At 43.3% G+C, this 72,089-nt stretch overlaps 1 protein-coding gene across 1 annotated transcript; it reads left to right on the top strand.

The window, feature by feature from the left end:
* The first annotated feature begins 16,928 nt into the window (after nucleotides 1-16,928).
* On the top strand, nucleotides 16,929-69,334 carry LOC146856043 (uncharacterized). Its single transcript, XM_085650698.1, has 3 exons — nucleotides 16,929-16,966; nucleotides 66,560-66,686; nucleotides 67,103-69,334. Exon 3 carries the CDS (start codon nucleotides 67,135-67,137, stop codon nucleotides 67,438-67,440), a length of 306 nt encoding a protein of 101 aa, XP_085506824.1. The 5' UTR covers nucleotides 16,929-16,966; nucleotides 66,560-66,686; nucleotides 67,103-67,134; the 3' UTR covers nucleotides 67,441-69,334.
* The last annotated feature ends 2,755 nt before the right edge of the window (nucleotides 69,335-72,089 follow it).

The raw sequence follows: 72,089 nt of genomic DNA, 5'->3' as shown, positions 1-72,089 counted from the left end.
AGGCAAATATAAAATGAAATTGTATGTGGCTCCTACGATACATTCCGAATAATAGGGGTTACTATTTCCCAATATTAACGTTTTCAATTTTTAGACCTTTGTAGAATTAAAGAACATTGAGTATCCTGAGGTTTGCTCTAAAGATTTCAAGAACACTTTTGAAATTCTTTTGGAATATCAGCGGCAGATAGAACTAATTTACCTTCCAAGCTTCTTATGGCATGTGTCTGATTTTTTATCTTTTTTAATACGTTGATCATTTCCAAATGTATGGGCAGATTTATTGACAATAAATTGAAAATATTTGTTTGCCTACAAATAAAAAGGCTCGCTCTTTTACTAAGTATACTATTGCACTCATGGTGAAGATTTTGTAATTGGATTTTAGATCGAACATCTGATTAAGATATACAACGTTTTTCAGTTTTTGTGGTTTGTTGTTCCAGTGTATTTAATCTGAAATATAATATGGTATTCCTATGTGCCAATGTAGAGGCATTAACACCTCTGATATAGATATGAAAGCATTTCAATTAATAATCCTAGGGGTCTCTTTTGGTATCTTATTATTCACACTCCCAGTTTTCAGTTTTTACTGATTAGTACAGATAAATACAGACAGAAAATAGTATGTTGTCTCTCTGTATTTATTGTCTAAAATGGAAAAATACAGAAAATTGGGATTCTTTTGGGTGACTTTCCATTCTGTGTTTCATTAATTACAAGGCAACAGCTGAGCAGATAGACTGTTTCTTTTTCAAAATCTTGATGAATATAAATTTGGTTCCTTCCACCATTAAAATTGGAATTTCTCTAATAGCTTTTTGTTTTAGTATGAGATGATGATTGTGCAGCTCTTTAAATATGACTTGATGTGGGTTCGATTGATTAGGTTTATGATACGAGGGTATTCAGTAAAAATGGCAGCAGGGATTCCAGGAAAGCTCTTTAGATTTGGCCCTCAATATATCCTGCCAAGTTGAATATAAGCAAATTATATTTGCAATTTCTGTTTTCCAAATACACAAATGTTACTTTATAGGTTTTATATGACTAACCTGTAGTGCTAGGTGACCAACTGCAGCTTTATTATCTCTTACTTCAATCTCATCATCAATCCTTTCACTGTTATTCCCACAATATATCTCTAGACATGTTTAATGTCAGAACATATGGTATCAGTATTGTTGCGATTGGCATGAACTTCTTCTAGTATTTTTGCTGTCAACTCTTCATGGGGCTCTGCTACTCTGGATTTAGCAGGAGGCGGAGGTATAGCTTGAATTCTTTTGTTAGAAGGATACTGCACAGGTTTCATTTCCTTATTAGAGTCAGACATATTTACTGAGTTTGAATTGACAGAGTTAATTTGTTGAAATGTATTGCCATAGTTGAGTACTAAAGCAGTTGCTCTCTATTTTATACTAAAGAGATATATAATGCAAAAATACCAGAAGCTGGACACCAAAAAGCACTTGGTCAGGTTTACCACATATAAAATTATTATGTAGCGTAATTAAGAAGAGGAATTGGAGAGTTTAAAGCAACACATTAAGAAAAGTAGCGAATGAGTAGACCCCACCTCCTCAGACAAGTCCAGCCCTCCATGCACACAGTCACCTCACAAACTGTACTTGGTGACAGAGGAGCTCCCAAAGTTCCAAGTTTGACAAAGGATGACAAAAATGCTGGGCAGAGGACTTCACCCCTATTCTTATTGCCAGGAAATGCACCAATTCTCCACAATTTGACTAAAAAATCATTGTGGAAAAGGAGATAAGATTGGTGCCCACAGTGTGTCCGCCATACATGGAGGAGGCAGGTGAATCAGCAAAAGAGGGAGACAGTTGAAAAACACATGCACATCCAAGAAATGCTGGATGAAAATAAAAAAGTTGTTCCCTAAATGTGAGCAGTTGATACAAGTCAGCCAATTGAAAGGATCTTAAAGAGGCTATTCTCCAGAGGAGGGATAACCGCAATAAGAGGAAGGCAAGGAATGAATTATAAGGAAGCAAATGAGAGTGACAATAAAGCCAACCAATGGTAAGCAGAGGTGGACTCCATGTCCTCTGTAAGTTCCCAATAGGTCTAATGCATAGGATTGCTCAGTGGGCTTGTGTTGGGGCTATAGTACAACAGGCTTTCTAATTTCATGTTGGTGCATTGAGCTAAATCCTTGCACCAAAGGGTTAGAAATCTGCCCCCTGCAGAGCTGGGAACCCTACGCGGTTTCGTATCAACATGAGGGATGCATTTTAAAGATTTATTTAAAAAATCCAAATCCTTGTCCAGTGCACACAATATGAATTGTAACCAAAATGAAAACAATAAATCACAGCAAAAACATTTACTAAAACTGTCAATAGGAAAAACCACTTCATCATGAATAGTATTATAAACTATAGCAATTCTTGTAGCTGTCTGCGGACTGACGCCTAGCTGAAGACCCTCGATGGCAGTTGGAATGGGGGGGTCCAGGTCTTGGCCTTCTTGGTCTGCCAGAGGTAAGGACAACCCCTTTTAGTAGCTACAATGCTGTCGAAACTTGACTGTGCCAAAGCAGAAAGTGCCTTCCAGAAAAAGCCTCTGTCAGTGGAAAAACCCAGGGGCATATGTATCAAACGATTTTTTAATCGCAAACGCTGCGATTCGCAAAATAACAGCGTTTGCGATTAAAAAATCGGTAATCAGGATGTATGAGGCAAATCCCATCGCAAAATTAAGGAATTGCTAATTTAGCGGTTTCTTAATTTTGCGTAAGCATTTAAGAAATCGCAAATTGCGATTTCTTAAATGATATGTAAAAAGCACCCAAGTTGTGCGAATTATCCTTAAGAAATCGCAAATTACCACCAACTTCCAGTTGGTGGTAATTTGCGATTTCCTTTCAAAAAGCACTTTTTTGAATTTTACAAAGTGCCACGTGGCGCTCATACATGCCCTTAGGGCATGTATGTGCGCCATATGCACACACATGCTAATTTCAGGGGTGCATCAGGGTGTCATCATGACACCCTTGCAACTTTGAAATTATTCTCAAATTGCGATTAGCAAATTGCGATTCGCTATTTGAGAATTACTTCCCATTCATTCCTATGGGTCTCCTGGCCCATAGGAATGAATGGGCAGGTATTCCTTAATTGCGATTTCGCAATTTGCTAATCGCAATTAAGGAATTTTAAGAAATCGCAAAAAGTTTGCAATTTTTTAAATACATCCCGTTTTGCAATTCTCAAATAGCGATTCTTTAAAAATCACTATTTGAGAATCGCAAATGGTGATGTTGATACATATGCCCCCCTAGTGAGCAAAATACCTCCAAGGGCGACACAGGAATCCAGGAAGGGACAGAGAAGTCTGGGAGTGGGCAAAAGGATTCCAGAAGTGGGCAAAAAGGAACCTAGGAACAGGCGGAAGGGATCCAGGGAACAGGTTGAGCAACCAGGGGCCGACTGAAGTAATACGCAGGATTACAAGGAAGAAGAGTATCAAGGGTAACCACGGAACAACTGAAAACAAGTGGGGGCAAAGATGCTAACAATAAGACTGCCAAAGCATTGTGATGCAAAAAGAAAGAATATTGAGTTCCTTTTATACTCCCAAAACCAGGAAATATCATCCGGAAGAATGGCACCATGGTAGCTGGGAAGGCCTAATAATAATCTATTGGTGTCCGCCATTTTGGATTGGGAAGCTATATATCATTAACACTCGAAAGAGGATTCTGTGAAGAAGATTGTCTCTGGTTATGGAGATGTCAGAGGAGCCTCCTAGCCACTTTTACCCCGGGTAAATTACAGAGGTGCAGAGGGTTATACTGGCAGGCCTGCTGTCCCAATCTAAGTACCTATCTTTGATGGTTATCTTATTTAGGCCTCTAAAGTCTATGCAGGGACTGAGTTTGTTTGATTACTTTTGAATGAAGAACATTGTGATGCCTGCAAAAAGAAGATCGGCTAATTAATCCATTCTGCAAATTTTCTTCCAGATATAGCTTGAGAGCTTCTTTCTCTGGCTCTGAGAGAGAATATAGTCTACTGAAAGGAACGACTGCCCCAGGTTCTCTGGGAATGGTACAGTCAAACGGTTGATGTGGAGGCAAAGAGAGTGCTTCTACTTTCTCAAAAATATCAGCAAATCTTGATTTTGCTCTGGTATGGCCTGTAGTGAATTGATTGTACCAGGGTCTAATGTTGGTGCCTTTACCATCTCCTTGGGGCTCAGTAATCCTTTGAAGAATACCAAAAGTGGTGGCAAAACTGAGAGCTAATGTATGGATTATGGAAAATGATTGTATGGTTTGGGGAGGCTATGAGAACAAAAGACGCAGTTTCATGGTGCTTTCCAAAGGTTAGCTTCAATGGAACTGTAATTTTTTTAACTGGTCCACAAACTAAAGGTATACCATTAACTGTCTGAGCCTGCTCAGAAATCAAATTGTTGATTCAAGGAACACTCTTCTCCTGAGCCCAATTCTCATCCAGATAAAGACTACGTGCCCCACTGGCTAGAACTGCTACTATCTTCTTATTAGGAATCTCTAATTAAACCGGTAAGCAATAGAGAGAGGCTCAAGACTCTTCTGAAGCTCCAATGAAAGGGATTGGAGGCACTCCCATTTTTTCACTTTCAAAAGGGATGGGATGTGGCATTTCCCGAGGACCTTTGTGGGCAAACAGGACAGACTCAAACCAAATGTTCTGCCAATTCACAATACACGAAAAAGCCATATTTAAGCCACATCGGCATTGGTTCTTCTGCAGTAGGAGTGACCGACCCTTTGGGAGAGGATTCAACTTTACAAACTGGTAATCAAGTTTTTCCAAATGTGGAGGATGACCAGGCTCTTCTTCTTTCGAACCTGCATTGCCGTAACTGATGTTCGATAGCTAAGGCATGATTGATTAGAGAGAAAACAGTTTCGGCACAGGCTGAGTGGATACACTTGTAATTTATTTCTTCTTTAAGACCTCTGCAAATAGGGTGAGAAAGGTTCACTCTATCCATGTGGTCTTTGCAGCCAATTGACAAAACTGGGTTATAGAAGCCTTGTTGAATTTCGCAGAGAGCCTCGTCTGCTGAGAACTCCAAATCAGGTCTTTCAAACATCCGTCTGAATGCCTTACGAAGGTTGAATAATTGGAAAGACATGGATTTTCTGAGGCTACAAAAGGGGTCGCCCAAGTCAGGGCTGACCCAGACAAGGCACTGTTGAGGAATTCTACCTTTGCTCTATCCTGAGTGAATTGTGCTGAATGGAAGGTGAAGAAAACAGTCAAGGAGTCAATGAATTCCTTCAACTTGTTTGGATCTCTAGAAAAGCTTAGAGTTGCCACTGAAATTATTGGAAGATCAGAGGCCCTGGCTACTATAGATTGTCTTAGCGCAAGATTTTCTGCACATAATTGTTGCAATTCTTGGGTCTGTTATTGGATAATCTGAAGCAGGGCTTGGGCTTGATTGACATCATCAATTGGTGCGTTGACCTGGGCTTGCTCCATCTCTCCAGGTCCGATACCCAATTATTGGCATAGCAAACTATTGCTATCCGAGGAGTGAAGCTTAACTGAAGACCCTCAGTGGCGGTTGGAGCGAGAGGTCAAGGTCAGAGGTAATGGTGACCCCCTTTTAGTAGCCACAATGCCACTGACACTTGACAAAAACAAAGCAGATAGTGCCTTTCAGAAATATCCCCTGTTGGAGTAAAAAACCCAGTGAGCAAACAAAATTCAAGGATGGCAGAGGAATCAGGGAGTGGACAGAGGAATCCAGGAGTGAGCAAAAGGATTCCAGAAGTAGGTGAAAACAAATCCAGGAGTGGAGGGAAGGAATCCAGGGAACTGGCTGAGCAAACAGGAGCAGACTGAAGTAATATTCGGGATTAAAAGGTAAATTAATACCAACAGGAACCAGGGAACAACTGGAAACAAGTTGGTAGTGAAGGGGCTAGGGACAAGAGTGCTGAAGTATTTCAACACAAAAGGAAAGAATTCTGAGATCTTCTTACACCACAAAAACCAGGAAATTACATGAGCAAGGATGATGCCATGATGGACTCAGAAGATCGAATAATACTCTATGGGTGGCAACGATCTTGTATTGGAATGCTATATTTCATGAACACTCTCTAGAGGATTCTTGGGGTAGATAGTCTCTGGATGCCAGAGAACTGTCCTAGCCACCATTACCCAGGGAAAGAATGGATATGCAGGGGATTTTACTGGTGGATTGGCTGCCGTAAGGTATGTACCTGTAGGGAGTGCAGTGCCCCACCTGCACTTGTTGTACCTTTCCTGCTCTTTGGACAGCACACCCTTCCTGCCTTAGAATGTCATGGACATAGGCATCAGGTGAGGCAGTGGTGCAACAATCCTACTATAATTTTACTACTTCTATGTGCTATTCTAATTCTTTCGACAGCAACAAGTAAAACCTATTTTGAGTTTCAGAAATGGTACACACCCCCATAACCGTCTGACCAATAGATCTTATTTTCAATGCAATAGCAAGGTCTGCTATTCATGTTTCATGAGGCAAGCTGCACTGATAAGTCAGCAAGTGAAGGCTAAGTGCCTCCTTTCTCAGTAGCTTTCAATTTGAACCAGAGATAAGATTCTGTACAGTCTGCCACTGTGTCACCTGGTGTGAAGATTCCTCTCCACCTTTCAATTTATGTGCACAGTTTTTATAACCCTATTTCATTGTTCTTAAAACACTTAGCATAAATAATTAATAGGAAACGGCCTTCTGTGCTTTCACTTATTGTCATTCTGTGAGACGATGTTCTTTTGAATAAGAACAATAAACAAAGTACATAATATTCAACCTTCTGGAAACACTTAGAGATCATCAAAAAAATACGGTGAAATAAAACAGTCGGCATTAAGATCAAGTATTGGAAATATATTCACATAAGCTTGATTATTGCCTTACAAAATATAATAATATAAACTAAATATGCATCGCATTATTCACATGCATTCAGTTTTGACTGACTAGCTGGTACATGCAACTCAAGAAGGGGATTACCCAGAATAGAGAAAATACAGTATTCCTAAAACTACCACCAAAACAAAGAATACATTGGTTAAATAGTTCAAGGTTTTTTTTTTATCATATAATTAGCAGTCCAATTTAATGTGATGTAAGTTGGGATGAGATAGTGAGCTATAATTGAATCTCCTCATCCTTCGGCTGCAATTGACAGTAACAAATCAATTCTGGCATAGGCGATTGAGAGAATCCATACTACTTCTTGCTTGTATATTTGAATCCATTAAAATTATTTTTCAGCGTTTCACTTCAGTTTTGATGTGCATTGGCATATCTACATTTTTTGAGAACTCCTCATAGCATGGACTGTAAAATGATTAATTTTGAGCCTGTAAAGAAGGAAACTACAGGAGTAAGCGAGCCTAGGTGTGTTGTTTTCGTGGGCCTAACTTTGACAAATTGTCACCTCTGTTTAGTGTCTTCAGTGGTCTGCAGTGGAGGATTCTCTCCCATTGTTGCTCTATGAAGAATGGTCTTGTATGAATCATGTTTATGCAGCTCTCCTGAGGCATGTTTTCTGGTGTGCCATCAGTGAGAAAGGTGGTTATAGTAATGATATTGAAGCTAGAATGAACCCGCAGGCAGTCTCTACAAACGGCTATGCTTGCTAACTTCCAACTTAAAAACGCTGAGCAAAGTTCTGGTTGAGTGCTCAAGGTTTTGAATATATTGATGCATGTAGATAAATGTGGTTTCGCTCCACATTGTAGGATGCTTTTAAATTAATGACAGCTTACCCATAGCATGCACAATTTGGAGGAGGCAGAAGACCTAGACAGGTATAGAAAAACCTTTCAACTCTTTGGGATGGTCCTACATGTTGCGTATGCGATAGCACATGGGATAAATGCCTATAGTTGTGGCCTGCATGCACTTGCTGTATGCTGTTCCAAGAGCCAGCATAAAAACAGATCATGTGGTACTTGACAGCTGAGATGGGAACTAGACAGAATTTGCCTATGTACTCATTCCTATGAACACTAACAATGGGGCCACTGGGATGCATGCTGCTATGAGAGATGCCGATTTGGTGTATATAAGTGAGAAACACTGCGTATGTTGTCTCGATATATGCAGATGATACTCTGATATATATGTGAGACCCAGCAACATTGGCACCATTCTTACTGCATGAGCTAAAAGGCTTTGGAGCGATATCTGTGCTTTGTGTTAACCAGGCAAAGACCAAGGTCAAATGTTATGTTATGTTATTCGAGCTTATATAGCACACAGCTGCCCCAGCAAAGGGGCGTCCCGGCGCTAACCAGCCTCAGAAAACGGGCCTAAACACCAGACCTGAAAAAAACGCTGAAGAATAGAAAAAGAGACCGAGAAGACTAAATTGAATGAAAGAGGAAGGTTTTGATAGCTTTTCTGAAGTCCAGCAGACACTCCATTCTACGGATCTGAACAGGCAGGGAGTTTCATAGCTTGGCTGCCAAACAGCGAAAGGACCGGCCCCCCGCACGTCAACGTTTCACACGGGGAACAATAACCAAGTGCTGCCCTAAGGAGTGGGGGAAACATAAGGGGTAAGCAAGTTACCAAGCAGGCTAGGCGTGGCAAGCTTCAAAATCTTAAAAGAAAGACACAGCATCTTAAATTTGATGCGCTCAATCATGGGAAGCCAGTGAAGTCTCTGGATGTCGCCAGCAGAGGGGCAGGACCGCGGGAGCCCCAATAAGGCTCTGGCTGCGGCGCTTTGAACACGCTGCATCCAAGTTATTTCAGCCTGATTGGCCCCTAACTGGCATAGTCCAATCGGGATAGAATAGCTGACTGAACAATCAGCTGGCGCGTTGGTGGGTCAAAAAACTTCAGAAGAGGCTTAAGACCCCGTAAGAGGCCAAAGCAAGTGCTGGCAACTTTTTTGGTATGGTCTGGAAAGCTGAGAGAGGAATCCACCCATACCCCCAGGTTATTAACCACTGCCTTCGGGTTAGGAGTACTCCCCAGACACTCGGCCACCATTGCTCACTCCACAGGCTCGAGTTCTTCCCTACTAGCAAAACCTCGTTTTTTGCTAGCGTTCAGCTGTAAGCAATTAGTGGTCATCCATTCTGCAACGGCCGCCAGGCCACCTCTAAACCTTGAGGCATTCAGAGTGGAACCTTCAGCCAGGGCCACCACTAGCTGCGTATCATCCGCATAGGAGACCATGGTGAGGTCCCACTGCCTGGCGACCGCTGCCAGAGGCTGGGTGTACAGATTAAACAGAGAGGGACTCAGCGCTGAGCCCTGTGGCACCCCCTGGTCGATGGGATGGGCCTGAGAAAGAAACAGAGGGCTGACACTCGGAAAGATCTTTCGGTCAGAAATGATCTGAACCATTCCAGAGCCAGGCCAGCCACACCCACCTCCTCCAGCCGCTGCAGCAGAATGCCATGCGAGACCGTATGAAAGGCGGCACTTAGATCCAGCAGGATCAGTGCCGCCGTCTGACCGGAATCGAGAATGGTCCGCAGATGTTCAGTCATGGCCAGGAGAGTAGTCTCCGTACTATGGCCCGGGCGGAAACCATTTTGAGAAGGATCCAAAATGTTGTTGGAGTTAAAAAAAATGTGTTAGTGTATTATTAACATGCACCTCTGCTATCTTAGCCACCCAAGGGAGGAGAGATATAGGCCTGAAGTTTTCGAGTTTGGCCGGGTCAAGCAATGGTTTTTTGAGAATGGGGGAAACCCATGCCTGTTTCCACGGCACCAGGACAATAGCTGTGGAAAAGGAAGAGTTAACTATCTGGCATAGCGGAGCCAGAAAAAGAGAGAGTGACTCCCTAAACTGAGCCGGCTTTAAAGGGTCGGCAGGAGAGCCAGATTTAACTTTCCTGCTCAGCCAAAGGAACTCATCATGAGAAATACTAGGGATAGCTGTTAGAGACGGCAGTGGTAAGGGTCTAGGAGGAGCAATAGAAGAAGGAGTGGTCACTTGTGGGAAGGACCGATAGATGGTACGGACTTTCTCTACAAAGAAAGTGGCCAGATCCTTGCACTGCTGTTCAGATGAAATGACGGATGTCAAATTTTTCCTAGCCCTAAGGTCTTTAAGGATCTTAAAAATACATTTGGCCGGGTTAGGGCTAAGCTTAATTTCATTAGCATAGTAAGCCGCTCGAACATTACCGATAGATCTGTGATAGTGTTTGATCTTGGCCAAATAGCATGCTTTTTTCCTGAGGTCATAGTCCTTTCTCCATTCGCGCTCTGATTTCTTGCAGGCCTTCCTTAAGGTGGTCAAGGAGTTGTTATACCAAGGACTAGCGTTGGAAGTGCGTCCCTTAGACCACTTAGCCGGAACAAGAGAGTCTAACCCTTGGGTGATCCAGTCACAAAATGAACTGTAACCTGTCTCAGCGTTATTAAGAGGTCCCAGAGGATTAGTGCCGAGAAGCGCGTGAAAATCCTCCAACCTCAGTTTACGCCAAGGGCGTTTGAAGATAGGTAGTTGGGTGGCTTTATTGAGGGGCTCTATGGCTGGAAAGGACATTTCTACCAGCGAATGGTCAGTCCATCCCATGGGTTTTGGCATCTCCACAGTTGCAGACAGAATATTCGAAAATATCGGGTCCAACAGATGACCAGCTACATGAGTAGGGCCGGGGATCAGTTGGTTTAGTTGGTACGCAGCCAGGTCTGCAAGCAAGCTACAGATCGCATTGTCTTGCGTTAGGTCAAAGTGCAGATGGAAATCACCTAGAATGCTGAAATTAGCAGTACCCATAGCGAGCGTGCATACAGACTCCAAAAGGGCGTCTTTAAACTTAGAGGCCGACCCTGGTGGACGATAAACTAGCAGCCCCGATAGGGTCAGATGGGTACTAAGGGTGATACTGAAAGAGCGCACTTGCAGCCCTCAACTACTTCTTTAATGAAGAGACATGAGTAACATGATTTAAAAATCACCGCAATGCCACCCTCCCAGACTCTCTGTTAATCGTGCAGATGGAATACCCAGAGGGCAGTGCTAGATTCGTTGCAGCCACCATATCCTCATTAAGCCAGGTCTTAGTCATCCCTGAAACACCGGCGAGCTCAACATATTGGTCTTACAAACAGCGAACCAGGCTTGTTCATCACACCAGTGGATATCCTTTCAACTAAAAACTTTTATCTCATGGCATTTTGTCAGGACCGCAGAGCACACAACTCAACCAGGATCGAAGAAACCTTCTCCACTAATCCCGTGAGTACGAGGAACACAACGACCAAACCAAATCCCATGTCGGCAAGAAGCACTTTCCAAACTCTAGAACGAGCAGTCAAAAGGGAAAACACCAAGTGGTGGGGAGCTTAATCTCTCAAAAAATACCTAGAGGCGGACAGAATCCCACGTGATCTTTGCTCCCTCAGACACCACTAACCCTCAATACATTGGAAAATGGGAAGAAAATCTTAAAGAATGCTCAAATAACACGATCAGACAGTTAATTGATCACACGGAGGAAGAATACAACAAAGCAAAAACAGAGGTGGACACCATAAGCAAACATATTGAGGATTCTAACTGAAGACAACTTACTAAGAAAAACTATGAGATCCTGAACCAGATCATCGACGAATTCGAAGAAGATATCATCAAACGTAAGAACCGTAAATTCCAACGCGATCAACTTGAATATCAGTTCAGCAGAGTCTATGCATTCGCGAAAAGATACAACACCAAACCACAGGACAACACAAAAACCAACGGCAGTGGACAACAGACAGGGGCGTCCTCCAGCTCAGAAATTGATTTACCTGCACCTGGCCCGGAAGGAGAAAACTCACGATGCAAGGTGAATTTTTTCGAGGAGGTGCTGCGCTACAGGCTCGGTATCGGAACCACAAATACCACAAATACTACAACAATGGCCGGTTCCCCACAATACAGACGACAACAGACTCCAACAATAGGCGTGACTACCAGGTCCAGGAAAAAGGAAATGGAAAGAAGTTGACTCCCGGAAATTTGGTGAGGAACTTATCCTGCATTCAGCTAACCAACCGGGAAAGCAATATTCTCAACAAAGGACTCCCTTTTTGTCCCACTTCCTCCTGGAACATCACAAGAACACACATTGACCTTTTCTAAATTTACACGTAAACTCAAACTTAAAACCTTCTTTGCTGACCGAGTCACAAGACAAGAACATCCACCTCAAACAGCAGCTTCAGAACTATCCATTCAAGATCTGGAACATGTCGACTTATTAACCCACCTCAGTGAGGAAGAAAACAGCTCCGATACACTAACTAGAACTGCTCTTGAATTAGGAATCGAAACCAACCTTTCCATAGACACAGAACTTACTAATTTCATTCCGCAACTGCCCTCAGGCAACAGCATTGACGCCTTTCACCAGGCGGTCACATATTACCTTGAACAGGAATACAATAAATACCAAAGAGAATCCAAATATCTACCCCACAATATCATGCAAGAAGAGAGGACAGCAATCAAGAGGCTGAATGACAGGAAGGACCTCATCGTAGAAGAAGCAGATAAAGGAGGAAACCCAGTAGCACAACACATAGATGACTACATTCTCGAAGCCAATCGTCAACTTGGAGTTGAAACATGCTATGAACTTCTAACAGGTGATCCCACACAGGATATGCTCAAATCAATCAAAGCCAAGATCCATATGGGCCTCATATCTCTAGCGGAAAAAGCTTTTCTATATATAACACATCCTACCATGTTGACCCTTTACCTTCTCCCCAAAATAAATAAGGGTACATACCCGCCACCCGGAAGACCAATCATAGCGGGGATCAATTCAGCATGCTCCAGGAGGAGAGAATACATAGACAAGAAATTACAGGTACTGATGAGAGACTTCCCATCTTTCATCCAGGACACTAAAGATATCCTCCTTAAACTACAAGACATCATGTGGGAACCAGACTTTGCATTGGTGTGCATTGATATTGTCAGTCTCTATACCTCTATTGAACACCACGATGGCATTACAGCAACTCTACTATCACTTTGGACACAATCAGCCAATGTTTTGGAAACCAACAAAATGATCCTAGTGATGTTGGCGTTCTGCCTGGAGAACAACATATTTAGCTACAATGGCAAAATATACAGGCAGAAATGCGGAACTGCCATTGTGCCAAATTTGCGCCGCCGTACGCATGTACTTTCATGAGCCATGTGGAAAAATTCTGGCTGTGGGATCAAGACTTTGCTGAGTTCACCTCTCACATAGTATTATGGCGACGATATATTGACGATATTCTCTGCATTTGTCAAGGAAACATGACTTAACTCCAAAGATTTTTGGAAACCTTGGACAGAAATCCTTGGGGGATAAAAACCACATATACATACTCACAGACGGAGATCAACTTTCTGGATGTCACACTATATGTTAAGGATAACACCTTACATAGCAAACTCTACAGAAAAGAAACAGCAGCAAACTCTATACTGAGAGCAGACAGTTGTCATCCCCACCACAACATAAAGAACATCCCGAAGGGGGAACTACTGAGAGCACGTCGAAACTGTAGCGAAGACCAAGTTTTCAAGGAAAAAGGACAAGAAATTGTATCACGATTAGGTCAACGAGGATATGATCACAAATTACTCACCAACACCCTGACTTCAGTGGCTCAAATGGAACGCAAAAAAATGTTCCAACCCAAACAACAGTGAGAGAGCAACATTATGATCCGCTTCATTACCGACTACCATAACGGCCACCATCAAATCAGACAAACATTGAAACGTCACTGGCACCTTCTACAACAAACACCTAGTCTACTGAACATTTGAAAAACTATCCAGAAATGACCTTCAGATGACCACCCAACTTAAAGAGTCTACTTTGTAAATCTGAATTTGAGGACAAAAGGAAATCCATCACCATATTCCTGGATAGACCAGCAGGATTTCACACCTGCAAAAACTGCAGTATTTGTAAACTGAGCAGAATCAAAACTACGCAAGTACCATTAACGCAAGGAAAGGAATTTACCATCAAAGAATAGATTGATTGCAACAGTAAATTTACGATCTATGTAATCATCTGCCCCGGCAACCTTCTGTACATTGGGAGCACGATACGACCACTACGGACCCGGTTTCAAGAACACTATTGTAACATACACAAGTACAACACCGGTCATCCACTGACAGAACATTTCCACTGCATGCACCCAAGTCAAAAGTAAGTCAAAAGTAAAGTTTATTTAGACCAATTGATCTATAAACCACAATACATATTTTATCATCTGCATGCACCCACACAAGAAAGACTTTACCTTCTTTGGTCTGGAAGTTGTCCATCCAGCCAGAAGAGGGGGAGAACGTGAACTGAAACTCAGGAGACGAGAAAGCAAACTTATCGTGAAGTTTAAAACAGTGGCATTGGGTCTAAATAAAGACACAGAAATGCATGTATGGCTAGGAGAGGAATAACACGAGAATCTAGGCCCTGTCACAGAGAAGGATACAACTATAACTACAGGACTTTTCTTGGGGAAACTGTACAATGTGTGCTACAATCCACATGTCTCTCTCCCCTTTGCACACTACCAGGCGCCCTCCAACCCCCATGCCTCTTCCCCTTTTCCCCTGTGTACCAACCTGAAGTTACGGGGAAACTATTTTAGATATGCCCTGCTGACCTATAAACAAAACACCCACCCATACTCCTATTCAGAACCCTACCCACCCCCCCTTTAGATATCCAGGCTTTCCCCTATTGTACAAGCCCCATTTAAACAAGTTCCATTTGGCTTTGAGATACGTAAATTCGATTTCCACATTTGACCAACTAGGACAGGTCCACGCCCTTGCAGGCAGACCTACAGACAAACTTTATTGCATCCAAGCCCCTTCAGGGGTCTCATCTTTTAATTTTCCCTATTCCCCTTAGGCTACTCTCATTTATCTAGCCCCATTATTTATAAAAGCGTAGTCAAATTCATAAAAGGGCACCGAGTACAGTCAGAACGCATGCGCACACCATCTTTGGTTCCGTTTCGAGCATGCACGGCACTTCCTAGAAGGGCACCGAGGTCTACTCAGTACGCACGCGCACACCGCCTGTTGCTCCGTTAGAGCATGCGCGCCTGTCAAGACACAGTCACCCACGCATGCGCTAGATCCATCACTCACAGCGACCCGGTTCCTTCAGAACAGGAAGTGGGACACGCCTCCTTTAACAGCTTTAAAATGGAACCCTGAATACTACCAGGACTATCTACAGGCAGCCGCTGGCAGAGGGTAGGTGCTGAATAAGCCGGCCCCCGACGCAACCCAAATAGGGCGCAGGCAGCCACGGCAACACCTAGGAAGCCCTCGCTTACATTTACGAGGGTAAGGAGCTTGGTATATACGTGTGTGTGTATCTCGTATGATTGTTTGAATGCCCACTTTATTTCATTTTATTTTACTCACTTAGCGAGACGAACTGAGTTTCCACGTGTGCTCTGTGCTTTCTGTCTTTATGTGATTTGTTGACCTCTAACATCGCCCCTCTTCGTTCGGGCGTTATATCACCTTCAGTATAGATGTGTGTGCCTGGCACTAATGTTACACCGCTATCATGGTATCTGTGTATGTCTCTCTGGACAAAACGATGGGTGTGACTGCACACTTACGATTTGGATGGTAATCAGGGGCACGGTTAGTTTTTTGCTGTGTTCTCTCGATTAAGTGGTGTTCACATTTGAACCAGATCTGTCTATAAACATCAATGTGTGTTTGTCACCCCTTTCCCTCGTTTCCCTTCTCCTCCCCCTCCCCCGTTTATTTCCCCTTTTTTAGGTAACACTAGCATTGGTACGCTTTCCCTATATCTGCTGAATAGGTCACTGTACCCCGCAGTTCCGTACCTTTCTTTACCTTTCATAGACGCAGGTTACCTTGTCTACCACAGAAACCCCCGTCCTCACCGTGCACATCCCCCCACTGAGTTAGGTCCTGAAGAATCGCCACTGACCCTCCCGGGCTATCTAGGTGTGAAACATGTCGATCTTTTTATAAGTCACACTAGCACCTTGCGCTTTTTAGTGACCCCGTGACCTACTGGTCTTTTACTCTGCCAGGGGCCCCACATCATTAAAGTAGTACCTTTTTGGCCACCCCTAGGCATTTTTATTAACACACTCTGCACGCACGCAATCACCTTTCTCCTGGATCCACTACTATCATTTTTTAAGCCCACACACCCACACTCACCTTACGGCTTTTCTCTTTAAAAGACCTCCGATAAAGAGACCCTTCGGGGGACCGTCAGGCATTGCAGCGCCGGCCCGACGAGGAGCAATAACAAGCCCGATGATGAAGCAAGACATCCTTCGGGGTGTGTGAGGGCAAACAAGAGGCTACATTGAGTCCTCCCCTTCGGGATTGGATCCTTGACACTGGGGAAATTTCTCTCTGCCTCTTTTCACCTCCCCTCTACCTCCCTCCCTCCTCTACACTCTTTCTCTCCCTTTTTTTCGTTGAGCAGGTGATCGCCATTTTTGTCTCACCGCCAACATGGAACAATGTCCTCATTGATTTAATTACTCTCATTTATCAACATCGCATGCCAGCCACAACCGGGCTTACATTGGTCCACTATATAAAATTAATGACCATCTATCCTGTGTTTTTTCTTTGCTACATCGTAATGAGGACTGCTCTTCCCTTTCCCCTGAATTCTGGAAAGTTACCTTTGCCATTTCCAATATGGCGCATTACAATCCCGGGTTGCCGATTCAATCTTTGTCCTGATACCATTCAAGCTCTCATCTGAATATGGCCGCCACATAATACACTGACCAATCTAAGATGATGCCCAGCCCTCCCGACAGCCCAATCATTCTATGACCCGGAAGTATTTATTCACGCCATCATACAACACGCTGGTTACCACACTTCATGACAGAATTCGACCGGACTGGCATTACGTCCATTATTTTACAAGGTAAGCCCCGGACCCCCAGTGCCTTAATTGATCACCTAAACTCTCTATTACTGCGGCAAGGCCTTTTCCCAACTTCTTCCCCTTTTTCCCATAGAAAGTACAGGACCGTATCAATGCTTTACCCTTATATCTTCGAATGCAATGGTAAGACCTCACCCAGGCACGCATGCATCACCGCCCGGCGTGCTAGTGCACCGTACCTACGTCCCCACGGTTAATCCTATATCACGTCTCTGCCCAGGACACACTTTTGATCTTGCTATAAGCCAAAGAGGAAGGCACTTCTTCCTTTATAATTTATAATGTATAATAATTCTCTCACTCGAATGAAATTGAACATGGCCTTCCCCTTAACATTGAGCCCCAAGAGCTACTTTTGTGCCTACGTAACCGGAGGCTCACAATGTAGAACCTGCACAAAATATTAAAGTTTTCCCCGACTAACAAGTACTGCTTTATTTATTTATTTTCTCACATGTACATCTCTTATGTAATTATGTGATTATGTAATTATATTGTCCCGCTTTCATTTGTATCTCTGTCACACTCGCTCGGTTCTAACACAATTGCTCTTATTGCCCTTCATTAATTATGCCCCTATATCCTTCTCTTTCAATTTCTACTTCATGCTTCTAAAAAAATCATCACCTAAAATGATGAATGTCACGTTCTTTCTTTATATCTGTTTATATTCGTTTTCTGTCCCACACGCTGGTTCTCATACACAAGTTTCTTTCGCTCTAATGTAATCATACCTTTAAACCCTTTGTCTCAAATATTTCTCTCCCATGCACTCGTATTTCACTTGAAATGATGAATGTCACATTATTATAAATTGTAAACTAAAACAGTTTTTATATTTTCATCGCGGGATTCTTACATATCAATAACTGCTACTCCTTTATAATGTACAACTTATGCCTCGGTTGTTTACTTACTTATTCATTGCGCATCCGTGATGCTATTAATGTCTGTCCACATGTTACCCCCATAATTCTTGAACATCGTTGCTTCACCTACCCACCTACATTACAATGTTTTGACTCTTGGTCATGCATTTTACCTCGTGATTGTCAATAATTACTCCCTTATAATGCTATTGCACAACGATATCTACCGTCCCACAACTTGCGATTAATATCTGAACTTTTTTGTGTTATGAAATATTTCGATATAATTGTGCTTTGCAATAATGCTCCATATGCTTCTTGCCTCCTATGTGCCTTTTGTCCTTGTCTGTGTCTTCTTTTTCTTTTCTATTTTTTCCTACTCCTTCTACTCCCCCTTCTCTCTCTCACTTTGGTAATTTCACTTAAACTATTGTGTTCCAATGCTTTACACTGATGTGAAAATGATTGCATGTTGTCTGTTGTGTTTCTGCCCCTTTCCTTTTTCTCTACAAACTCACCTCCCTATTTCTTTCTTTCTTTCCCTTTCGCTACCTTCTATTTTTTTTCCCTTTTATCACTTGTTTTCAAGGGGAGACACATTACCCCCTTGTTTTGCTCACCATGAAATGTATGTACAGCCCTGAGGAAGCCCCTGGCCGGACGGCCATGTAAAGGGGTGAAACACATGTTGCCTGTCAGTTTGTTTGTTTTACTCACTCTCACGGATAGAGTGACTACACCTTAAAAACAACCAGCGAAATTAACTTTTGTCTGACTGGAATTTTTTCCTGAAGGAGTATGAAATCAGTCTTGCCCTTACAACCACTTTGAACTTTGTCTACATATTAGGGGGTTGGGGCTTCCCCCTGTCAAGGGCAAGTATCACAACAAAATCTTTGCTCAATATACGGCCAGTAAGGGATCGGGACCTTTTTACCCCTTATTACACAGTAAAGACCAAATTGTTGCCTTGGAAGGCTTGAAAGGGCTGTAAAGGAAAAGGTACCCTCATTTGAGTATTCAGTGGGAACTTGTAAGCTTTGATATTTAGGTATCCAAGAGGTGCATACTGCACAAGAACAACATAGGTACAAAATGGACGAAGTAGTTCAGTACTTGAAGAATTCAATGGTCTCCTGGAATAGACTGCCACTGTGGTCATGGACAGGGTGTCAGTGGTAAAATGGTCCTCATGCTGATGCATTTATATACTCCCCAGGGAACAATGAGCTTACTAACGGGTCAAACATTGAAGGAGTTAGAACCAGCTACTGAATCAATTTATATGGGCTGTGAAAAAAGCATTCTTAAGCTTGAAATAATATAGCTTCTCTGGGAGAAGGACAGGCTTGGACTGCTAGACCTTGACCTATGTTAATTTGGTATGCAACAAGAACATGTGTAGCAATGGCTAGATGACCAGTTTATCCGGGACACAGCAATGTTTAAGGGTAAGCATGAGCAGAGGAGGCTGCAGAAATTATTGATGACCAGGGCGACACATACTTTTAAAATATCCATGCATAATTAGGCAAGTAGGCAAGGTCTGGGATCGAGAAGTGGAAACAAGTGTTCAAACGTGCCTAATTTGCAACAGATCTGCTGATATGGACTCTGAAGCTCTTCAAGCAGGTCTCAAAGTGGAAAAAAGGGGCTGCATGATGATCAGAGACACATATCAGAGACACATATCCTATACACATAAGAGATTCATAACATTTGCTGATGCTCATGCAGCCTTTGGCATTTGACAAATGCAGTTTTTGCTATGCACAATGTTAGAATGAACACCTAGAGTGATTTGAGTGTACATTCCAGAAATGTGGGTTGAAAACAAAACCCCTGGCAATATTATTTAGCTTGACTTTTATCAGTAGGCTGGTTGCTACTGGATATGCTGTATTGCAACTAGGCAAAGCAGGAGGGTGACTCTCTTGAGGGTATCAAAAATAAAGAATGGGAGAGTGCATGACTTCAAGTTAAGTGAATTTGAAGCAACTCCAGGATCGAACTGATCTAATTTAATTATTTGCATAGAACACACCTGACCCTAGTAAATTTGCACACATTGTACCCCAAAGGGCTGACAGGCAGGGGTGTGTGGTAAACTCCACTCTGCCGGCGGAGTTCACTGAGTTTTACCCACTGTCATGCAGAGTTCTGGAAAAACTCCACCAACTGCCATGTGGCGAAGTTTTGCTTGCACGTGGCTCACCAATATTAAGTTGACAAGCGCAAGCACTAAATTTGAGCGCTAGGGTGAGTCTAGGTGCGATTTCTCAATGTGGGTGGTTGTGGCAGGTCGCTACCGCTCTTGCCGAGAAAGCTGCAGCTGAAGTAGAAAATCTACTCGAGCGGAAGGAAGAAGCAGCACCACCCTCAGAGGCACCCTGATCTACCGACCCCCGGGACCACGCACACAATTCAGCGAGGACATCGCCGACTTCGTCAGCCCGCATGCCCTCCCCTCCGCTGACTACATCCTCTTGGGGGACCTCAACTTCCACCTGGAGAACAACAACGACCGCAACACCAGCACCCTGCTCGACAACCTCGCCAACCTTGGACTCAAGCAACTGGTGTCCACCCCCACCCACCTCGCCGGACACACACTCGACGCAGTCTTCTCATCCAGCACAGACATCGACTTCAGCCACGCCACAGAGCTTCAATGGACGGACCACAGCTGCGTCCACTTCACCTTCAAAAGAACGACGACCCACCACCACCAACAACAAGCTGCCCGCAGAAGCTGGAACAAGATCACAGCAGACCAGCTCGCCACCTCCTTCAGCCAGCACCCTCCTGCCAGCTCAGCGAACCCCAACCAGGCCGCCGACAACCTCACGAAGTGGATCAGCAACTGCGCGGACGAGCTCGCCCCGCTGAGGACCCCGCCCAGCAGACCCGGCAGCAAGAAAGCCCCATGGTTCACCGACGAACTCAGGAGCTCCAAGAAGAACTGCCGAGCCCTCGAGAAAGTCTGGAGAAGGGAACCTACACCGGACAACAGGACCACCTTCAAGCTGGCCACCCGGAAGCACCACCAGCTGATCCGCGCCACCAAGAAAACTACATTCAAGGACCGGCTGGACAATAACGCACACAACTGCAAGGAACTCTTCAACATCGTGAAAGAGCTATCCAACCCCAGCGCAGGAAACAACGACATCACCCCATCGCAAGACCTCTGCAACTCCCTCGCCTCATACTTCCACAACAAGATCGCGGACATACACAACAGCTTCAACAACCAACCAACGCACACCACGACCGAACAACCACCCCCCACCACCACCCTCCACGCCTGGACCCCGATCAGCACCGAAGACACCATCCGCACGATGAACTCCATCCACTCCGGATCGCCGACCGACCCCTGCCCTCACCACGTCTTCAACAAGGCCGACGCTGTCATTGCACCCCACCTACGAGACATCATCAACACATCCTTCGACACCGCCACCTTCCCTGAGAGCTGGAAGCACGCCGAACTCAGCGCTCTACTCAAGAAACCCACAGCGGACCCCACCGAACTCAAGAATTACCGCCCCATCTCGCTCCTCCCGTTTCCAGCCAAAGCCATCGAAAAGACCGTCAACAAGCAGATGGCCGCCTTCCTCGAGACAAATGGATCCCTCGACCCCTCACAGTCTGGCTTCCGAGCCAACCACAGCACCGAGACCGCCCTCATCGCCGCCACCGATGACATCCGAGCCCTGATGGACAACGGAGAAACAGCGGCCCTCATCCTCCTAGACCTCTCCGCAGCATTCGACACTGTCTGCCACCGCACCCTAGTACAGCGCCTCAGCAACATCGGAATCCAGGACAAGGCGCTGGAATGGATCATCTCCTTCCTCGACGGAAGAACACAGAGAGTCCGCCTACCTCCGTACAAGTCAGAGGCCACCGAAGTCATCTGCGGCGTCCCTCAAGGATCCTCGCTGAGCCCTACTCTCTTCAACGTCTACATGAGCCCCCTCGCCGCCATCGCACGCCAACACAACCTCAGCATAATCTCCTACGCCGACGACACCCAGCTGATCCTCTCCCTGACCAACGACCCCGCCGCCGCCAGAGCCAACCTGCACGAAGGGATGAAAGAGGTAGCCGAGTGGATGACGACCAGCCGCCTGAAACTGAACTCAGACAAGACGGAGGTCCTCATCCTGGGCTCTTCACCCTCCGCCTGGGACGACTACTGGTGGCCTCCCGCCCTGGGCACCGCACCCAAACCGACAGACCATGCACGCAACCTGGGCTTCATCCTGGACTCCTCCCTCTCCATGACCAGGCAAGTCAACAACGTCTCCTCGGCGTGCTTCAACATCCTACGCATGCTACGGAAGATCTTCTGGTGGATCCCCACCGAGACCAGGAAGACCGTCACCCAGGCCCTCGTCACCAGTCGACTGGACTACGGCAACGCCCTCTACGCCGGTACCACCGCCAAGCTCCAGAAGAGACTCCAGCGGATCCAGAACGCCTCAGCCAGACTCATCCTCGACATCCCACGAACCAGCCACATCTCCGGACATCTGAGAGACCTACACTGGCTCCCCGTCAACAAAAGAATCACCTTCCGCCTCCTCACCCACGCACACAAAGCACTACACGACCAAGGCCCGAGCTACCTCAACAGCCGAATCAACTTCTACGCTCCCAAACGCCACCTCCGATCAGCCAACCACGCCCTCGCCGCCGTCCCCCGCATCCGAAGAGCGACTACAGGAGGAAGGTCCTTCTCCTACCTGGCCGCCAAGACCTGGAACTCCCTCCCGACCGACCTGCGCCTGACCCAAGACCACCTCTCCTTCAGGAAGAAGCTGAAGACCTGGCTGTTCGAGCAGTAGCGGCACCCCCCCCTCCCCCAGCGCCTTGAGACTCTACGGGTATGTAGTGCGCTCTATAAATGTCTTTGATTGATTGATTGATTGAGCACCCTCTAACAGGACTCGTGGTGCCATTCGAGCAGTGAAACATACCAAAACTCAGTGGATTCTCTCTGAGTTTTTAGGTAATTCCAGAGTACCTCCCACCCCAACTTACAGGTTGTCTACTTTGTTCAGAAAGCATCAGTGGCTTTCTTCCTATGACACTGTCATGCCTGTCTATCTAGAGCTCCATGACACAGTTTCTGTCTAAATGTATATAGTATGTTATAATTTATTTGTAAAGTGCTCATAGGTAAATGCTTCTTGGCACTTTGGGAAGACACGAACTTAAAACCTGCCAGTGACCCAGGATACCTAATTATTTAAATGTTAGGTTTTCAGTTGGTGTCTAAAACAGTAGATTTGATTCTGCCTGCAAAGCCAAAAGTAGACCATCACACTTTGACAGCTGCTGTAACAAAAATCATGGTCTCCATGTAGATCTATAAATTTGACACTCCTGGACTCAGATTGAACTCCCATGATATAGGGGATCTGATGTTGGCAACAATCAACTCATTTTCTGTGATCCATTAATTTACAGTCAATTTAATGCAGATCTTAATCATAGTGCCCCTGGCTAATTTATTTTATTTTAACTAAAATAGAACCACAACCTTGGTCATTGGAAGTACTGTGAAAAAATATTTTGATTAATCTGCTCTTCTGTACTATTTTAGTCACCAAATAAGCATTTGTAAACACAAGACCGCTGTGGTTCTATAGTGCATGTGCATCAAAATATATGGCCTTATTAAGAGTGTGGTAGTCTATACTCCCTTTCACCGGGTCAGCATAAGGATGTTTGGCCACAGTGCTGGTGGAGTACAGCTTGTCATATTTAGAGATCTTTTCCAGGACGAAGGACATCTCTGTTCCTTCAGCAGAGCCATGATCACAGTGACTCTACTGAAAACAATGAAACGTTTCTAAGCAGCCATCATTTTTAATGTTGTCCCTCAGCACATATATGTTCCTGAACACAAACTCTGAAAACAGGAGTTTATTACTGAAAGAGAACAATTAATGTCCAGGTAACGCTAGGAATTTTCTCTTGGAATGTGAAGCCTAGTTCTCTGCTTGTTTATTCATGACTACCAAGCTTTTCTGTTGTTCTGAGAAGGCAAAAAGTATGCTGGAACATACACCATAAATAAGGCAAACCATCTAAGGTACTTTGTAGTAGCGGCTCCTGGAAGGAGTGCTGCAGGGTGATGGGGCGGGGGAGGGGCAGGGTGGGGGTAGTAAACTCCGGATTAAGGCCGGAGTTGAGTAACTAAATAAATAAATAAAATGAATTACATTGCGCGCTGCATCGCCGGTTTGGCGTTGCAGCACGCACAATGTAATTTTTTTATTTATTTATTTAGTTACTCAATTCTGTTCGACATTAATCCGGAGTTTACTACCCCCCACCCTGCCACTCCCCCGCCCTGCCCCACCGCCCCGCAGTACTCCCTCCAGGAGCCGCTACTGGTACTATGGCTGATGGACCATAATACCACTGGCTGTTGGTCAACGGTATACTCCAGAGGAGATAGCATAGGCTATGCTGGCAGAAACATGGTGGTTCACCTGACTTTACACCAGAGTCCTTCAAATTGTGGGGCGTGTCTCCTGGGGTCAATGGCTGCATTCCCTTGGAGGGCACAAATGTCACTGCAAGTACAGGTAAATGAAGACAGCCTGCTTATTTGTCACATTTCCAGACTGTCTTTACTCACAAACCTCCCTAGAAGTGCACAAAACATTATGGGGTCTGTTATCCTGAGTGCCATGGGCACTTGGAGTCTGGTGACATGTTCAAAGAGGTGGCTGAAAAGAAAAAAATATCCTGGAAGTATTTTATTGTTTTTTGCCTTTAATGGCTGCATGTGAAATAATGTGCACATAGCATAATTGAAAAATAAATGTGAGAAACCTATGTTTGGAATCAGAGAGATGGCAGGGAGGGGGATGTGGCAAGACTGGAGCCTTGTTTTTAACAAAGGGCATAGGAGACCACCCATTTTGCAAAGGATTAGTTATTATTACTAAAGCAGGTGCAACAGCATGCCCCTGCATCACAATTATGATTGTCTCCCATTTAAAGAGGGACATTTGGAATGAGGGCACCATTGCAGAAAAAAAGTAGACAACACACGCGAGCAAATTGTTTTATTGATAGGGACATAGAGCCTGTTTCAAGATAGGAGTGACAGCCAGGTATTACGCGGAAGGGATGAGAGAGGCAGAGGTGATAGCCTGCTACTCAGAGACTCAATTTTCATGAGTGCACCAGTTGCAGTTGCATTGTAGCCCTGCGGTGTGAGGGTCTTACCACACCCCAATTATGAATAGCAGTATTTTTGGGTCAATTGCTGGTTTTGTTTATCTGTTTTATGAGCTTCACATTTGATGTGGATTATGAGCTACAGTAAAAAGTACTCCTGACATGATCTAATAAATCCTGCCCTCTGCATCCATCTCTGTCCCTCCTACTCCATCAATCCTTATCATGCAGTCTAGGAGGGGAGTTCGACTTCAAAACATTTTGCCTTGGGGGGCTCAAAGCAAAGCAAAATTGAAGATCTCTGCTCTACATAGAGCGGGGTGATCGGGTGTTTATGGAGACAATATCTTCCATGTTGTTGACGGCGTATCCTATCTGCTAAACTCTAAAGGATGCCCATAGTCTCTTTCTCTATGTGTAACACTGCCGGCCCTTGAGGCTAGACCTGTACCTTTATAAATATCAACAAATCTACGATAGACAACAAAATAACTAGTGACTAGCTTCAGAATTGTAGCATTAAAAGTAGCATCAGATATGATAGTGTAAAGGGGAATTCTGAGAAAGTTTGTTTTATTGTGATTTATCTGTTCAAAGCTGCCTTCAGTGAAGCTGAAAGAGGACGTGACAATAAGCTTTTGTGTTCTGTGCCTTTCTATCACTGTCTTTATAGAACAGTGAAGCGCAAATGATATACAATTTATTTAACAAGTCTCTTAGCAAAAGAAAGAGAGAAAGTAATAATAAAAAAAACTTTAAGAACATGTATTATAGATTAAAGAAACGTAAAATGAGCAGGTAGACTGAGATCAGAAGGGTTAGTATAGAAAAGGAACATTGATGCTTTTAGAGAGTGGATTACAGTGGTGTGTTTCTGTTTAATCAAACTTAGTTGGTATCTTAAGGGATGCATATTATCCACCGAGGGTTACTTAAGGACTTTAAGTAACTCTTTTTTAAAGTATTCGATCCATAAAAGACATTGCACTGAAAGTCTATACAACGCACACCACGTCCCAACTGCAGTTCTTTATTGTCTAATATATATGATTGTATTTAGTTATATTTATTACAGTTTTATACAACGATCATATAAAAAGCGCTACACAATTTATTTTCACATTAAAAGGTTTAAATACAAAGTCGAATTATAAGAATGGCACTAAATACCTTAAAAAAAAGTGTTATGCCTAAATAAAACTTCTATGCAATTATCAAGTTTCTCTTACATAAATGTGCAAAAATGTCTCTTTTTTGGTGCTTTGCATGATGATTAAATATGATTAACTTACAGATTTTTCAGGAGGACAACTAAAAGCTCCAACAATAAGATACAGTTATGTAAACAAAAAGTACAACTGTGACAAACAGGTTAGGTCTCTTTCTCGTTATTAACAAAATAATAACTGTTTGTCTGATTTAGCCATGAACCATGGTGTTACATGTAATTGTAAGTTATCTCAACAACATAGTTAATATATGAAATATATACAAAATAGCCAGATTGAAATGCCGATTATGTACTATGTATGCAAATAAATGTATTCTTCCTGACTGGCTAAGCTGCACATGGTCATGGCACCCCCAACTGATCACATCTCTGAGATCTTTAGTGAATCACTTTTGGTCTCTGTTTCATCTGTCCCCTTTTTGATGAAGAACATGGGAGTCTAGAAACTAGCATTGCGGCTGTACTGTCTCCACATATATTAGTGTTCATTTAAATGTTCTCTTGTCAGTTAATTGGACGATTCCTGCCCTATAAGGAACCTATCTAGAGAATGGTGCTAAATTCCATGAAAGTGGCACCAGGCTGTTATGCCTTTGAAGCATATGAGAAGAGCAACTGTGTCTCTGCTTTCACAGTTTACTAACTAACCTCTATAAACAAAGGGCAATGTAGTGTACAGCGAGCAGTAAATCAACAACGGTGCCTATGCACAGAATTTTTCAGATATTAGCAGAGACGTTTTAAGTCATGGGCAAGGTACACAATTGCCAAGGGCCTCACTCTCTCCAGCGACCCCCTGTGTAGGGGCTCATCAAATGCCACCCTGAGCGTGACATGTTGTGCTGCCGGTTCTCCCAAATAACCTCAATTACTGAGCAAACACAGATTTTTTAAATGCTACTTTTGCAAAACTGCTGGGGAGGTGTCCATTGGTGGAAGTCCATTAATACATTTCTGTACAGAAGGATTTTGTTTTAATTTTTTAAGCTAGTGTGAAGTTCACAAGACTTTGTTCAATGATGGACAATGTTTTTCAACAAATAATCTCATGCTCATTGAGTGTTGTAAAATATGAGATAATGTACCCCCTGCTGTACAATAAACAGATATATAGATATCACAAGTTACTGAGGAGTTCCGTGACAAGGCAGAAGGCCGAGTTCCTTTATAAGGTCATGAAACTCTCTGTTGACTAACACTTAAATCCTTGGTGTCTTCCTCTTACATATCAAAATGCTTGGTTCGGACAAATATAATACAAAATTTGTAGTGCAAAATGAAAAACACCAAAAACCATTTAGCGAATATCTTGCAAAAATATATTAAAATTAGGCACAGGGGTAATTTCTCTCATAGCAGAGTAATCTTGCAGATCTTGGCATTTTGTGTTATGGAAGTGACGCACAATGCCTGAGATTAAGCCATTTCATGACATCTCCTAAACAAGATTGTTGTTCATGAAGAAATCCCATTGTGACTGTGAGTGTACGAGAACAGCACAATTGGACTGCAAAGAGTGGCTGTTGTTTAATGTGGGCATCAGTAAAATGAATTTAAAAAATAATTTTGAGTTTATAATTTTACCTGAGCAGACCATTTGTGCAAATGCATCTTTTTTAAAACATGTTATTGCCTATTCAGAGAAGAACCATTGAGATTGTGAGGCTATTGTATATACAGTGCCAGTACTCTTCCACCGTGTTCTTGTTCAGCCCTTGGTCATTTTGGCTTTACATTCTGGAGGGGAGGCACCACTTATCCTTTGTCTTCAATCTAGGCTGCATCATGGAATTTTACCTCTGTTTTAGGAAAGTCAAGAACTTCTGTGCAGTACTTTGCAAAATGTTTGTTGTGTAAGAGAAGGGATGTACAAATGTTTTTTACCCATTTTGTCTTCTTTTCATTTTGTTTGTAGATGTATGACCTGTAGTTCCAAATGGGAGGTGCCAGTATGTGCATGTGGGATTAATTGCTAAGTATGTAAGCATGTGAAGGCAATGGAAGTTTTGGAATGTGAAGGCCTGCCTATATATAATAATGCATGTGTGTGTGTGTGAAAAATATATATATATATCTATATCAAAACAGTACCCTTTTAGGGATAGAGTGACACATACATTATGCAACAAAGAAGCAGAGAACTCTGGCTAGTTCTCAAGTTTAAGGGGAAAGCAGCTCCTGTATAGAGCACTCTCAACACCAGCGAAACTCTAGATATGCTTACCTCAAATGTCTGCTTTTCTATCAAAGTCTTTAAACATAGGATTAGCACAGTGCCATCCAAGCCGAGACAGAAAGGGACAAAGTCTTTTACCATTTCTACAGCAAAGTCTTTAAGTATAGGACTAGCACAGTACTGTCCATGCTGAGCTGTAAAATGACAAAAGCCATTTACCACCCCAGGCACAGTAGTACAGCTTTGAATTGGTAAAATACCAACCAAGCCAACCTAAAATGAGTAAAAGCAACCACAGTGTTTCACTCTAACTAGAGCTCTTCAGAGAGGTATAGCTGTGTCCAGACACAAGGGAGCACCCAGTATAAGTCAAAATAATTCTCTTTCATGCATAGAGTGATGCAAAAATTATGCAAAAAAGAAGCAGAGAACTCATGGTAGTTCTCAAGTTTAGGTCAATGCAAAAGTGTGATTTCCCATGTTAATTCCTGTAAGAAACAATGCTCTCTGATAGAGAAAAATGATGTATCAAAATTACACCAAATTTGGCAAAAGGTAGTACTCAGAAAGCATACTTTTTTGTAATGTCATGTAAATTCATTCACCATTTTTGAGAAATTAGCATTTAAGGAGGTGCCGAGTTTGGACATGAAGGGGTTAACTCTCAGACAATGTTGGGTATTACTATTTGTCCCGTTCGAATCCCACAGGATGTTGTGGTCCCCCAAAAAATGTAAAATTCAGATAGAGAAAGCTTTTTGTCCCATCGGTCGTTTGATCTCATTGAAGAAAATGCTTTGGCCACCATTATCAAGTTCACTAGTTTTGAAAAAAGGTCAAAAGATCATGTCAGAGTACCCACAAGGGACCCTCCCTCAAGGTAAATAAAAAAAACTCAATAATTTCAGTTCACAGGTACCGTGGTACCTGAACCTGGTGCCATGGTTCACAGAGAAGCCACCCAGTGGGGAAAAAAATTACGAAGGTCTAGTCAAAGACCACACCCTAAGACCAACCACCATTGTGCAGGCTTTGGCTGTGCGCAGTAAGAATTTGCTAGTTTGGGTGCATGGCCAACTGACCGCTGCATAATGCTGAAGACTGTGTGCACCGGAGGCGTTTTACTGTCCATAGGGGTTTGGGCGTCCAAGGGGAGGTTGGGCATCTGCAGGACGGGTGTAATTTGTGTAAATCCATTCATTCGTTTTTTAGAAATTAGCATTTAAAGAGGGACTTGGATTAGGTTAAAATGTTAGGTCTATAAGGAATCGTTGGTGTCCAGATGTGCTCTGAATAGCCAGTTTAAAGGGGACTAGTCAAACTTTACTCACAAAGCCCGCTTTTTGTGAATTGCTGTATACCCATTTTCGAGAAATAAGCTTTAAAGGGGGACTTGTATTGGACAACAAGGGATAACAAGTTAGGTTTATATGGGCCGTTGGCGTCAATATGGGCTCTGAATGGCCAGTTTAGAGGAGACTAGTCACTCCTGATTGGCTGGTCGAAACATAAGCAATATGATGTGGCAGTCATTACAGGACTCAGGGACATGGTCTCTGATTCCTGAAAATGTAATTTTTTAAATATAAGGGGCATGCTGAGCACACCCTGACCCACTGAGGCATGTGTGGAGTCAAAAAATGACCCGCCTTGATTTGCTGGGCACAACATGGCCAACAATGTTTGGCAGCGATTGCAGGCTTCGGGGACATAGTCCTCAATGAAACGCGTTGTAAGGAATGCCAGGTTATGAGGGTAGAACAAGGTGCATCTATAAAAGGTGAGAACAGATTTTAGTAACAATATATATCATTGGTTGGTGGTGTTACACTCATTTTAGTAATTATGGTGAGTTCTCAAGTAATTTAACCCTTTGAAAAATGCTGATGGTCTGCTGAGCTTTGATGAACCACGTTTGATAGAAAATTGTTTTGTGTTGTGATTTTCTCAAAGAGGTTATGGAAGGTGCTAAAATGAGAGCACATGTCATATAAGTTCACACTATCATCCTCAGCTAAGATAGAAACACAACGTCTGATGCTCTGAGTAAAACATGTACTACCAATAACAGCAGCAGCTTGTTAGATGAATCCTCAGTATTCTACGCTATATTACCCAGTAACAGTCGCAACTGGGTAGTTACAGTTAGGTCAGCGTTTTTATTGAAAACATGTTATTTTGTGTTGCTAATACCTTTGGCTCTTTTTTGCCTTGTTTGTGCAAGAAAAATTTAGGGGTGATCCGTCAAGCAGGGGCTTAGGAGAAAGGGGGTATCAAAATGCAAAATCCCTATGCATTTTCCACAGATTTCTTTAGGCAGGGCTACAGCAAAAACTGCTGAACGGAATCACACCAAATTTGACAGGAACTTAGATCTTGGTCCGCAGATTGTGATTTTTGGTATAAATCAATTCAGTAGTTTTTGAGAAATTGAGTTAAAAAAATATTTGTAAATCTGGATGGTTGGGTCCCTGAGAGGCTCAGGATGGTCTTGTGAGAGCACCAATTTAAAATTAGAGTGCTCTGATTGGCCCAGGGAGCGTTTTTTCCCTTGGGCCATCTGGCTCCCACACGAGTCAGACTCCCAAGTGCTCTGATTGGCTGGCAGCAACATAAGAAAGATTTTGCTGGCAGTCATTACAGAACTCGGGGACTTAGTCCCCTGTCCTGAAGCTAATGTAAAAAGTTGTATAAGGGGGCAGATTCATTATTATGGAGAGGGGCCCGTGTGGTACCCCTCCCCGGGAAATATTCGGCCCCAGGGTCCCTATTCCCCGGGGCCTTAATCAAGAATGTAGGGAAGGGGCATGCGCCCACCTATCTCCGTGCCATTTTCAGCCCGGGAACTCCACCCCCTGAGGCCCGATTCATCAAGTATAGGTAGAGGGGCATATCGTCCACCTCTCTGAGCCCGTACCACAGGGCTCACAGTATTTTTTATTGGGGAATGGGGACTGTGCTGCCCCCCTCTTTGAGCCTTTAAAAGGCCCTGGGGATGGAGTCCCCAGGGCTGCTAATTTTTTTTAAAGGAAAGGGGCTACACAACCCTGTTTCTGAGCCATAAATGGCCCTGCGGACCCCATCCCTTGGGGTCAGTTCGTATACTTTTTCCGGGGTAACATACCGCTGGGACACAGCAATTTTCCTGCCCACACTGGCTTGGGCAGGGAAACTTGTGTTTTTGAAACTCCCACTAAATGAGAGCAAATGCAAAGGTTGCTGCTAGCTGGTGGGAGTTTTAAAAATGCTCACCCCAGCAGAGAGCACACATGTGAGCTGTTTCCCTGCCCACTTTGATGTGGGCAGGGAAACAGATCAATATACTGCACTCACCCCAGGAGAGTAGCATAAATATCTGCTCCCTGTGTGAGGGAGCAATGCCGTCTCCTTCAGCATGCAAGGTGCCTACTGGGGCCATAGTGGTCCCAACGTCTGCTTGGTGGGTTTCCTGGGTGGGCACCGGGGCACCTGTCTATATAAAAAGGAGCCTTTAAACAAAGGAGAGGGGGCTCTCACACCGAAGGGATGGAGCACCCGGTAACTGATAAGTAAAAAAAGTTTTCCCCTCGGATGGATCATGCACTGATCATTTCCCAATCATTCATACATATCCAACTACAAACCATATAGTATACACAGATCGTTGATAATTGAGGCACTTATCGATCAACCACACTCTATTTAAAAATCAATTTCCTTTAATCGGAGATATATCCACATATAATACTCATATGAGTTCATTCACATTTAAAATCATCAAAAATGAACAAGCCTTAGCTAGATAAAGCATATATTACAAAAAAGAATTTGTCACAATTATAAATAAAATACACAAATAATATAATACAATATAAAACAATATACACCAATGTAAAAATGAGGAAGAATACAAAAAGAGACAATATACTATGTCATTTATAGCGTTAATTTGGACATTTGTATAGGCAGCAACAAGCATAGGTATAAATCCCTTGTCTTAAACTGTTTGCTGACTTCACCAAATTTAATCGCGTATGTGGGCGTCGACGCGTTTCGATGGTGTAGTTTCAATAAAGACCACCTTCTTCAGGACAATATTTTAAGTCTTCCTCAATCGTTAAAATGACCATATCAAATATAGGCCTAAATAGAAATTACGTCAATTAGAAGGGGACAACAATATATCATTCTAACATGTTTGTCTTCTAAAAACGAACACATTTTTTAAAAACTAAAACATTTAACAACTAATTCGGAAGACCATAAGTGCGACAATCATCTAACTCATCGATCAGAGCCATTCATTCAGAACATACACTTGTTGATATTCTCAATTATTAGTTTAAGGAGGGACTTATGCAAGTCTCCTCGTTGCACCTGCATCGATTTAGAGTGTATTTATTTAATCTCTTATCTATGATGTAATAATCATCCAAATTTTTTTTATCTGCACCAACAAGCCATCCGTAATGATTTAATGTATCTCAACTACAAGTAGACAGCTTTATATGTGCTTTAATCAAGAAGGTACCTTGTAAATTCATTGCTTATATAGGTATCAGAGTCAATTTCGCAATAGGCCACTTCTTATACCGGCCGATGTACTAAAATATAAGAGAAAAGAATAATACTCAATCTTCATTTCCCAAAATCATTTTTTAAGGTGTGGTAAGGATCAACATTCTCACCTGTGTTTTAATTTCCAGAGTGCGAACCGTAATACCGTTCGTTCTGTTTGGATCACGTGCTCCGCACCTTTGGCGGATATTTTGTTTCACGCGTGGCTCTTATTCTAAGATCACTTGCTCTTGGCTACTGGGATGTAAAAAGACAAGGAATGCCTATTTAAATCGATATAGATCAATCACCATAGTCAATTAGTTATCCTGCTTCTTTCCATTATATTTGAATTTCACATAATAATTGTCTTTTTTGCCTACTTCCTGTCTTAGGTTATCGAACTCCATTATGGGTCCGGGCTGTGGGCGTTATTTTAATGTTTTGATACCCCCAGGAGTTAAAGGGACGATTCTATCTTTACTTCCCCTATACACTATACAATTTAGGATTTCTAGTCCAATACGACCTCTTTTAACGCTTCCTGGCGATTTGACTAAGTCGGTTTAAAATAACTTACTATTTTATCCAAGGTTGATCAGCTCGTTTACAATCTTCACCGCGTCTAGCGTCCGCGTTCAGTTGGCCGCGTCATTCGTCCGCATCCTGAGCAACACCATGTGGGATAGCAGCTCTTTATATAGTCATTCCGAATCAATTAATTAATTAGAAGCTTCTTTTAGATTTACAAAATGCCAAAACTTTATTAAACTCTCATGGGGCTTGTACAAGGCGGTCACTTCCTCTGTTCGGTCGCCATCTTGGACTGGTTCGTATATTGTCGGACCAGCCCATTCATGTTCTGTTGCATCAAGTGGACTCATTGAAATGAGTCATAACATATACATATCGATTATATATTACGGAATGATTTCCCTATTTCGTGAATCTTTTATTCAAAACCCTATTCATCATGTTACGATCGCGGTCGCCATTTTGGATTGGGTTGTCATTTTGTTTGTCTAGGAGTGACCGATACGCTCTTCTTTAAATTTTATTCCTAAATACATCCAAAAAGGTGCATTTTGTGTATAGGTACCTTGTTACCTGAGTATAATAAAAGGATACCATATAGCTGTTTTCCAAATCTACAATTAACTCCCGAAATCTCAGGATCCATCAGAGGTCTCTCTACATGAGATCAGTTTGTATATCAGTTAGTTAGCGGATATTTATACTGCAATTCTCATCCAGTCTTCTTTTGTGTTAAGGCCTCTTGCTATTGTATCCAATGTAGAAATGTACCATTGTTCCCTGTTTTTTCGCTTCCTTTCTAAGTCTCCTCCCCTCTTGTTCACAGTTATTCTTTCCACTATAAACCATTCAAAATTAGTATGGTCATGTCCCTTCTTGTTGTAATGGTCAACCAAAGGTGCATTCAGTTTGCCTGTTTTTAGGGCCGACCTGTGTTCTAAAAGTCTTACCCTAAGTTCACGACCTGTTTCGCCTATATACGCTAAACCGCATGGGCAGCGTAATAGGTAAACAACATTGCAGCTCCTACAGTTGTTCAAACTCTTTGTCTCAATAGTATAACCATTATATGTTAATGATTTGGCCACAATACAGTTCTTGCATATTGAGCAATGGCTACAAATATTGTTACCACGCGCTGTCATTCCTTCTAGATTTCTTTGTCTAGTAGGGTTACTCTCCCTATATGTATGGACAATATTCTTTCGGATATGCACCTTTGGTTGACCATTACAACAAGAAGGGACATGACCATACTAATTTTGAATGGTTTATAGTGGAAAGAATAACTGTGAATTGGATACAATAGCAAGAGGCCTTAACACAAAAGAAGACTGGATGAGAATTGCAGTATAAATATCCGCTAACTAACTGATATACAAACTGATCTCATGTAGAGAGACCTCTGATGGATCCTGAGATTTCGGGAGTTAATTGTAGATTTGGAAAACAGCTATATGGTATCCTTTTATTATACTCAGGTAACAAGGTACCTATACACAAAATGCACCTTTTTGGATGTATTTAGGAATAAAATTTAAAGAAGAGCGTATCGGTCACTCCTAGACAAACAAAATGACAACCCAATCCAAAATGGCGACCGCGATCGTAACATGATGAATAGGGTTTTGAATAAAAGATTCACGAAATAGGGAAATCATTCCGTAATATATAATCGATATGTATATGTTATGACTCATTTCAATGAGTCCACTTGATGCAACAGAACATGAATGGGCTGGTCCGACAATATACGAACCAGTCCAAGATGGCGACCGAACAGAGGAAGTGACCGCCTTGTACAAGCCCCATGAGAGTTTAATAAAGTTTTGGCATTTTGTAAATCTAAAAGAAGCTTCTAATTAATTAATTGATTCGGAATGACTATATAAAGAGCTGCTATCCCACATGGTGTTGCTCAGGACGCGGACGAATGACGCGGCCAACTGAACGCGGACGCTAGACGCGGTGAAGATTGTAAACGAGCTGATCAACCTTGGATAAAATAGTAAGTTATTTTAAACCGACTTAGTCAAATCGCCAGGAAGCGTTAAAAGAGGTCGTATTGGACTAGAAATCCTAAATTGTATAGTGTATAGGGGAAGTAAAGATAGAATCGTCCCTTTAACTCCTGGAGGTATCAAAACATTAAAATAACGCCCACAGCCCGGACCCATAATGGAGTTCGATAACCTAAGACAGGAAGTAGGCAAAAAAGACAATTATTATGTGAAATTCAAATATAATGGAAAGAAGCAGGATAACTAATTGACTATGGTGATTGATCTATATCGATTTAAATAGGCATTCCTTGTCTTTTTACATCCCAGTAGCCAAGAGCAAGTGATCTTAGAATAAGAGCCACGCGTGAAACAAAATATCCGCCAAAGGTGCGGAGCACGTGATCCAAACAGAACGAACGGTATTACGGTTCGCACTCTGGAAATTAAAACACAGGTGAGAATGTTGATCCTTACCACACCTTAAAAAATGATTTTGGGAAATGAAGATTGAGTATTATTCTTTTCTCTTATATTTTAGTACATCGGCCGGTATAAGAAGTGGCCTATTGCGAAATTGACTCTGATACCTATATAAGCAATGAATTTACAAGGTACCTTCTTGATTAAAGCACATATAAAGCTGTCTACTTGTAGTTGAGATACATTAAATCATTACGGATGGCTTGTTGGTGCAGATAAAAAAAATTTGGATGATTATTACATCATAGATAAGAGATTAAATAAATACACTCTAAATCGATGCAGGTGCAACGAGGAGACTTGCATAAGTCCCTCCTTAAACTAATAATTGAGAATATCAACAAGTGTATGTTCTGAATGAATGGCTCTGATCGATGAGTTAGATGATTGTCGCACTTATGGTCTTCCGAATTAGTTGTTAAATGTTTTAGTTTTTAAAAAATGTGTTCGTTTTTAGAAGACAAACATGTTAGAATGATATATTGTTGTCCCCTTCTAATTGACGTAATTTCTATTTAGGCCTATATTTGATATGGTCATTTTAACGATTGAGGAAGACTTAAAATATTGTCCTGAAGAAGGTGGTCTTTATTGAAACTACACCATCGAAACGCGTCGACGCCCACATACGCGATTAAATTTGGTGAAGTCAGCAAACAGTTTAAGACAAGGGATTTATACCTATGCTTGTTGCTGCCTATACAAATGTCCAAATTAACGCTATAAATGACATAGTATATTGTCTCTTTTTGTATTCTTCCTCATTTTTACATTGGTGTATATTGTTTTATATTGTATTATATTATTTGTGTATTTTATTTATAATTGTGACAAATTCTTTTTTGTAATATATGCTTTATCTAGCTAAGGCTTGTTCATTTTTGATGATTTTAAATGTGAATGAACTCATATGAGTATTATATGTGGATATATCTCCGATTAAAGGAAATTGATTTTTAAATAGAGTGTGGTTGATCGATAAGTGCCTCAATTATCAACGATCTGTGTATACTATATGGTTTGTAGTTGGATATGTATGAATGATTGGGAAATGATCAGTGCATGATCCATCCGAGGGGAAAACTTTTTTTACTTATATAAAAAGGAGGCCTCAGGAGATGGAGTCCCTAGGGCCAAATATGACTAGGCCATATTAGCCAGCCCTGCGGCCAACCTCATGCCGGGTGTGACGATAGGCCATGCGCAGCACGAGATCGGCTACCTGCGGGGGTTGGCTGTCTATGGGTGGGGCTGGCCAAGGAACCTGGCCTTCAGCCAGGCCCTGTTGACAACCCCCTGCTCTGTATGGCCAAAGGCCATGTGCAGGGTGAGGTTTTCTGCCTGTGGGGGTGTTTGCCACAGAGCCTGGCTGAAGGCCAGGTCCAGCAGCCAGCCCCCTGCTGTACCCAGCCGAAGGCTGTGTACAGTGGGGAGTTGGCTTTACGTATGGTAATACAATATTACTTTACAATTAAAAAATATAAATAATTTGTTGAAAAAACAATGATGTTATTTGAGATATCATGAGGACTGTCATAAATGATGTCATAGAACATGTCATAAGAGATGTAATATGTGAGGTCATAAGCAGTGCATGGCAGAGGGACAAGGTAGAGTAAGTATATTTATGTGTGTTTTTTTTACTACAAAATGTTAATATTTTCACTGACATATTCATCTTACTATAATGTTATTTTTCACCTTTGTTTTTTTCCTGTATACATACTATATATGTATGCCAGTTGTCTGTAGTTTTGTATAACCTGTGCCCCTGCACACATTACTAATGCCCTCACATATTACACCACTCATGACATGTTAAATGATATCATTAATGACTTCACTGATTATATTTAAATAACAACATTGTTGTAATTACTGAGATCAACATATAATTCTGACAGTGTGCTATAGGCATTTTAAATGAGGAGTATTACAACTTAAATCGATGATTGGACTCTAAGCACATGTTTGCATAGTCAGATAGCTAGTCACACAGCATTGCAGGTTCTCTAGGGGCAGTGGAATGTTCTATGCAATTCTGTGGCCCTGGAAAGGTTTTCAATAAAATTCACATAATTACTATTTGCAGTACTTGGCATTAACCAATCCCCAGCCACCTGCGTCATTTTTTTCTTTTTTTTTTTTGCTCAAATGGATGAAAAGTTTCAGTAAATGAATTAATGGGGTGACACTTTTACCAGGCACTTAGTGTGTGTTTAATGAAATGACTAAGCTGCAAAGTTGTATATAGTGCCTTAGAAAAGTATGGTGCATTAAATCTATGTTGCACAATTTCTTTCACTACATATCATGCAACATTAAAGGAGTTAACCTGGTGGTCGGCATAGTTTTTGGACGCTTATTGGCACCTAATGGCAATAACAATGATATTGCTCCAGTGTTTTCCCCACTCACGATTCCAGCCCCCCCCCCACCCTATTTATTGTCAGTAAAACAAATATGCATTTTACATAAGGTGAATGTTTTAGGTTAGAACTTTGTTTGGGTTTAGGTTTGGCCAGGGACAGGCTGGGTGTTGGTTAATGGAAGGTAGAAGATGGACCAGTGTAAGAGATGGCATAAGAAGAGACTAGGAAGAATAGAGAAATTTGGCCTGGGTTCTGGAGCAGAGATGGAATACCTTACGAAATGCAGCAGTTTCCAGTGAGAAAGTAGTTAATACTTGTCCCAAAAGCCACTTACTCCTCGTGTCCCTTTTCCCACAGGATGTTGGTCCTTGTCCTTCTCCTGCTCAGGACAGGCTTTAGAATAAAAGCAAAAAGCCCCTATTTGGTAATATGACTACCAACCATGGTACTGGCAGAAATAAAAAAAAATAACCTACTGAATCTTAAATTGTTGCTACCCAAAGCATCACTTTGAAATTAAAGGTAATTTCTATATTTTGAAAATGAAAAAGACAACCCCATAAAGGTTTTAAAAGTGGGAAAATGACCAGGAAAGGGTCAGGAAGACAACGGTAAGAGGAAAGAGAAGGGAATGGAGAGGAGAAATGTAAAAAAGAGAAATTAGCTTAGGAAACAGAACAAACGCCTCACATGATGTACTTCTCTGTAAGATGTAAATCATTTACCACTTCATACCACACCATGTTCATGAGCTTAAGCTACTGCCCACCAAGGGTAACTTCTTCCTTTTAAATGAGGCAAACACCCTCCAATCAAGCTTTACCAGGAGAGAATGGGTGGTAGGGAAGAGAAGGAAGGAAAGTTTCTGTTTGAATATACGAATTATGGAAGTTAAAGAAGAAGCAGTGACCTGGATCCTTGCTAGATTCAAATGACTATAGTTATTATTATGGGCTGATGATACTGCACAGGGCCGGTGGAGTCCTGCTGTATGTCAGACCTCAAGTGTTGTTTCATCTAAACGACTAATAGTTTAGGGCTGATGTGTCCGCCACAATCAGGGAACTTGGATCCTTGACAGATTCAAATGATTTGTTTTATGTGCATGTATTTTTTTGTGGGTTGTGGTTATCTTGAAAATCTGTCATGGATTCCTGGACAGGTTGAACTTCCATAATTTATGGAATTTGAATGCGGCAACAAGCACCTCTTTTTCTGTGACCGAGCAAGGCTGAGTCTATTTACTATTTAAGGCACATCTTAATCACAGTGCCCCTTTCTAATTTCTCTCTGTGTTAATTAAAATATCTCCTCTCCTTCAATCATGGGCAGGCAGTGGTGTAAAAAATGTTTGCATTTCTGTGCACTAGTTCCAGAGGAGCACTTGTAAATTATATTTCCTTTGGTTTGACTTATTGCAAGGAGTTCTCACATTGTCTTTTATATGTTTGATGTTACGCCGTTAGTGGCAAGAGTATGCCCAGATGTCCCACTGGAACCAAGCTACACCCAACAGATGAGCCCCAATCAGGGTGAAAACAGTCTTAGGTTGCTTATGATCCATTCAGGAATGGTCTGGCCCCACAGTTAGTACTGCACTGTTCTTATTCGAGCAGGGTCAAGACTGATTTGCATATGGCTTGGTCTGAACTGAGATGGCATGGTGAGCAAAAGAACAATTGGTTGGAAAGCTTCCCTCAGTGATTGTCTGTGGTTAGACATATTGCAAGCATTCCTCCCATCACCTTTTGTGTGTTGGATGTAATGTACCCAAGTTCAGGGAGGAGCTGACCTGGCAGTTCAGGTTACATTGTTCTTATTGGAGAAGGGTCAAGACTGATTTGCATAAGGCAGGATTCAAACTGAGGTGGCATGGTGGGTAGAGGAATGATGGGACGGAATGCTACGCCAAGTGATTGCCAGTAGTTAGACTTATTTCAAGCATCTCTCCCATCTCCTTTTGTGTGCTTGATTTAAGACCCCAAGTGGAAAGGATATGCCTAGATATGGTCTCTTTGCCACTGGAACCATGCTACACCGACTGATGAATCCTAATTAGGCGAAACAGGTCTTGGGTGGCTTATGTTCTATTTCAGGGAGGCCTGACCTGGCAGTTCGGGCTGGACTGTTTTGGAACATGGTCAAGACTGATTTGAGTGTGTTTGGGTCCAAATTGAGGTGGTATGGTGAGCAAAATAATTATGGGTTGGAATGCTACCACAAGTGATTGCCAGTGATTAGACTTATAACAGGTATTTATCCTATTCCTTAGGTGTGTAAGGCCCTAAGTAGCAAGGGTATGCCCAGATGTGGGTCTTGTTCTCCCTGTGCCTCTGGAACCAGGTTACACCCGACTAAGTCAGGGTGAAACAGGTATTGGGTTGCTTATGATCTGGTTCAGGGAGCACCTAGCCTGGTCTAGACTGTTGCTATTGGAATGTTTAAGACTGATTGAGTATGTCTAGGTCCAAACTGAGGTGGCGTGGTGAGAATGATAGGTTGCAATGCTACCCGAGCCATTGGCAGTGGTTAGATGCATTGTAAGTAAACGTTTTGTGTGTTTGATGCAATGCTTGATGTGGCAAGGGTATGCCCATACGTGAGTCCCGTGCTCATTGTGCCACTGGACCCAAGCTGCACCTGACTGCTGAGCCCCAATCAGAGTGAAACCGGTCTTGGGTTACTTGTGTTCCCATTCAGGAAAACCTGGCCTGGCATTTCGGGCTGGACCGAGGTTAATGGAACAGTGTCTAGACTGATTTGCATCTGTCTGGGTCCAAACTGAGGTGGCATGGTGGGCAAAAGATTGACAGGTTGAAATGCTACCTTAGCGACTGCAGTGGTTACACTTATTGCAAGCATTCCTCCCATCACCCTTTGTGTGTTTGTTGTGACACCCTAAGTTGTAAATATATTCCCAGGTGTGGTTCCAGTACTGACTGTGTCACTGGACTCAAGTTACATAAACTGATGAGCCCCAATCAGGGTGTAACCAATAACGAGTTGCTTCTGTTCCGGTTAAGGGAGGATCTAGTCTGCCAGTTCGGGCTAGAAGGCACAGGGTGTCAAGGCTGATTCACATATAGCTGGATGCAAACTGAGGTGGCATTGTAGGTGTTAGACCTGACATCTTCTGGTGTGGTCACACCTGACCTTTTTGGCTGACGACCTTATGTTTGGATTTTGTTTTGCTGGCTTAGTGCATTTGACACTACCATATAGTGCCTAAGCGCTGTGTTTGTCACATAAATACTGGTGATTGGTCTATACATGATTGGCTGATTTGAGTTAGCTGTATGTCCCTTGTCAAGGGGTAAGACATATACGCAAGGCATGTACCTTGAATGCTCCTCCGTGGGCCTGTAGCACTGGCTGTGCCATCCACTGAGGTAGCTCATCGATAGTGCCACAGATTTGCCATGGTGGGGCCTGTGTGCACAGGTTAATGTTACTTGGCTGGACATTACAAAAGCTACATGCCAAGGTTTTGCATGTCTCTCACTATATTGGAGTTCTCCCTGGTGACAGGGTGCAGTGTTGGGAAAAGGTAGGGCATCTGCGAGTGTGTGTTGGGAGAGCAAGTGGATGTGACATTATTATTTGAGTGGAAATGTCACTTTGGGAAATTGTAATTGTAATTCGCATTTGTAGGGCGCATTATCCCCGTCAAGTCTCTAAGCACTGTGAAGAGAGCCCTGCCCTAGCACGTGAGGAGATGTCTAATAATTAGGTTGTGCCCCTGGTTTCCGCAAAAAGGGCTGTTTTTAACTTCTTCCTGAAGGGCAGAAGGGCGGCGTGTTCCTTGCGAATATTCTCTGGCAACTTGTGCCAGAGTTGAGGAATGGAGGTTGAAAAGGCTCTTCCTCCTTTAGTGGTCAAGCTAAAGCAGGAGCAGGCCAGCAAGCCGACCTCCGAGGACCATAGCACCCTGCTAGGAGTATAGTTGACTAGACGATTTTTGATGTACGTTGGAGCTTGGCCATGGGTGGCTTTATGTGCGATGCAGAGGCCCTTGAACTTGGTTCTCTGCCTAACCGGGAGCCAATACAGCTGACGTAGGACGGGGTGGCGTGAGCCCTCCTAGGCGCTCTAAAAATTAATCTGGTGGCATCATTCATGATGACCTGTAATCTGGCCAACAGATTTCCTGGGAGGCCGATGTACAGGGAGTTCCCATAATCTAGGTGTGACAGCAACATGGCCGATACCGCCAATCTAAGTGTGGCAAACGTGAGGAGGGGGTCAAGTTTTCGTAGCTGTCTCAGCATGCCGATACATGTTCCTACTACTGCCGACACATGCTGGGTCATCGAAAGCTTGGCATCAATTTTGATGCCCAAGCTCTTTACGGCCGTGGCCAGTTCAGGATTTGTGCCCAGTTCTTGTGGCCAAAAAAGGTCACTCCAGGGGTTACCGTCTGTGGTGACGGCCAGAACCTCGGTTTTATCAGGATTAATTTTGAGGGAGTTGGCCGTCATCCAGTTGACAATGAATTTTAGAATGTTTTGCATTCTAGTGTGGGCGGTCAGGGAGCTGTCTATCTGGATGATAACTTTTGTGTCGTCGGCGTAGTTATAAATCTGACACTCCATGAGATTCAATGCAGCAATCAGGGGCTGGAGGTAGACGTTGAATAGGAGAGGTGACAACGCCAAGCCCTGTGGTACACCGCACGAGAGTTTGCCGGAGTCGGACACATGGTCAGACAGCTGTACTCTCAGGGATCGATCCTTGAGGAAAGATGTGAGCCACATAAGGGCCGTACCCTGGATGCCTAACTCTGAAATCCGCGACAGAAGTTGGTCATGGTTGACTGTATCAAATGCAGCGGATAGGTCCAGCAAAACCAGGGCACATGGCTTTTTCTTATCGCCCCGTACCCTGAGTTCATCCAGCACTGACAGTATTACCATTTCCGTGCTGTGATGAGCCCTAAACCCTGCCTGGTTGTATTGTAGAAGGTGGTTTTCTTCTATGTGATGTGACAGGGATTTCAAAACGTGCTGTTCCAGCACTTTTGCCAGGAATGGGAGTTGGGAGATTGGCCTACATTTTTTTAGGTTCTTCACGTCTGCCCCTGGTTTTTTTAGGAGTGGGATGACACAAGCTTCCTTAAAGTTGGTGAGGACATGGCCCGATTCTAGGGATTGATTTAGTAGCGGGAGAACCTCGCTTTCTATCCCTGGTAGCGCCACCTTATAGGTCCTTGGTGGACAGGGGTCCGCAGGTGCCCCTGACTTGACCACCCCCATTAAGGGAGACAGGGAGTTGCGGGTAAGCAGGGGAAGGCGGTAAGTGGTTCATCATATGTGGGGGGCAGAGGTTCTGATGCTAAGGAACAGTGGACAGTAGGAGTAAAGTGAATTTCAGTCAGTAGGTCCTTCACTTTCTTTAAGAAGAAGGACTGGAACTTATTGCAATCTTCCAGGCAGAAGGAGGGCTTCTGTTCCTGAGCTTGTCTCTGCTCCTTTAGAAACCGGAAAGTTTATTTTTGTGATTGTCAGCTGCCGAAATCCTAGCTTCATAGAATTCTGCTTTCCTTGTTAAAATTGCCTTTTTATAGATTGCAAACATAGAGTGATATTCTAGCTGGGCACCTGGGTCATAGGCTTTGCGCCAGGCTCTCTCGCGCTGGTGGAGGGTTTGTTTGTTTGTTTGAAAGTGGCCATTTCGATGCTCATGGCTCTGTGTGCCTGTCGGCCTGTCTCCAATTGACATCTGGGTGCTAGGGGACAGCTACCTCTGTGCATTCCTGATAGAAGGCCATAAACTATGGTCTCAAGGGAAACTTCAGGCCTCTTACTCTGAGGTCCTTTCTGGGATGGTTACGTGTGGGTGGAATTGGCACCTGTGTTCCAAGGGGCAGGGTCTTGTCCCCACTAAAGAGAGTGATTACCCTCCCTGGGTAGGAAGGCAGACAGGACAAAATGTAGATAAGGGTTGGCCTTTTGAACTGATCATATCTTCAAAGGCCATGATGGGTATAACTACTGGGGCTCTGGCCTCTGAAAGTAGAGACACGTTTGAATTTGGAACCATACTACGCTGGTTCAACTCTAGTACATTGATCCAAGGACTCATTAGAGCAGGATTGACTGCAACTGGATTATCCACAGACATGTTGTTGCCTGGAGCTGGTGGTGCTCCAGGAAGGGAACTATCACTTGGTGGATTTTGCCTGGACATTGCTGGCTTGAAGCTAAGTGCCAACTGTTGTGGCCTTGGTGCCTAAGTACACTCCAAGGACCGAGTGGCTGGTCTCCAGTCAATGAGATCCCAGGGATACAAAGGATCTCCCCATTTCCACGAGATCATAAGGACCATACAGAGTGCGTCAGAAACAGGTGGAAGTGATTGTCAGTTGGGTCAAGGAACATTCTGACATATGCGTTCATCACACTGCAGAGGACCACCAGAGTGCTCGTAAAGACCAGCAGCCACCTCAGGTGCCAGGACGTGAGGAGTTCAGGGAGTGCAGGAGAAGCTTACAGAGCCCGAGGGACACATGCTTTCAACCAGGGGACCTGTGCTGCACTCCAGCGTCTGTGGTGTCCGAGGGGTGCATGGGGACCTGAGCTGGGAACTGAGACTGTCTTCGACCTCCATATCGGGAGGCGTACAGTGCCTGACATTGCATCCTTAGTCAAAGGTCGCTGGCTCCCTCTCCCTGGACCCACGCTACAAGTTACTTTGTTGTGGGGAACATCGTGACACGCCCGAGGAGTTACGTTGTGCCTTGTAGGCATCTACCGCTGGCTGTCAGAACCTATGGCAGCTTGCACCTCCGCATGAAGGGAAACATTTCTCCAGACTTAGAAGGCATCCAGCTTCCTGGGTTGTGGAAATGTGGATTTTCCTGATCAGTTATGTCCCCTATCTTGGACCCCAACGGTTCTATATGCATGTTACAAGTACATGTATGTTCCCTCCAGTTCCAGTTTCTAAGACGCAAACATATGTGTGTCTACCGTCAACATGTTCTCTGTCAGATCCGCCATCAATGGGCTGGATATTAGATTCCTAAGTATGAAAGGCCACCGACTTTATATGGCTAAGTTACTTCATTTTTACAGTTCAGGCGAGTAGGCCCGATTCTGTCCTCAAAACCTTTCCCTGCTCTCTGTCTCTGACAGCTTCAGCTTGAGCTCGCATCTGTATCCATGAACTTTGTCCTACTCCCTGTGCAGCTAACGGTGCCTGCCTCGGCCAGTTTTCGCCTGTCTGCCAAGAAGTTGTATTTCACCTTCGAATTATCTATTTTGCTCTCCAGCCGATGCATTCCTGTCCAGTGATTTAGGTAAACATTTCCTTTAGCTCACAAGCAAAGGACTCAGCCTTTCCGTCCTCCTGCAAGTGATTCATAGCCCTGTTGCCATGGAAAGTTTTCTGCCCCTCGCATCTCATATAGACACTTAGACGCTTGTACACGTACACAGTCAGTATAGAATAGATTCTGTCCGAGAGTCTCTTCCTTGTGGATAACATAGTTCTTTAAACATAGGATGTTAGATATGATTTGGGATTAGGTTGACTTGACCCCAGACTTCTCGTCTCCACATGTAGAGCTAAATGTCAAGTCCCCTTCACCCCCTAGTTGCACGTCAATTACACGTCATGCTGCCGCGCGCGCATCTATGCCAAGTATTATCTTATAGATCCACCTATGTCTGATAATTCTAACCAATCATGTTTCTTTTATTCCTTATTACGCCTAGTTTCGATTATGTCACTGTTTTGTCACTTTTCTTATCAAATGTTACGCCTTCTACATTCGTTTCATTGTAATGCACTTATTATAAAAATATATGTCTGTTAATAAATTATTGTACTTCACTTCCTGAACCTTCGTGGTGACGGAACCTGAGGGCCGCGACTCGAGTCGGCCATTTTGAATGGAATAAAGCCCATTAGAAAACCTCTTATACCACGGATTCTGCCTCTTGTTATTTTGAGCTATTTACTTTAATTTAAGATTCCGCATGAAATTCAGTCCGGTAATATTTATTTTATTTACCACATAATGGCGCCCGAACAGGGACACTTTCTCATCTCACGCGCCGGCGGTGCGTTGCAGGCCCGGTCTCCTGCCACAGCTGGACGGACCATAAACGCGTACCAGCAGGATTTCCTGTAAGCTCCCTCCGGTCAAGCGGGGGCGACTGAGGCTGCGATCAACCCAGACGAGGCGGTGAGAAGTGCGAAGTATCCCGACCAGAGCCTAGCTGAGAGAGCAAGATCCGAGGTATACAGAGGCCCACCAGGTTTTCCGAAATTCCGACGTACAGAGGGTCCGATGTCCGCAGTTATCGAGTCCTGTCCATTCTCTGAGGCCTTCCGTTTCAAGGAGCTACTCGGTGAGTACCATCGCCGGGGAGGCGTGTTGACGCGCACATAGGTTGTGCCGGTCAAGACGGATTTGGGTACACAAATCCGGTCTGCACTGTTTAGCAGTGTATATGTACTGTTTAGCAGTATATCAAGTATTCCGAAGTATTCAGTTATTGTCAAGAATTCAGCGTGGTGATTAGTTAAGCAGACTGTCATCATTGTCGATCATTGTTATAATGTTTAATGTTTAATGTTTAAAGTATTCAGAAAATGTCTTGCATATTGTGGTATGAATGACTGTTCATTGTTCACTGTTCATTATTGTGTTTCTCGTATTAAGCAAGTTCAAGAGTAAATATCAGATCAGTTGTCAATATGCCGCTCTTCTCGAAGTTAAGACAGATTACTACCAGAAAAGGGGTGCTTGAAGAAGCAGTTCCTATTCCTCCTAGAGACACTCCAGGACATTTCATGTACCATAAGCATGGCTTAGATGCCATATTGTTTCTTGATCTATGGGTAGATTATACCAAAGGATTACCGGAAAGTCAAAGGTGGCCCATAGCGGGAACCTGGGATGCAGAGTGCATCATGAAAGTGGAGGAAGAGTTATGGAAAAGAAAGGTCAGACAGTCACAGAAAGACGCTGTTGAGTTATGGCGTAAAGAATCTCATAGACGAACAGAAAAAGCACGTAGACAAGAAGAGAGGAGTAAAGAAAGTTCAAATAAAGTTCAAGAAAATCTATTAATTGAGGAAGGTATCCGAGTGAAATCAGAACAAGTGAATCGACAAAGAAATGCTCTTATGAATGGTATGTATCCCCTTCTAGCCGAAGGACTACCTAAGGCTGTTACGGAGGTGCCAAAAGACTTGCCACCCCCATTATTTCCAATTAAGGTACATCCAAAGGGGCATCCCAGAACCGCAGAAGATGTTTTTCTTTCCTCATATCTAGACGATGCAGCCCCCGAGTATGCTAACGCCACACCACATAGACCGTCTGGCGGAGGGATTCAACGTCAGGATCAGGTATCTGTCCCCGTGCAACAGCAAGTCCCGATACAAGCTTCGGCAAGCACATCTGTTTCCGCATCTGTCTCCGCAGTCGACTCTACAGAGGTATCGACACCCATAGTTGCTGTGTCACGTTCAACGAATCCATTCACACCCGACGCCCCAGATGGGGCCACGGGAGGTGCTAGCAGTACTTTCACACCACCTAGAATAAATAAACTTGTTTTTCAAGAGTCAGCACATTCACGTACACCTAAGTTCGTAAATGAACGTACGCTTAAGGAACTCCTTGTAAATTGTAGATATGACCCAGTGGTTGGTAAAGAGGACGAAATGGTCCTGGCATCATTACGTATCAGACGAGCCGCAGAGTATTTAGCAAGGTTACCAGGAATGACTACGCATCTGGATAACATATATCATTTTGTTCAAACAGGACGAGATCCAGGATGTATTAACAGAGCTATGGAATTCCAGAAAGTAGAGATACAGGGGGAACTGTTACGTTTCCTCATAAACTGTGTAATCAGAAATCAAGATCGTCCGGGGGTAGACCCGAATGCAATGCTTATTCTTACAAGATGGAGTCAGAATATATCAGAAGGGAGACACGATAAGCAAAATTGTATAATAGCCATGTGCCGAAAAATACGTAAAGAAATAGAGCGTATTCATGAAGAGAGATTGGGAACAGACGAGTTTGAGCAAAATGAAGTGTCCGAATCAGGGAACTCTGCAAGACAGTCAGAGACCATAGCCTATGTAGGCAGAGGAAGATCTTGTGAAAATACTAGATGTTTTTCTGATCCAATACACTCTGTATGTCCAAATAATAGCAGAACGTATCCGACGCCTGTAATAAATCTGAAATCTCCTGAACATTTGTTTCAAGCCGCAGATAAAATACTACAAGAACGAAGAGGTTACCACCTCCTCGATTCCATGGATGAGCAAGAATTAGCCAGATCAGCCGTTCACTGGATTGTTAGTCCTGAAAAATACGGTGATGAGACCGTAGCACACACGTTTTTTAACCTCAGTACAGATGAACAACGTTTAGCTGGAATATATATGATTCAGCAACTCCTCATATTATATAAGAGCCAACATGCTGACCCTGGTCCTTTACCTGATATATTAACGGAACTACTCACGAACAGATGGAGAGGTTCTAGTAACAAGCTAATTAAAGAGATATTAGTGTCACGTAAGCAGTATGTCCTTTTTGTAAGTCCGGACTCTCTCTCGCTGCCCCACAGAGAAAGAGCGCCGTACTATATGGATAGACAAAATCCCCTACGAGAAGTGCACCCAATAAAAGGCGAAGACAATGAGTTTCACCGTGTATTTGTTTACACACCCATATCAAAAATGGAATTATTAGAAATGAAGAAAGTAGTACCTAGTCATGACAAAGACCCAGCGGGTTTCCACCGAGAAATTAAAGACATGTTACTGATGGGAGAGTACACCTTTCCTGATATTATGACGATATTAAAAGTGCTTTTGCCTGCTGGCATTTATGAAAAACTGAAAGAAAAAGAGTGGGAAGTGGGAGACCAAAAGATAGACTGGACAGCATTAGCAGAGGAAGAAAGGGGCCGAGCTGCAGGTTCAGGGCTCGGGGATAAAGTTAAACTATTACCAGGTTTACTAGTACAGGTACTGCCACGTTTATTAACTACAAAAAAGGAAGATTGGGGTGCAATCACAGCCTGTAAACAAAAGCAAGATGAAGACACAAGCGATTATTATGCTCGATTTGAAAAATGTTTTGGTATAAATAGTGGTATAAAAGCAAGTAGTGACTCATATCCACATCTATTTGTGACAAAATTAGTGGAAAATGCATTGCCCCCAGTGAAGAATAGAATATTGAAATTCGAGAGTACCTGGCAAAGTAACACTCCGTCGCAAATGCTACAAATGTTACAGTATCATCACAATAGAATTAGGGATGAACAAGAACACGAGCATAGACGCATGAAGGATACAAAAATGAAAATGCTAGTTTCTCAGACAGTACCAGCAGATGGTCATAAAAAGGGTGTGACACATTCTGGTGATTCTGCAGTTCCTGTAAAAGGAACCTGCAATTACTGTAAACAACTAGGCCATTATGTACATGATTGTCAAGTCCTGAAACGTAATATAGCTACAGGTATTGCAAAAGAGAGACCACGATTAGTTAGACAAGATCAGAATGAAAAAGGAGCTATGCAGCATGGACAGTCCGTGCCAGTTCAGCAACAGTCTATGCCAGCCTCACAGCAACCCATACAGTTTGTGCCAGCTGCACCACCGTTGCCTGCTACTGCCACACAAACCACAACACAACAAATGTATCAGACTGCACAGTATGAATACCCTGAGTATCAGCGTTACGCATGAACCAGCCTAGAGAGGGAAGTTGACTTACCGCTTATCGAGATTCCGGTAGATCAAGAAGGACCTTATGTACATAGTGAATTATTAGGTCAAGATAGAAAATTCTTACTCGATACAGGGGCAAGTCGAACAACCATAAAACGTAGTGAGGTTCCAGGGGCACCCCTCTCAGGCTCTCAAAATGTTTCCCTTGGTTTTTCAGGAAAACCTATTGTTAATGAAGTATCACAGCCTCTACCACTTACGATAGGACCTTTGACACGAACTACAGATTTATTGCTTACTAAATCATGCCCAGAAAATTTGTTAGGAATTAAGACTCTGAAAGCACTAGGAGCCATAATATGTTGTTCTCCGGAAGGAGTAAGGCTGTTTTTGCGTGATTTTAAAGGTCACTATGTGTCTAGAGACATGGATCCCCGACTACAGACTTTACCAGTACATCTATGGGCACAAGGCCCTACGGATGTTGGCTGCATGAACATTACACCCTATCGAGTTACATTGAAAGCAGGAGTGGTACTACCACGAATGCGACAATACAAGTTACCGCATGATGCTGTAGTGGCTTTGTTGAAAATCATTGATGAGCTAATTGCCCAGGGAGTAGTTGTAGAAACAGACTCCAATGTATGTAATTCACCGATAATTCCGATTCTTAAACGAACTGATCCTACTGCCCCACCAGTGTACCGATTGGTTATTGATTTGCGTGAACTAAACAAGTGTATTGTACCACAATTCCCTGTGGTCCCTGATATATCATCATTGTTGACAGCAATTGATTCCGAAGCAACATTTTTTACTGTAATTGATCTCAAGAATGCCTTTTTCAGCGTCCCAATAGATCCGGAAAGCCAATACTTGTTCGGATTCAGTTTAAATGGGCGCAGCTTTAAATTCTCACGCGCTCCTCAAGGATTTACAGAAAGCCCCAGCATCTACAGCCAAGCATTGAAACGAGAACTTGACAGTATCCACATGCCAGTCAATACTGCACTGCTTCAATATGTCGATGATCTGCTGATCACCGCGAGAAGCGAGCCAGAATGTGAAAAAGCTTCTCTGACAGTTTTACATTTCCTAGCCGACAAGGGGCACAAGGTGTCCCCTTCTAAGCTGCAATTCTGTGTTCAGCGAGTTATTTATCTTGGTCACTCGCTGTCCAAGGAGGGAAGGCAGCTTACACCAGATCGCATCCAGTTAATTGCTAACATGTCAATACCCCAGACACAAAAGGAGGTGCGGGCTTTCATAGGCCTCACTTCATATTGTAGGCAGTGGATCCCTCAGTACGCATTTCTAGCAAAACCACTCATTCAGTTAACCACACAGGAGGCAGCCACATCGACTGTTCTCCCTTGGACTCAGGAACATACACAAGCTTTTGAAAGCCTAAAGGAAGCTTTATGTCAAGCACCTGTTTTAGCAACACCATGTTATAGCAAACCTTTTACACTCTTTGTTACAGAACGCGAAGGTACTGCCTTGTCAGTACTCACTCAGGATCAAGCAGGATCACGCAAGCCATGTGCTTATTTTTCCAGTACATTAGATCCCGTAGCTCAGGCTTTGCCTGCATGCCTGAAATCAGTGGCAGCGACAGCTTTAGCAATCAGACAAAGCGATGCCATAGTATTAGGACACCCATTGACAGTACAAGTACCACATGCAGTAGAGGTTCTTGTGAACCGAACACAAACGCAACACTTGACCATAGCAAGACTTACCGGTTATGAACTGACATTGTTTCAACCACACATAGAGATCCGACGGTGTAATACATTGAATCCTGCTACACTATTACCTGTAATTGGAACAGACCCACTAGCTCATGATTGTGTTGAAATCATTGAAATAAAGACGAAACCTAGACAAGACTTGACAGACGTTCCATTGTTAGATCCAGACCTGACGTTGTATGTAGACGGATCATGCATGAGAGCAAGTACAGGAGATTTAGTGGCCGCGTATGCAGTCACAACAGACACTGAAGTTATTGAGACACATTGTATAGATACTCTGTCAGCCCAAGCAGCAGAACTTATTGCTCTAACGCAAGCCTGTATTCAAGCCACAAATAAGAGAGTTAATGTATACACTGACTCACGTTATGCATTCGGAGTTGTACACGACTTCGGTGTGCTGTGGCGAGAGAGAGGTTATCTAACGTCCCATGGTGCCCACATTCAGCACGGGCCCCTCATTCATGCCTTGTTAGACGCAATACATCTACCCACTGCTATATCAATTATGAAATGTAAAGCACACACGAAGGTTACTGATACCATTTCTCAAGGCAATGATTTAGCTGACAGAACAGCTAAACAGACTGCTCAGAATCGCACATTAGACATGACAAAGCCAATAGTTCAGACACCAACACAGTGTATGACGATTAAGGATCCCACACTTGACGTAATTGACATACAGACACATGCCACAGCAGAAGAAATAAAGAAGTGGACTGAACTAGGAGGGATCCAGACAGATCAAGGATGGATGACGAAGGAGAAATCTGTATGGTTTCTCCCCGATTCCATGGTTCAAGCCATTATAGCTACAGTTCACAGTCCAGCACATTTAGGAGAGAAGGCTATGCTAGACAGCATTCAGCACATTTGGTTCAACAAACATTTACGAGCAGCAGCTAAACAAAAAGTTCGTACCTGTATGATATGTTGTCAGTTTAATCCAGGAAAGAGTGTTCCCGTAGAGCAGGGTGGATTTCAGCCTCCTGACCATCCTTTTGAAGTCCTCCAGATGGATTATATTCAGATGGAACGTTGTCGAGGATTCAAATATGTCCTCGTAGTTGTCTGCGCTCTCTCCCGTTGGACAGAGGCGTATCCCGTATCAGATTACACTGCCCCGACTACTGCCAAGCAGCTAGTTCGAGAATTCTTCCCACGGTACGGTTTACCACGTGTTGTATATTCAGATAACGGTCAGCCTTTCTCATCCGAATTAATGAAACATGTCTCACTCTTGTTGGGATATCAGTGGAAATTCCACTGTGTCCGACACCCTGAGGCAGCAGGTCTCGTAGAAAGACATAACCAGACACTGAAAATCAGATTGTCCAAAATATGTAGAGAGAAAGGTGTCGACTGGATAGTAGCATTACCAGTTGCACTCTTTTACATGAGAATGGTAGCACACTCTAGAACAGGGCTATCCCCGTATGAGGTGATCTTTGGTAGACCACCGAATATGTGGGGGACGCCTATACCACGTAAAATAACTGATGTTGACTGTAATATGCTGACAGATTACCTGGCTTCCTTGATGTCTGCACTACAATCTTCTCGTTCACAGGTAGCTGCAGCCTTTCCCGACAACACTGAGGCGAAACCCCATGACGTTGTTCCGGGTAATCTTGTCTTTGTGAGAAACTTCGACAGGAAAAGTCAATTGGAGCCCAGGTGGAAAGCACCCAAGTTGGTCCTGTTGACCACAAGAACAGCCGTGAAGATCGAGGGACGAAAAGGGTGGATTCATTCGAGTCACGTCAAAAAATTTCATGGACTTCCTCCTGACACAGACAGTACTGCCCGTGTGTCTTCCCCCATTGACTCAAAGCTACCTTTGGCTGAGGCCAGTAGCACCGAACTCTATAAACAGAAACTCAGGTCCAGATCTAAACTGTCGGACGATTTGATTGTTTAAGTCCTCTCCAAGGTGAAGCGGTTGAATCTGTCCCGACATGTACCCCTTAGGTCTGAATCATGTAGAGTCCAGAATCATAATGAAACGACATGCTTATTGTAAATTACTGCGTAACCACTGTATTGTGACATTATTAATTTTGTTTTTATTGAGTATTTTAGTAATTATTACGAGTATGATTTTGCACATATATTATCCTGTTTCTAAACGTGTTTTCAATATAACTGATGAACATTCTTTTAGTGACCTACCGCCACATGAATTATCTTATAGACTTGCGCTGCGCAATAACACATTCATTAGTATGTTACATCATTCCCATCAGACTAGTAATGCGACCAATTGTTGGGTGTGTGGCCGACTTCCTCCCTATCAGAATAACAAAGGAGTTCTGCCTTTCTTTCCACATCCATTCACACACAATGGCTCCTGTGGAGCATGGTTTAGTTTGTTAAATTCCATAGACCCAGACACAGCAGTTTATCAACAACATTGGATATGGGGAAATCTGAATCTAGTTTTATTCAAAATCTGTCACCCTAATAAGGAGGGTCACCCCAGTAGAACAGGAACTGATTTAGAAAATGAAGTGTATAAATTAGGTAATTTTACGCCTAATCTTATGATTCTGAATGTCAAATCCGAAGTTGAACTAATTCTGCCCACTATGTCAGTATTTCCAGTTAAGGGTGAATTATGTATAAGAAAAGTTGGTTCCATACATATGGGCCATAGCCAATGCGTTACTACAGTAGAATATAGTGATCAAGGTAAATCTTCATTTAGAGCTTCTCGCCATTCTTACTTCATATGTGGTCAGACGGCATATATGCGTCTGCCTCTAGATTGGGATGGTACCTGTTACATAGCATTCCTTTTGCCACCTGTTTTCCTAGCTCCTCCTGATTATTATCGAAATGTTCATTTAGTACACAATAGAGAGCAAAGAGATCTCCCAGTTGTCGATTATACTGAGACAGCATGGGACAAGTATGTAGATTTCAATAAAGGTATCTTTCCCTATATAGGTACTATATCAAATAGTAAGCTGATACGCAGACTCACCAAGACTCTTGAAGCTGTAGTAAACGAGACTATAGCCGCCCTAGGCAATCTGACAGAGGAACAATCAGTGATGAGAATTGTTGTTCTCCAGAATCGTCTTGTCCTTGACGTCATCCTGGCCGATAGGGGCGGAGCTTGTAGGGTCATCGGATCCAGCTGCTGTATATTCATACCAGAAAATTCGCCATCTGTATATAAAGCTATAACACGCCTTCATAAGATTGTAAGCCAGATACACGAGAATCCAGGCACTTGGACGTGGTCCGGGTGGTTTTGGAGTGTGATATCAGCCTGGGGATGGAGAGTTCTATCCTTCCTAGGTATTGGCCTTCTTATGCTCTTCAGTTGTTGTTTATGCCTACAATGTGGACCAGCGATTTGTGGTCTGTGTGCCACATCATGCATTCCACATCACAGTTCTCGTTCAAAATACCGGAAGAAGAAGGAAGAAGAAATGATGCTCCATGAGCAAATCGAAGGAATGATGAAGATTGATGTCTCGTGAAGGGCAAGAAGGGGACAAGGAGGGAATGTGGAAATGTGGATTTTCCTGATCAGTTATGTCCCCTATCTTGGACCCCAACGGTTCTATATGCATGTTACAAGTACATGTATGTTCCCTCCAGTTCCAGTTTCTAAGACGCAAACATATGTGTGTCTACCGTCAACATGTTCTCTGTCAGATCCGCCATCAATGGGCTGGATATTAGATTCCTAAGTATGAAAGGCCACCGACTTTATATGGCTAAGTTACTTCATTTTTACAGTTCAGGCGAGTAGGCCCGATTCTGTCCTCAAAACCTTTCCCTGCTCTCTGTCTCTGACAGCTTCAGCTTGAGCTCGCATCTGTATCCATGAACTTTGTCCTACTCCCTGTGCAGCTAACGGTGCCTGCCTCGGCCAGTTTTCGCCTGTCTGCCAAGAAGTTGTATTTCACCTTCGAATTATCTATTTTGCTCTCCAGCCGATGCATTCCTGTCCAGTGATTTAGGTAAACATTTCCTTTAGCTCACAAGCAAAGGACTCAGCCTTTCCGTCCTCCTGCAAGTGATTCATAGCCCTGTTGCCATGGAAAGTTTTCTGCCCCTCGCATCTCATATAGACACTTAGACGCTTGTACACGTACACAGTCAGTATAGAATAGATTCTGTCCGAGAGTCTCTTCCTTGTGGATAACATAGTTCTTTAAACATAGGATGTTAGATATGATTTGGGATTAGGTTGACTTGACCCCAGACTTCTCGTCTCCACATGTAGAGCTAAATGTCAAGTCCCCTTCACCCCCTAGTTGCACGTCAATTACACGTCATGCTGCCGCGCGCGCATCTATGCCAAGTATTATCTTATAGATCCACCTATGTCTGATAATTCTAACCAATCATGTTTCTTTTATTCCTTATTACGCCTAGTTTCGATTATGTCACTGTTTTGTCACTTTTCTTATCAAATGTTACGCCTTCTACATTCGTTTCATTGTAATGCACTTATTATAAAAATATATGTCTGTTAATAAATTATTGTACTTCACTTCCTGAACCTTCGTGGTGACGGAACCTGAGGGCCGCGACTCGAGTCGGCCATTTTGAATGGAATAAAGCCCATTAGAAAACCTCTTATACCACGGATTCTGCCTCTTGTTATTTTGAGCTATTTACTTTAATTTAAGATTCCGCATGAAATTCAGTCCGGTAATATTTATTTTATTTACCACAGGGTCACAACCTTTTGTTTTTAGGGGAGAGCAACCCCGCTCTCCTGCAGATGCTTACGGGTGCCTGGATGTCTAATCTGGATGGACTAAACTTAGTAACTGTTTATTTACATTTTAGGTGGTTCCAATAGCAGGGGCAACGTGTATCATTCACTGGTGTAGTTGGATGACTGAGAGGCTGGGTCACGAGGCGTAGTCAAAGACCTGTGAACGCTTGACGATTCTGCTAATGGGAAAGTTCGACAATTGCATATATTTGCAAAGTGTATATAAAATGCGTATCTCATTTTGATTTCAATGTTGGTGTAATACAAAGACCAGTGTTTTATACATACGGTGTGCAGTCTTTTTGTGGTGTATGCAGTGTGTTGCGAGGGTGGTGTTGTGCCAGTACTTAACTTTACACTTGGACCCTGATGATAAGCCTGACTGCTCGGTGCCAAGCTACCCAAGGGCGAGCACAGGTTATCGGCCACATGTATCGTACTCCTCCAATCAAGATCGGTGGATTCTGACTGGCTTTGATGCATCCCAGTCAGACTGAAACCACTGGGTCTAACAGTAAGCAAAAGAACAATGGGATGGAATGCTACCCCAATTAGTTTACTGCCATTGATTAGACTTATTGCAAGCATAACCTATGTCACCTTTTGTTTCTTTGATTTAATACCCTTAGTGGCAAGGGTATACACAGATGTGGGTCCTGTGCTCACTATGCCACTGGACCCTAGCTACACCCAACTGATTAGCCCCAATCAGGGTGAAAGTGGTCTTGGGTTGCTTGTATTCCGGTTCAGGGAGGAACTGGCTCAGTAGTTCGGAATGGACTGTTCTTAATATAGTAGGGTCAGGACTCTGGTTTCTATAAATCTGGCTTCTAACTGAGGATTGTGGAAGAAAGAACGATGGGATGGAATGTTCCCCCGAGTAATTGCCAGTGTTAGACTTATTGCAAGCATTTCTCCCATCACCTTTTTTGTGTTTACTTTTGAACATCCCTGACACACTTTAGCTTTTCTCCCAGCGAGCAGAAATCAGTTTTTTGCTTTTCTGTTCAGAAACGTCAGGTTTTCTCAGGCAATTCCGAACAGCAAAAAGTACCTCAGAGCATCTGCCCTAAATAGAGTGGATGGTGGAAATGACTTGGGGGCATATTTACAAGCAGGCGATAAAAAATTATCGCCTCTTTTGCTGCCGTTTTTGGCCGAAAAGCGGCGATAACTTTATCGCCTAATTAGCAAGGCCAGGCTAACGCGTGAAACCTTGCTTTAGCGTCAGGATTCCTAACGCCCAGCTTTGCATCTCTAATGAGATGCAAAGTGGGCGTTCCTGACCTAACATGACAGGAGAAATGTCGCTAAACGAAATTTCTCCTATCATCAAGCCCCACGCTATGAAGCATCGTGTCAGGAAAAGTAGCGATAACCCCTGTTATCGCTACTTTCCTTACGCCTGCTTCAGGACTGACTTAGCCATGATATCCTATGGAAGGTGGATATCATGGCTAAGTTTGTGAGTCCCTATATGCAAGCTAACGCCACATTGCGTGAGAATATCGCTGGGTTTCCAGCGATAATCTCACGTTAGGCAATTAGCGTGAGGATTTTTATCGCTGAGGAGATAAGCGTTGCTAATAGCATGCTATCTCAGCGATAAAAATCCACGTTACCCGGCGATAATTATCCTCACGCTAAGAGCGCTGAGCGATAATTATCGCCGGGTGTTGCTGATATGCCCCTTGGATAGCCCAATATCTGACAGGCTACACAAAGCTTTATGCAGAAGAAGCCAGTGTAGGCTCCATTGGTGAAAGCATGGATGGACCCCAACTCTAAAGAGAGTGGGGAAAATGTGAGTTTGAAGGCCTGGATATTTGGCACGCTTTTAACTGATCATCTCCTACACCAAACCCCAAACGAGGGCCATAGTCTATGTCTTTATATAGAACACTAAAGCCTGTGAGACAAGATCTGAACTTTATAAATACCAACAAATAAACTGTATATAAAAAATGACTAGCAGTGTGGTTCGGCTTTGCTTAAATAAACATCCCAGCAATAAAATCAGTATCAAATATAATTGGTGGAAAAGGGTAAAAAGAGTATTCTGCTTCGGTTTGTTTTACTGTGACATCCCTGTTCAAATCTACACTCAGTAACCCTGCAAGAGGAGCTGACAATCAGCTTTTGTGCTCTCTGCTATTATTGCTCAAGGTCTATACGTCAATGATGCACAAATTATATGCAATTTATCTAACTAATGTCTCAGCAAAAGAGAGAAAGTGAAAATTATCAACTTTAAGAGCATGTCATAAAAATTAAAGAAAAATACAATGAGCATGTTGGTCGAAATCAAAGGGATAAGCAGATAAAAGGAATTGTGATAAATGCTTTGGAGAGACTAGATTACAGTGCTTCGTCTCTATTTAATCAAACTTAGTTGGTGTGTTAGGCGATATTATCTATTGAAGGTTACTTAAGGACTTAAAAGTAACTCATTTCAAAGTATCCAATCCGCATAAGAGATTGTACTAAAAAGGCGAAAGCAGCCCCACCTTGTCTCATCTTCAGTATCATGAAAGTGAAAGGACATGGGCACACTGAATGGGTCTGTCGTTTCATAATGCCTAACATATTTATGGTTTTCATAAGCGCAATTTGTTACAGTATTGTAAATTCAAAATTTGATTATAAACTCAAATTATAACAAGGACCAAAAATAATCACATCTTTAAAAACAAAAGTTGTAATACATAAATAAAACATCTATTTACATACCAATTTCCTGACACATAAACGTGCACGGGTTTCCTTTTTTGCTCTTTGTGTGAATAAATACTGAGACTCATTTACAGACTTTGCCAGGGGACAAATAAGGGAAATTCAGGAGTGTGAGAGGCCGGATAGGTTTCTTACCCCTTATTAAGAGAAAACACAAATGTTTGTCTAATTTGACCAGGAACCGTGGTGTTGTGTGTAGTTGCAAATTAGCTAAACGACATAATATAAAAACACATACAAATAGGCATATTTTAACATACTTATTATGTACTAGCATGCAAAGTAATAGTACTGCTATTTGCAAAGTTGCTCACTGTAGAAACAAGATACATGTGTCTAAATCTGTGAATCACTGTCTATCAACTGAACAGACCTCTTCACCTTCAGTTTAATAACCTTGGGCCTCGGTGCTTCAGTTCGCCTTTTCAATGAAAACAAAAACGAGTGCCTTGAAATTAGATTTACAGCGTCACTGGCTCCAAATATATTAGTGCTCACTTAAATGGTTGGTTTCAAATGCTGATGCTGGATTGTTCCTCACCTAAAATAGCACATATTTAAAGAAAGGTGGATTTTCTGTGAAAATAACCCTAGTAGGTAATGTCTGTGGACAACCGTCTAGGGCAGCATTATCTCTACATTCACAGTTTACTGTATAGTTGCTGTAAATGCAAGATAAAAACTATGTAGTCCTGTGAGTAGTAAAATTACAGCTATGCTTCCATGTATATTTCTGCAGATATCAGCAGAGACGTTTTAAGACACTGGCGAGGTTGGCAATTGCCCAGTGCTACCTCTTTGAGGATTACCCCGGAACAGGTGCTCAACAAATTCCTCCCTGAGCCTGCCATGTTGTGCTACCAGGCCTGCCAAATAGCAACATTTACTGAGTAAACACGAAGGGCATATTTATGAGGGGAGTTGCGTCGCTCTTGCACCACGCACTGTGGTGCAAGCGCAACGCTATCCCAAAATATGATTATTAAAGCCACCCAAGGCCATCTTGTGTGGCCCTAAGTGGCATCATAGATCTGAAGTAACACAACACAGCTCAAATCGATGTGTTGCCGTAGTCTGCCCTGGGAAGGCATACCATGGGCATTGTGAGGTTGTTCCCATGCAACTCCCATGGTTTTTGACGCACACCCAGATTTTCCAAAAGTGATAGAACTGGGAATGCTCCAAAAAAGTATATCTTTTCAGGAGATGCGTGACGAGGAAAAGTATCTTTATTTCCCCTTGTTACTTACTCTTTCCTCTTTCTATTTGTGCACACATAGAAAGAGGAATATGTCTCCCAGGATTGTTTTTTGTGCAGGAAGGTGTCCCGTCCTGCACAAAAACAATCCTGCATGCAACACAGACACTCATGCACCATAGTGCAAGGTTGCTTGCGTTTGTGCTAGGCAGCCAAAATAGTGCTAGCACAGGGACATAGGCAGGAATGCACTTTATTCCTTTAAATACTGTGTATCCCTGCCCTTTTCCTGGCACGCAACGCAGCAAGGTGGCTGCTCTGCACTGTCTGCGTGTCTTTTACATAAATATACTTCGATAAGTACTTTACATATGTTCTGGAGGTGTCATTGTAGGAAGCCCATTCATTAATGGCTTGCTGAATGGAACATTTTTCTTATTTTTATTGACCCATTGCAAAGTTCCCAAAAACATGTCCAATGAGGGCCGATATATTTAAACATACAATCTCACTGAGTACCATAAAATAAGGTATCAATAATAATTGTTATTTACAGTACTTAGAAATTGCAAAATCCATGGTATCAGTGGCGTAACACAAAGCAATGGGTCCCCCTGCAGAATGGGATGACAGACCCTGGACTTTCTCAGATCTCACGGATGTTGACTGGCCTTGGGTTGGGGCCCCCGCACTGCAGGGGCATATCCTAGGGACAGACATACGCCTCTGCTATGGACAATCAGAGACAGAGGGTACCTATTTTCTGATTCTATCTGCCATCTGCATTGATTTTGTGAGGACCAATCACAAGGTTTGATACAAACATTTCTAGCTTTTTAGTAGGGCACAGGGGACAGTTATTTATCAAAATGTGTTTTGTTGCGCTTGTAAGTGTAGCCTCTGTTGCTGGACCTTTCAGTTATGTTGGGCTCCTGACACATATAGCTATGCAACAGTGACAGTAGTTCCACTTCAGGGGTAGGAACAATTAATGATTTGAACATCGACAAAATCATACTGTGTTGGCTGTTATGAATCAATGCAAAATAAAAAGAAACAGGCAACATGGACACTAAATGCCATTAAATCAATGTATTAACCTGAAGTAATAAAATATACAGTGGCAAAGAGTGCTCTGTAGGTTGGGTTTAAACAACGTAGGGAAAGATTTTTGAGAGGAAAAATGTAAGCCTTAAGTAAGTGGCAAGAAAAATATTGGCAGGAAAATTCAACAGTCAATTAACAGCTGTAATTCTGTTTCTCTCTGCTGAGGCAAGGGAGGTGACTTTCCCAAGCATTTAACTCTTTCTCATCCCATGCGGTTGCACACATTCTGCCCAGCATACAATGGCATGGCTTAAGGGCTGAGGGGCTCCCCCTTCAAAACAAGGAACCCTGGAGGCCACGCAGCACTGCTGGCGCCTCCCTCATGCCCCTGCATGGCATGAAGCCTTCAGTGCTCTATAAGGCGCTATTTCTTACCTATTGGTCATGATACTAAGAAGGGTTTTGTCCCTAGGTAGTTTCAACATACCTACTTACTTATTTATCCCTAGCAATATCAAGAGCTGCCTTAGAGAAGTAGAGCCCATCAAGATGCACTGTCATTCTGGATGAGGGACTTGATGATGAAGCATGCTAGAGACAACCTGTGGGTAAGAACTCTTTTATAAACCCTTCAGGGTTTTCTTCACAGGGTAGAAATGACTGTAGGTTGTATTACTCAACATTCATGCCTAAATCACGCATGCCTTTACCACGCACGCCTATATAGCGACTTTTGTTGTACAGGCATGATTGGTAAAGATATATGTGTGGTAAAGATCCCACCCCTGTCCTGATCCATAAAATTCGACCCAGCTTAGTTGCAGTCTACCCGCCCCAGCCCTATTAACTACCCTGACCCCCTGCCCTGAGCCTTACAACACGACCCCTTAGCCCAAAACAGCTACCCGACCTCAGCACCCCTGCCATGAGCTCTAAAAACTGGCCCATCCCTGAAAACTGGTACTTCCTCCCACCCTAAGCCTTAAAATGTGGCACCTGCCCTAAAAAATACCCTGACCCCAGCCCCCCACAATGAGCCCTAAAATCAGCCTCCACCCCTAAACCCTCCTCCAACCTCCCTCTGGCTCCAGCCCAACTTACTAAGTAATGTTCCAGTCCTTCTTCCTGCCACGATCCTTCCGGTTCCCCTCCCCGCCCATCAACTCAGACAACTAGAACACCGAATGCCTTAACCATGCATACGCTTGGTTAAGGCATATGCGTAGTTAAGGCAAGCGTTGTTCAGCTTGCGACGAAATGGCACACATGCTCAGTGGCGGTCCGTCCATTGGGGGCGTTGGGGCGTTGCCCCACTAAGCACAACTTGCACAAGTCATCATTCATGCATATTTGGAATTTCGATCACACGCACTGTGCTGAGCCTGCCACTGACTCGCGCACGGCGCCGCACGCACTCCGGGAATCGGGATATGCCCGACTCAATGTGGACGGCACTGGGGGCGGGGCTGTCAGCGCGAATAGTGCAGCAGGCAGCAGCAGCAGTGTGCGCATGTCAATTTTTGGGCTAGTCATGACTGGCCCGAACATGCGCACACGCACACAATACCTTGACCTTCCCTCCTCCCCCCTCCTCCCCTAGCGACTCATTCTGAGGCAGTGTGGGTGTGGCGAGGCGAGGGACCGCAGCCCCCGGGTCCCATTATGGGCAGGGAGTAACCCTGCTCTTTGCCCAATCCTGTTGAAGTGCGCTGCTGATGCAGCGCCATGATAGGCTAAGACACCGCGCACGGCGCGCAGCCTGCAGGGTGCCGCGCGTGGGTGGTGGCCGCACTTGTATGATTGGCCTGATTTCCCGAGGCGTACGCTGATACGCTCGCTGACTCCTCGGCACGCAGTTGGCACGTGTCGCTCGTCCCCGCCTCGCGCCAGTGCTGCCACATGACTGGAGTCACTCACGGACACGGAGTCGAGTCAGTCACGAGTCGCACTGTCGCAGTCGTCGACGTTACGTTCGTTATTCACCACCATCTGGCGGTGGCGGGCCTGGCAGAAAGGTAAGATGAAATAGTGATTAGATAGTGAACCTGTATGTTTTACCACACTGAGTCTTCTGTCCGAAGACTAGTAACGAAGAGAGGGCTGTCCTTTCCGGGGATTCGAATTGGCCTGAGGCCTCATTGTAAGTTTCGTACTTAAGTAATTGTCAGACTTTACTTTGGGCTCCGAACAAGGAGAGACGATCACAATAGAGGGAAAGTAGGTGGAAGAGAAAGATGAAAAATATGAACAACGGGGAAAGCAGAGAAGAAAAAGGCTTAGTTTTTTAAGAACAAAAATACGCGTGTTTTCGTCTCCCGACACCGCTCAGAACGAATCCCGACAGAGCGCCGTCAATACATTTATTTTATATAAAAAATGAATACCACCTCTGCCTCCCTAGTACCGACAAATACTGCCTTTATTATATATTTTTGTAGGGCCACTGGCCACTACTACCGCGCACGCTCGCATTATTTTAGGTCTGACGTATATACTCATTAGCGGGGATTTCATCGAGCCCTCTTCATCCATTGGTCTATTACTGTCTCATTCACATATTTCTTCCATCATACACAGCGCGGGGCAATGCCTATCTCTAGATGTTAGGTTACTTCCTCTCCGATGGTAATGTGGATTTTTAGAGACCAAAAAGATTTTTACTTTTAGCCAATTTGTTTGACGAGTGCCTGGCAGGTACCCCAACAATGTTAAGCGTCTTGCAAAAAAACCATGCCAATACAAAACACGCATTAGCAAATACAAAGGTGGCGGCCAGTACTGGACCTATTGCCTTTGCCAGTGCCGGTTTTCAGATGCCTCCGTGCCTGGTTAAAACGGGAGCGTGGGTTATTTTTCTAAGCGTGCCTGATCCTCTCATCTACTGTTTACAGGGGCGGTGAAGGGAGGAGGCAGCACAGTATGCAAAGTATAGCGCTACCGCTCAAACCTTTCCCACAGACAAGCGCTCAACCCGTCTGCACGTGTCACAGCCCCCGCCGCCACCTCAGGTACCAGTGGAACTTTCTAAACACCGAGCCTTGAAGGGGTCAATTCCCTTCTATAAGGAGGCGCTACAGTATGGCGCGGGTTTAACACCTCGCCTGTTGTCACCTCGCCTGTTGTCACCTCGCCTGTTGTCACCTCGCCTGTTGTCACCTCGCAGGTTGTCACCTCGCCTGTTGTCACCTCGAATGTGGTCACCTCGCAGGTGGTCACCTCGCCTGTTGTCACCTCGCCTGTTGCTCACCAATGAGGGGCACTTCAGCTCTGCCCAACAAAACCTTCCGTTCATGGCCTCCGGCTGCTTCGGCTGTCACCACTGCCTGTCGAGTGGCTAATTCGGTTGGTCTTTTCTGTCCGTGCCTATCCCACAACTGGTGGAACAGAACTCGAATTTAAACATCTTTGGAGGTGGCCTGCCGCACCCCGATGACAATTGCATAGCTGGGGGTGCATTGAAGACGGTCAGCCTGCCTTTTCTTTGGTCTCTGGCAGACAGAATTGTGTATATTTTATGAGCTTATCACATATCATGGCCACCCCCAAGCACTGACGGTCCACATATAGTTTCATTAAAGCTGCCTGTAGCTTTCCATTGCTTCAATGTCGGGTATTGTTTTTGATCTTTCAGGGAAACCTTAAACTCACGCCGGCACCTCTGGATTTATTTAACAAGGATTTCAATGGAATGACGAATGAGCAATCACCAGACATATGCAAAAGTCAAAACGAAAATGTTTCTATATAGCATTTTCCTAAATGAAAAAGCCGAAAAAGTAAATCAGTAAAGAAACATTTCTGACTCGCAACTCTTTGCAGGGCAATGCGCCTAGCTACCTTTCTGTAAAGTTTGTTCACAATCATCCTGGTAGTTTTGAGATCTTGTGATAAAGCCCTGCTGTCGATTCCACGTATCAAGAAGTCTCGCTCGAAAGGCAGATCCTTCTCTTACCTGGCTCTCCTTTTGTGGAATAAGCTCCCACTTCATATTCACCAATGCGCAGATCATATTAATTTCAGGACCCGTCTTTAAACTGACTGATTATTGGATTCCCCCAACAATCCCTTCACACCCCCGACTGACTGTAGCAGGCAGGCTCGAGGTCCCAGCAGGCCACCGTCCTCTTCACACGAAGTACATTATAGCGATGTGTATGTAAAGCAAAGGATAGATTATATCAAATGAATACAGCCTTTTCTGAAAAATTCGAATGATTTTTTAAGGCATAGTCTGTGTCGTGATTTTAGAATGATTGGTATATGAAATCTTAGAGCTGAATAGGTAGTATGCTACCTCCCACCACGCTACCAATAAACGAAGCACTAACGCAAATCCTCAATGCCTCCATTGACTCAGCCACATTCCTTTAAACCTGAAAACATGCCTAACATCATGCCGATGCTCAAGAACCACCAGCCACTCTTTTGATAGTAAGTGCTGTGCTGTACACATAGAGGTGGGCGGATTTTTAAAGAAAGCTGCCCCACCAACATCATGTTTTTTAAATGCTCGACCACCTTTGCAAGGCAGACGAAATATTTAAAAATGGGCCTACTATTGGGGTATTAGCCCCAATTGTTTCTAATTCTTCCCGCACAGCAGACACTTTCCCACTGCTGCACTGGCCCATCATCACTGTCACTGACCTTTTCAGTCTGTTTATTCCCCTCTGAGCTGGAAACCCCCACTGTTAGCATTAGGCTTCAGGGGAGTTCATGTACCTGATGCAGGTCACAAAATGCACATGAGGTCAGTGAGTCACTGCATTTGTCAGAGAGATCGTTTTGTTAATTGAAGTTTGTAAGTAAAAATCCTAACATACAACAGTGAGCTATGAACTGTCATCTAAGCTGCATGCAAACTGCAAGGTAAAAATTGTAGCGTTATGTTTTTTTCCCCCAGTCTTTGTTTGATTACCCTAATCTTTCAAAAATAAATTGTTATATTTTTATTTTCAGCACCTGGTAAAGCCTGACAAGTTGCAACTGGAACCTTTACCTAATTTTTGGACAAAGAACAAGAGGCCCCAACCTCCTTTGCTGCTCTTTCATCCCAGCTACGACCCAGCAAACACCAGTGTTAAAGGTAAGGAAACTGATGATATTTTTATTTAGATTGGAGTTAGGGCTATGTTTCTGGTCACTCTACATGGTGGTTGGGGTGGGTGCACATTCTGTACATTGTACCCTCCCTCAGTGGATGGAATTTACTAATACTGAGCCTTAGCCCTGTGGTTTGGGCTATAACGGTTGTGAAAGGCACAATCTATTCCTTGCCTTCTTTAAGGCCCTCAAACAGTGTCTGTTTCAGTGCCTTCAGCAACCACTATGGCACACAGAGGCAGCGAGCAGCGGTAAGGCTGTATTTTTAGTAGTCCTGGTGCGCAAAGGGGAGCTGTTGGATTGGAGATCTATTGCGAAAATGCACAAGGTAGATGTATTTATACTGTAATTTGCAATTAATGCACCAAATCTTATACGTTGTACTTTGACTATTGACAGGCTTCTTTCATATTGGTAAGGACAACATCGACATGATGAATACGGTAGAACAATTAATTACACGGTCATTCCATGCACGGCAACTAGAAGACAAACTACAGATAAAGAGATTAGGACCTGATCGGCCAGACCTACAACTACAACAAGTTACCCAGGACAGAGGAAAATCTTACACACGTACATTCACAAACACCTGGTACACAAAAGCTGAATGGCTTACAGGGTGTCCGACAAGAAACAAACTGTTCTGCTTCCCCTGCTTGCTGTTTACTGGTGATTTTCCTTGGACAAGAGAAGGAGTGATAGACTTGAAGCATCTGTCTGAAAAAATCAAGTAGCATGCACACACAAAAAAGCATATGGAAAACGTAACAAGACTGGGAATGTTGGGAGACACACCGATTGAGCAGCACATAAGCAGTGCATACCGCCAAACAATACAGAAACACAATGAAACAGTTGATAGGAATAGGCACATACTATCAAAATTAATTGATTGCATTCGTTTCTGTGGTGCTTTCGAACTGGCATTGCGAGGCCATGATGAATCAGAAGATTCCACAAATCCAGGAATATTCAAAGGCCTTGTGGATTTAATAGCAAGCATAGACAAAGAAATGGAAGTACATTTAGCAACAGCTACAGTCTTTAAGGGCACCTCTAAAACTATCCAAAATGAACTCCTTGAGTGTATGCTCGAAATTCTGAGAAGCCATATTGTCCAAGAGTTGCAAAACACAGACTTTGTGGCTATTCAGGCTGATGACACCACTGATGTGGCCACACAAACACAGTCCGTATTAGTCTTTCGGTACCTGGACAATGACAATAATGTTGTGGAGAGGTTCTATGGCTTCACTCATTTAAGAGACTCTACTGCAGAAACCATTACTGCAGCTATACTGCGTCAACTCAACTTCATTTTTCCAGAGGTGCACCAAAAAAAAAAAATGATTGCACAAAGCTATGATGGTGCGTCCGTAATGAGTGGAAGCCTTGGTGGAGTACAGAAAAGAATTAGAGATGTGTACCCTTATGCTCATTACGTGCACTGTTACGCCCACCAACTTAATCTTATTATGCAGCAGGCAGTATCAAAGATCTCCGAGACACAAATTTTCTTTCTGGATGTAGGAGGCATGGCAGCATTCTTCTCACGTTCCCCAAAAAGAACGGAAGCATTTCAGGAGATTGTGGACAAAAGGGTTCCAAGGGGATCCTCAACTCGTTGGAACTTTAACATACGTACAGTGCAACTAATATATCAATATAGGGAGGACCTTGTGAAATGTTTTCATAATATAGAAGTCAATGACAGCTTTGATTTCAAAACTCAAAGTGAAGCCCGTGGCTTTGCTAGAACACTAGAAGATAGAGAGTTTCAGATCTTTCTGTTTTTATTTCAAGACATAATGTCAGCTGTCGAAAATTTATACAATCAGTTACAAGCACGAGAGATCGATACTGTCTCTGTGAAAAGAAATACCGCTATGTTTGTCGAGCGCATAAGCATAGTGAGAAATGAGGTTGACAATTTAGACAGCAAACTGCCAGAGGCTTCAATTTTTGGAAACCACAGGAAAAACATCACCACTCTGGTCCGAAATGCAAAGGAGATATGTGACATTGTAATTGTGCATGCACAAGAACGGTTTGCTTTCACAAAACATTTGGTGAGTGCCGCATTATTGGAAAGTCAAAACTTTGCAAAATATGGTGAATCCTTCCCTCAGCATGCTCTGCATGAGGCTGTGGAAGCTTATCCCATGCTCAACCAAGAGGACCTCAAAAGTGAGCTGACTGTACTGTACTCAATGCCTGTGTACCGAAATGCCAGAGATGCCAGGGCTTTGCTGACTTTAATTTATAAACTAAATATGGAAAAGACATTTACAGAGACAGTGACTTTACTTAAAATTGTCATAACCACTCCTATGACAACAGCAGAGGCAGAACGATCTTTTTCCGCCTTAAAGAGGATTAAGACATTCCTAAGAAACACCATGCTTCAGGAAAGACTGAATGCTTTGGCAATGCTTTCTATAGAGAGCAAGTTAGTTCAAAATATCTCTGATTTTAACGTTCAAGTAATTGAAAAGTTTGCTGCTCTAAAAGACAGACGTGCTGAGTTTAGATACAAAAAGTAAACATATGTATGTTCAATGCTGCTAGTTTCCTACCACCTGTTTAGTTGTTTGTTAAATAAAAAACACCTGTGAGGTACTCAGAAATGCATTATATCTCAAAGTCTGTTATGAAGCTCTGTGGTTATACTGAATAAGCAGCTACCTATGTTATATGACATGATCTCTTTATTACTGTAATAACTGCACTTTCTTCATTGCTTTAATAACCTTTCTGCTTTCTCAAATTTGCTTGCAAATGCACCATTTTTCCACTCTTTTTTTCAAAATTTTCTCAGGGGGAGAACCACCCCGAACCCCCCTTAGGTTGTTCGGGCTCGCTCGCTACGCTCGCTCGCTATGCTGAAGTATGCCAAACATTTTACGCCCCACTACTTTCAAATGTCACCGTCCGCCACTGCACATGCTTAAACCTGTATTGTAAAGGCTGTTTACCTTTCAATTGTTACCCACACATTCTGTACAGATAGCGGGCCTTGTCTAATGTATTGTACATATCTCTCAGGTTACACAGATATTACAGACTCAAAAACCAGAACGATCCCTCATGTTACAAGTTATGTTATGTTATGTTATCCGTATTTATATAGCGCACAGCTAATAGACATAGTCTTACGGTTACACTAATCGTGGAGGCCCAGCCTCATACAGCAGTAATGATGATAATATCATCAAAGACTTAGCAACATAGATAATGAAGTGCCTCCACATAAATCATGAAACAGCGGCTACATCCGCAAGTACACATTAAAACAACCTCAGCATTTCGTGACCCTGATTAAGCATTAATATGTTGCACATAAGGTCTAACTATATCAAGAAAATGCAACAATTTTATCCCAAAACATCAGTGTGGCATTTCCTGAACAAAACCCAACATATTTTCCAAGTTCAAGGATTTTATTTTGAATAAATACATTAATTTATCCCCAAAAATATCTACATTTTTGAAATAACCTTTTATTGCTCAACCTCCAGATTTTCGTTTTTTTACCAAATCCACTAGAGCGATTCCCAGACTGTCATTTTTATTAAGTACTCACATGTTCTACTGCCCCACAGGACAATATCTGCATGTCTGCTCTTTTTGCTGTGTCTGTTCTTTATGTGATTGGTGATAGGCTAATACTTCTAGCACTATAGGGGCACTGGCGTGATTGGGATGATTGGAGATGGTCTGCTACTGCAAGCACTGTTGGGGTACTCCCCAACCACCAGTAAGGTATGGGATCTGGAGGTACCTATCCAGGTGACCTGGGATATTTAGATAGGATGAGAGCCAGTGTAGTTCCACATTATTCAATTTCAAATCTGATAAGAGGATATTTGTTGGGATGGGAATGTATCCTGCATGATACTCAGGCTTGCCGTGCTGCCCTGAGTGGCTGACTATGTGTATAACTGACTTGTTTTGGCTCTAGCATCACACTAATCTAAACATAAGTGTGGAGTCCTAGGCCTTTCTCTGACTACGTGAGGTCCTGGACCTGTCCTGTGACCTGAACGGGCACTTCAAGCATGCCCTCCCTGTTCTAAGTATAGCTCAAAAGGCGGTGGTTCAACAATACCTTGTTTTGAGATCACTAGTGTGAGTAGACCTGAGAGTATTGCCTAAGGCCCTTCTTGTTAAATGTTAGGCTAGTATGTAAACATCCACAGCCATGCGCTGACAAACTTGTGTATGTTGTATGCATGTGTAGTGTGCATGTAGCTTTTGTATAGTAGTAGGATTAATATATCCAAGTGTGTCTGCAAACTAAAATCAGTGGGATGCATTTTGGATGCCCCTGGTTTTCCATGGCATATAGTGGAAGATAAAGTCAGCTGTTCTAGACAAGAGAAGTGTATTGCCTGCATTCCTGGGGAAGGAGGGTGGAGATCCAGAGACTGAAGTGAGGAGGATGGAGACATGGCTACCTTTAGAAATTCTATTCTTAGCAGTTATTAGTTTTCCATGGCATTTGGTTGATGATAGGGGTGAGCAGTAGAACTGCAGTTTGGGTTGTACAAGGTGAGGGAGTTTATAGGTTAGACCTGACTTTTTGTCCATCCCTGATTACTGCTTCATATATTTTGATGACAGCGATGTGCAGACACATAGCACCTCCTTGTGTGTGCTTCAGTTTTGAGGCAGCCTCAGTGATAGCTGCTATAAGAAGCATCACTCAAAATAAAGGCTGTGTCTGGAGAGCTTCCTGTGAAGGTCACTTCAAAGCTAACCTCCACAAACTGGTTCTGACATTTCAGACAAAGTACCCCATCCCCGTATAGAACATTGGTATAAAAGTGGGACCCAAACCACCTCAGTTTGTTCCATTTCTGCATAGTACTAAAATGTGACCATGGCTGGTGTCTGCATAGCAGCCAGTCTCCCAGAGGTGAAGGGACTTCACCTGAAGTCTGCACTGCTGGAAAATCTGAGGGTCTGTCTAGAAATCTGCTGCCTGCTGAGAGAGGGAAGGAGTCTGCCTAGCTCTGCAATTGAAGAGGATGTCCAGGAGGAGAAACCTAGCATACCATTTGAATGGAGGGGCACACAGAAAAAGCTGACTGCATGAAAGCGGGCCAGAAGTTATCTGTGATGCATGGGGTCCACCGATCTCTCAGAAGGTTCCTCACAGGAACCACAAAAAGCCTATGTGAACACGTCAGCAAAATCTGGGCTGCAACTACTATGCTGATTGTGAGAGCACAGTCATGGCTGCAACTAGTATGGCGATTGTGAGAGCACAGACATGGGTGAAACTGCCATGGTGATTGCATCAGTTTGTGTGGGGTTGCAACAGCTGTGGTGATTGTGCCAGCCCATTTGGGGCTACAGCTGGCTTACTGTAGTTATCAGC

The sequence above is a fragment of the Triturus cristatus genome, chromosome 4_1 (assembly GCF_964204655.1).
Source record: "Triturus cristatus chromosome 4_1, aTriCri1.1, whole genome shotgun sequence".
Classification (NCBI taxonomy): Eukaryota; Metazoa; Chordata; class Amphibia; order Caudata; family Salamandridae; genus Triturus; species Triturus cristatus.
The sequence above is the reverse complement of the archived record's forward strand: the minus strand, read 5'-3'. Positions and strand labels throughout refer to the sequence as shown.

Bases quoted from the DNA above. Each gene is read 5' to 3' on its own strand.
- LOC146856043 (XM_085650698.1), top strand. From the start codon at position 67,135: ATGATGAATACGGTAGAACAATTAATTACACGGTCATTCCATGCACGG.